The 72,089-nt window shown below is 40.8% G+C and overlaps 1 protein-coding gene across 1 annotated transcript; it reads left to right on the forward strand.

The window, feature by feature from the left end:
- The first annotated feature begins 14,426 nt into the window (after window positions 1–14,426).
- Window positions 14,427–27,911, forward strand: LOC114658020 (solute carrier family 2, facilitated glucose transporter member 3-like). Its single transcript, XM_051931522.1, has 11 exons — window positions 14,427–14,919; window positions 18,315–18,416; window positions 19,092–19,252; window positions 19,445–19,685; window positions 21,475–21,637; window positions 22,523–22,710; window positions 23,347–23,451; window positions 23,643–23,744; window positions 23,907–24,119; window positions 25,193–25,823; window positions 25,859–27,911. Exons 1-10 carry the CDS (start codon window positions 14,905–14,907, stop codon window positions 25,451–25,453), a joined length of 1,551 nt encoding a protein of 516 aa, XP_051787482.1. The 5' UTR covers window positions 14,427–14,904; the 3' UTR covers window positions 25,454–25,823; window positions 25,859–27,911.
- Window positions 27,912–72,089: the final 44,178 nt, after the last annotated feature.

Raw genomic sequence — 72,089 nt, forward strand, 5'->3', positions numbered from 1 at the left:
TCATAATTCATGTTAGTTTGCCATACACAAATCACCTCAGGTTTCCTAAATACTTCAAAACATCAGTCTATCAGATTAATTGGATATTACAGCACTTTTAAAGCCAAATTTACTCCTGCAAATGGAATACACTTGAAACAGAATGAAGGATAAATATAAATAAACTTACACAAAACATAAAATAAAATGCATGCATAATAATGCATAGACATATAATGGCAAAAAGATGAGAAAACATGATAAAGGCTCTCCATATTTGTGTTTATCATCAGTTTATTTATGCATACCAAAGCTCTTTTTCAAAATCCTTACTCTTACCTCTCTTATACATATTACATGCACACAGACTGAAAATTGTACCTTTGTGAATACAATACTGAATTTCATAGGTGTCGTTAACCAAAGGGAATAAACAGAAACAAAAATAAAATAGGTTTTTAAAAGTAATCCAGAAATGTATCAGTCTAGTTTGACTCGTCTCAGCATGATGACTTCAAATATGAAAACCAAAAGGTAAATTCAAGAGAATCCCTCCCTTTACAGAACAGAAGAACTAGTTGCACAACTGCTCTCTGTTGACACATTTTTTTGACATTTTCTGCTGCCAAACACTGAAGTAAGTATGTCATGTAGACATTTCTAAAAGCTGCTTTTCTATAATGGGCAAATTATTTTCATAATATTAAAATGACAAATGAACATGAATAAAAGAAAAAACTTTAAAAAGTTGAAGCAAGGTGTATGTAACAAAGACTTTTTGAAAATGTTCTCTTTTAAACAAGGTTCAAGCAGAGAACAGTAATTGTGAGATTTCTCACCAAAATCATAAGTGTGTCTTCACTACCTTCTGCTATATTTATTGTGGCCTGAGAAGATAATATCCAAGGTGCAATTTTAATGTGTGCCAGTCACTTAACAGCTACTTACAGCAGATCCAGAAGGGGTTATGCCTATATTATCTCATTCATATACTGTATATATACCATTTTGTCTTTTATTTACTTGTCTGTTTCTTATGCTTAGAATAGTGTTATAAAGGGCAACACATTGCTCCAATAAGGAGAAGTGGACAGTGAGCAACAGATCACCCCTTTTGTTTATCATAGGAAAAGACACATATAAATGATATAAAGCCAAATCACATTGAAAGTGGACATGTACATACAAACAGCCTAATGTGTTCTCTAGATTTATATTGCACAAAAATAATTTTATCCTGTCTATGGGAATTGTGTCCTGAACACCTTTATGCGAAAGAGAAGGGCAAAAAGATTGGAACCTAAGCCATTGAGAAAGGAGGGTTTTTGTGTGCCGTTTTTTGATTTGTGATTTCCGTCATTTTAATAAAACATTTTAAGTTATTTGTGAGCTCATGTTGCTATCTTCTACCTTGTCAGAGAGGTGATTACATCAGTCTCATTGTAATTCATACCAATCACTTCCAACTCTTATCATTCCATTGTTAATTGGAAACAAGTCCTAGTGGACTTCCATTCATATAGTGCTGGTGGTTTGTGCTTATTAGTTATTTGCTGTACATTAATTTATTAATTTACATACATGAATTTCCCATTGGGATTAATAAAGTATCTATCTATCTATCTATCTATCTATCTATCTATCTATCTATCTATCTATCTATCTATCTATCTATCTATCTATCTATTAACTTGTAAAATCAATGTATAATTCATAAAAGCATATCTGTAATTTATTCAACACATTTTCCAAAACAATGAAAGAAAGAAAGAAAGAAAGAAAGAAAGAAAGAAAGAAAGAAAGAAAGAAAGAAAGAATCATGAAGCATGCACATTATTCTGATTCACTTTGCATGCACTCCTATTCAGTTTTACTTATTAGCATTATAGTTTATTTTTTTAAGTAGATAGTATAGTATTCTTACCAGTGAAACCTTAACAAAGCAAATCTAATGTTTATATTCTGAGGGAAGAAAAATTAAAAAGACAAAGAAAGAGAACAAGTTCGAACTACTAATAAGTTTCAGATCGATCCCAAAATACTAAGTCTTTGTCAATGCAATTTTTCTCAATCGATCTGACACATTTCTCACACCAAAAATGCCATTCTCACATTTCCCAAAAGATTTAATGCATTTCTCAAAGCAGCACCACAGCTGTGCAAAAGGCTCTTAAACACTCAGAACACTCACTACATGCATCAAAATGCACAACGATGAGCAGTCACTACAATACTGTGACCAAATAGTTACACCAGATTTGATATTTACAAGAGACGTATACTACAATTTTTTTTTCTGTTCATCAACAAAGGTGAAAAATAAAATAAAAAGACATGTAACTGTAGAATATCCATCCATCCATTTTCCAACCCGCTGAATCCGGACACAGGGTCACGGGGGTCTGCTGGAGCCAATCCCAGCCAACACAGGGCACAAGGCAGGAAACAATCCTGGGCAGGGTGCCAACCCACCGCAGGACACACACAAACACACCCACACACCAAGCACACACTAGGGCAAATTTAGAATCGCCAATCCACCTAACCTGCATGTCTTTGGACTGTGGGAGGAAACCGGAGCCCCCGGAGGAAACCCACGCAGACACGGGGAGAACATGCAAACTCCACGCAGGGAGGACCCGGGAATCGAACCCAGGTCCCCAGATCTCCCAACTGCGAGGCAGCAGCGCTACCCACTGCGCCACCGTGCCGCCCACTGTAGAATATGTTTGCTGTATTTACAATACATATATATATATATATATATACATACATTTATTCATCAAGTTAAAATACAGGAAATGGAATCTTTTTATAAAAACAAGTATTTTTGAACTGAGGAATTACTACACACAAACATATCTGCAAATGAAATAATTTTAACAGACCCCCACATGGTTCCATCCATTTCTTTCAGGCCACAGAACTGGATGTGGTGACTCTAAAGCTAGGGATCTGTGCCAGCAATCGGAAGGTTGCCAGTTTAAATCCAGTAAACACCAGAAGTGAGTCTACTTTGTTGTGCCCTTAACCCTAGAATTACCAGAACCTACGAAAAAACCTGTAGATCCGGCCCAACTTAAATCCGTTCGCACCTCTCCCTCAGCGTCTTTTGTCCTGTAAATGTGCTGAGTAAGACAAGCAGCCTGCAATTCCATCCCCCACCACCGCAGAACGTGCACAAACTTCTCCCAGCTCATGTCTTGATTGATTATCTGGGAGTGAAGTGTTGGAGTTTTAGAGTGGAAATAACAGATTGTTATTTGGAACACATGCATTTCATATGTGTTCCATTTGTACAATAATCTGTGTAAACACATTGATAAAACAGAAATGTTTGTCATATTTTAGTAGTAAATGATAAAATGTTGGCATAAACTATATAATGTGTGAAGCCTGAAGTCCAAAGATTGCAACAGGTAAACACGTCATAAATGTAGGAAGGACGGGTCCTTGCGTGTGTTTGAACTGTTAACATTTGAATGTGATGATTGCATATAGCGCTGAACTGACCTCTCTGTACTATTGTTGCCTTTGCATGGCCTGGAGTACAAAAGAAACAGCAACATGTGGGGACTGGCAAGATCGGGGAAAAAAAACATGCGGTGTTATGCGAATGAATATGAATAATATGAATAATGTTGCATCCGTGCCACAATGTTTTCCAAAATGTACTATACAGGTCATAAAATTAATAATTCCAAATATGATATACTGTATACCTACGTCTCTGTTTTTTTTTGTTTTTTTTTTGACATCATAGACCATAAGGTGCATACTAATTCAGCGTGAGCAGGAACACTCAATAACACTGAAAAAAAAAAAAATCAAGTGATGGTGAGATACGAAGAAGGCAGATTCACCAGCATTTGTGTGTCAGCTTTTATCCCTCCAGATCAGAGAATGTCCAGTTCCATTGCCTCAAAACACCACTCACATCTATAGTTACTCCCAGTTTCAAATAAAAACTAACAGCGTCAGATCCCTAGGGTGGTAGTATGTATCGCGATCATGACTGAGAGAATAAAAGTGAAAAAAAAAGGTAACTTTCACAAGTCCTATAAATGTACACCGTCTGTTACAGACGCAAACCAAATGTATGTGTGTACTGTATAATATTAACAATAAGAGCAGCTCACTACTGAAAACGGCAAATACAGCAGGCAGATGGGATCGAACCAGGGACTCTTGATTACAAATCAGCAAATCTTACCGCTACGCCACGGAAACTGCTGTATCACCCTTGAACCTTTTGTGAAAGTGTTTATTTGATCTTTGGACTTCAGGCTTCACACATTATATGGTTTATGCCAACATTTTGTCATTTACTACTAAAATATGACAAATGTTTCTGTTTTAACAATGTGTTTACACAGATTATTATAGAAACGGAACACACATGAAATGCATGTATTCCAAATAGCAATCTATTATTTCCCCTCTAAAACACCTGGAATAACAGGCTACTTGCTGCTTGTCTTAATCTGCACATTTACAGGACAAAAGACGCTGAGGGAGAGGCGCAAACGGATTTAATGTGGGCCAGATCTCCAAGTTTTTTCGTAGGCTCTGGTAATTCTATTGTTAAGCAATGCCCTTAACCTGCAATTGTTTTGTTTTAGGTATGACATTAATCAGCATCCAGCCACTGTAAAAAAACCTCACACTGTTCCAGTGTGGTGCTGAGGTGTAACCTGCAGCACTCAGGTCCCAATCCAGGTGTTTTGTCGTGTACATGCTCTCAACCTCCTCCTCCCTTATAGTTTGTCTTTCAAGGCACAGAGACAAAAATCTTTTAACATGTCGCACCCACCCACAACATGCTTCAGGTGATATGCCTTCACACCTAGCTCTCATTACCTCCAGCAATGACATCTGGTTATGGGGTTGGTATTCGTACACCTTCCACCTCCACACATAAAAAACAACCTCAATTGGGTTAAGGAAGGGAGAATATGGTAGCAGAAACAAGTCGAGCATCCTTGGCTGGGCATCAAACCAAGCTTTTATTTGACTAGAGTGGTGAAATCTTACATTGTCGTTGACCACCACCACTTTTGGCGGGCCTACTGCAACCACTCCTCTCTTAATTTCAGGAATGAGAGCACTGAATAATCCATCCAAAATTAGTAGATACCGATATGTATTGAAGGACCCAAAAGTTCCAACACTGTGGATCACATTGTGTTCAGACATTGTAGCACACTGTGATGTTGTCCAGACACATCTACTGTGGCCCTGTACACAATGAGATTCTGTACACAATGAGATTCTTGCCACATCTTCCGACCACGCTGAGGTTAAAGCCAGCCTCTTCAACATACACAAATGTGTGTTGGGTCTCACTGCTCTCTATATCCAACACTGTAAAGTGCAATATACTCCAAATAAAATATTGTTTACATGCCACAGTGTCAAAATACATGGCAGTGTACAGGTATGTGCCTACACAACAATAGCGTATAGCCTTACCTGTACATATTAGATAGTTTGTTCCTCCACCTTCTCATTATTTCATTCAAATGAAATGTTGCATAGTCACTTAGTTGTCATTGAATGCCTCTTCAATACACAGTCCATAGCTGACAAGCTAACAGACGCTGTATTCCTGAATGTTGTATTGTCCTCCCCAGCAGCATGTTGGATCTCCTGAAGTGTAATAGCATTATTTGCCCTTTTCGTATTCACTAATTCCAGTTCTTGGTCAGCACTAAATATTGGACTTTTCCACCAGCGTTGGGGGCAGTGGTTAAGTTCTGGTAATGAAGAATATAGCTATTCATTTACATCTATAGGCCAGAAGCCATAGATTATTCAGTGTAATAGATCAATAGATCACTATACTCAATATAATGACATACTTTACAGTACTCTATAGCAATTATGTGCAACTGCAGTAGTGTATAGGTACAATATTGGTGTAGTATTGAACATATATGTGCAGTATTTTCAGTACCTGTTCTCATTCTGAAATGTCTGCAGTATGAATGCCACAGTAGACCAGCTCACCTGAGATGGCACTGGTCTTCCTGCTTCAGTCATGCTTAAGCCATTGCTGATTACATGATCAACAATTGTGGCTTTTATTTCTGAAACTACTTTGGGGTTTATTTGACTGCTCCTCTCTGTTCCTCCATGTGTTCTTGGACCCCTTCTACTCAGCATGTCTTGTCAATGTATCACTACACACTGCAAAGGGGAAGTTATATTGTAACACCAGACCTTTGAGGAAACCACACAGATTAGATCAGTGCAGCAGCTGAGGAAGTGAGTGGAGCTGTAACCGATAAGTGACATAAAAAGGGACCAGGACAGCTAACTAGGGACCACCTTGAACTGTGTCTGGAAGGAGAGATTACACTATTGGTACTGCACTGCCTGAAGTCTTTTGATCACTAGCTGTGGCATTTGTTATGGACATACAATGGTAGTTCAGGACACCGATTTAGCATCCAGTAGGGCAAACAATAAAGAAAGTATTTAACAATTGCTGGTGTCTCTTCAGCAGTCTTCCTTGCCTTTGGGTCATTACATTGGTGTCAGGAGTGGGACTGAAGAAGTTTTAAACGACCCAAAAATGGAGGACTGGTTGACTGTGCTGACAAAAATGAACCAAAAGTCCACTCCACTCGAGGTCAGCATTGCACTGAAAGACACAACACCCTGTTCCGAGACTTGGGAGACTCTAGCAATGCATGGCATGCAATTAAACAAGAGCCCCAGGAAGAAAGGTTGACATCAGCAAAGGGAGAGGTGAGTTCCCTTGCCAGGACTGGAACAGCAGCATGTGTTCCAATGAGGCATGGGCTGAAAACCAGCCATTTTAATGGAACAACGTCCTGGGAGGCATTTCCAGGTCATCTTGATCGGTGAAAATCAAAAGAGCAGGCAATACATCTGGTAGTGGCTTTAGACAGGGAGGCTATAAATGTACTGGAAGACCTACTCCCTGGGGATCTCACAGAACTGGACACACTGCTAGCTGCCATTGAACGCCACTATGGTTGTATGGAGGCACCACTGGGGCTATAGTAGCAGCTACACTCCCAGTTATTTCTGCCAGGGGATAAGTGGAGAATGTTTGCAGCTGAGATTAAGACTTTAGTAAGATACACCTATCCCTACTTTTCCAGTATGGCCCAAGTCGAGCTTACACGTGATGCATTCTTAAAGGGACTAGTACAGGAAAGGCGGTGGCAACAAGTGTACCTCACTCAACCCGCCAGCTTGAGTCAAGCATTAAAAGAGGCAGTCAAATGCAAATTTATACTGGTGGATGAAAAACTGACCCAAGGAGGGATAAGCACAATGCCCATACAGGAACACCCTCACCTGCCCCACCAGCCCACCGAGTTTATCCAAGCCATCAGTCTTAACCAGACACTAACTGAGGTGGTAAGAGGCAAATCCATCCGAACTGCCCAGCTAGCAAATAGGAAGCTGAACACCCAAAGATCAGGCAACACATCTGGGACACAGGGCTGGAAAAGCAGCGGAGGCGAAGAGCTTCTTTTCAGTCCCCAGGCAGACAACATAACGTTGACATCCCCCTGCCATCTCCCTCCAAAGAATGGCACTGTTGACATTTTGGTGCTGTGGCAGTGTGGGCCACATACAGAAATGTCAGGCATGAGAAACTGGATCTTTGGATAGTACAGGCAAGTGGGAAATGCAAAGGGGCCCAAGGTGAGGGAGGCAGCATCGGGTCCAATAACAATCCTAGGAGCTGAGAAACCCACTCATGCACAGCCACTGGTAGCTGCAGGGCAATTTGGAACTGATCATTACTGCCACCTGCACACCTGGATTAGTGACCAGGCGGTGAATGCCTTAATTGATGTGGGAGCTACAGCATCAATAATCCGGTCTGACATAGTCCCCGAGGGCACACAATTGTGTGTCACTCAGGCGCACTTTTTAAAAGTTACCAGGGAAGTGTCTGCCATGAAAGGAGAAGTGAAAATTAATCTCCACATTGGGGAACAACGGCGAACTCAGTGGGCCTGGGTGGCAGACATACGAGACCCATGTATATTGGAGCTGGACTTTTTAAAGGACACTGGGGCACAACTGGATTTTAACTGGGGGATTTTGACCTTTCTGAAAGGGGAGACACATTTATTGTGTGTAAGTGTAAGCAAGAACTCAAAAGACAGGTGGCTCGCTGGCTGGATTGGCTACAAGCATTCCAATTTACTATCAAACATGGGGCGGGAGGCCACCATCGCAACATGGATGCACTATCACAAAGTCCGTGTGCAGCACAAGACTGCTAGGAATGCTCTCACATAGAAGAATGGGAACAGGAGCATATCACACAGGATAAACCACGCTGCTGTGCAGTGACTTTACCAGAAGGGGGGATGCAGCAAATGCTGATGAATAGACCCTGATGTATGCTGAGTTAGGGACTGGACAGAGACCAACACCCACCCAACCTAGGAGGAAGTGGCTTCACAGAATAATGCCATCAAGGGTTTTTTATCCCAACGAGACAATTTAGACATTTAGGACCAAATATGTGACAATGGCACAACCCCACTACTGTAGAGTGACGTCGGCAAGTCGTGGTGCTACGAGGAAGGTGGGAAGAAGTGCTGTGGAGTGTACGCGGAGCTCCCAGAGCAGGACATTTTAGCTCAATCAAGATATTGAAGCATCTCCGGCAATTGTTTTACTGGGGCAAGTGTCGGTGCAATGTGGATGACTTCTGCTGCTGCTACAACCTCTGCATAACTAAGAAAGTCCCATCTATTGCACCCCTTCACCAGCATTAGGTTGGAGCACCTATGAAGCAGTTAGGTATAGACATACTGTGACCATTTCCATGATCCACCAGAAGTAATCGCTACATCCTGGTAGTAGTGAACTACTACAGAAAATGGCCTGAAGCTTACCCGCTGCCAGATCAGGAAGTAGAAACGGTGGCAGAGGTTATAATAGCAGGCATAATCAGTAGGTTTGGGATGCTGGCAGAGCTGCACTTTGATCAAGGTCAGAGTTTTGAAAGCCAAGTGTTACAGACAATATGTGAGAAAATTGGAATCAAGAAGAAACGCACTATACCCCTCCACCCCCAGAGCGATAGACTGTGTGGATGATCACTTAGACAAGACAGCAGGTGTGGTCATATAGCAGCTTTATTTTAACATCGTCACAGTGAGCAGGTTTCAGAAAAGCAGGCAATCAATATTACATGACAGCGTCAGGGCTCTCTGAACCTTGTTTATTGGGTGGGGCAGGTTTTTATACCCCTAGAATGCGTGATTTAATATTCATTATGAAAATGCAACAGTCAACACTTTATTATACACAATCCTTGAGCCCCTTCAATGCTCCTTGTGCAACTTGATTCCTTGGCTCCTTGTTATGGCGTTCAGATGTAAACAAAGGGAGAACGTGATAAGGCAGTCTCAGTGTGGAAGCTTAGACCTTGAGTCCTTCTGACAAATATTTTTTCTGTTTGCTCAGCAAAGCATGTTTTTAAAGCTTACTTCTGCTTAACTCCTTAGACAAGGATTAGTACAAGGGAACGAAGAGAACATTCATCTTCCACAACTGGCAGAGCACTTTGTGCGCACCCTCATACATAAATTGCCATTGGTTACAAGGCAGGACCAATGTGACTGGAACCAACATTAACCCTTGATCCTGATGGCATACTGATCCTCAGTACAAGAATCAACAGGCTGCACACCCGTGCTGTTGATGCTCAGGACCCCCTCTTCTTTCACATTTACACTTCCCCCTGATCATCCAAGAGAAACCCCAGGTCCTGAATATGGCCGGACACTGCAGGATAGGATCGAAGTCACTCTTGACATTATCAGGTCGTGGCTAACAGAATCTGGGCCAAAACAGAAGAGACATTATGACTTGCATCTACAAGGACATCTCTTCTCGCTGGAGATTCTGTCTAGGTATATAGCCCCAAGAGAATAAAAGGACGGTCACCTAAACTGGACATCACCTGAACAGGACCCTGTCATCGAGCTGGACAGTGGTGGAGGTTGTTTATTGGATAAAGCTGCTACCTCCACGTTGGAGGGCATTTTACAGCAAGATCAGCTAGCACCATACTGAGGCACTGAGGTGACAGAGTTGGTTTTTGAGTTGTCTGATGAATGTTCTAACCATTATGATGAGTTGAATGAGAAATGCACTACACAATGAAGAATGTGTTTACATGTTGGCCAATAAATGCAGCAGCATTTACAGTCTGTCAAAATAAAAAGAGAAATGTGAGTGTGCTGTAACCAGATGCATTGTTGCTGTGAGAGTTTCCGCACTTTTATATTTTCGTTGGAAACGGTAAAGGTGGGAAGAGTAGTAATTGGGTATTAAATTGTTGGTATGATGCTGGAAAAATTGCATTGCCAATGAAGGTGACTATGAAGAAAAGTGATGTAATTTTTTAAAGATTCCTAATAAACAGAGTTAGAAAAAAGTGTTGAAACTTTGAACTTTTTTACACATCATTTTTGATGATTTTAAATTACTGCACTACTACAGGGTTATAAATTGTATCTATATTGTATTACCAAAATACTTTATTGCACATGCAGGATGTGAATTGTTTTTTAACATTCTGATGCAGTTGCTACATTTTTTTTCTTTTGAGTAAGACAGATTTCCTATTTACTATTCTTTGTCATTAAGTCAGGACACACATTAAGTCATCTGGGGAATTACTGTATTCCCTAAGAATACGTGGACGTTAACAGACTAAAAGGGAAGACAAATATTAAACAATTTAGAAATCTACATACTTCCTAAGCCAAGTTGCTTTCTTTACCTTTTCAATTACTTAACATGCAAAATGTAGTCAACAAATACAGGCTCATACACTCATTAATGAGTTTGTTGCTTTTTTGCCATACAACAACCCATCATTAATTTCGTTTTCCAACATGCTTCATTTTTTCCAGGAAAAAGTACTATTTCAGTTTCTATTCAATGATGAAAATAATGTGTGACTGGAGCCATCCTTCTGTTCAAAATATACTTTGTCTTATTTCTTAACATCTTATCATACTTCCAATAAGCATACATACAGTATACATGAATAAGCACATGTGGAGATTGGCCAAGCCAGTGTGTTCATGAAATATTTGAAGCACGAACAGAATGAGTCTGTGTAGTTTTGTTATACAACTGAGAGACTCGCTTGATCAATCAAAATGTGACACAAAGGCCCAGGTTAGTTCAGGCTGCAAATGGAATGTGGACCAGCTGTTGGCCAAGCCATTAGTAGACTGAGGCTCCAGGAAGTGGTTAGCAGGACAGAGACAGGGAGAAACTGTCTTGGCTGGAAAAAAAATGCTCACGTGTTGTGGTCTGCTACCACAAGAAAGAAGAAGAAAGAGCTGATGATCTTCGAAAAAGACAATATGAAAGAGGAGCTTCATCAAAGTGAAAGTGGAAAGTCAGAGTCAACAAGGGAGCTGGACAACCTGTGAAGGAGCAGTCAACAGGGAACTGAGCTGAGTGATATCTGAAGGATACCATAGGCCACACTTAGTTTTCTTATAAGATCAGCATACAAGACTCTCCTTAGTCCCAGCGACCTATTTCTTTGGTGTAGTTCTTCTGTAGAATGCCCAGAACTTACTCTCCCGCTGTAACAGTGCACTGGCACAAGGTCAATATAGATGGCAGCATGATCAGGTATTGTAGAGATATGCTGCAATCTTGAAGGCATGCAGACAGGAGACAAATTGAGCTCAAACAGCACATAAAAAGCAGTTGATTAAATTGGGAGGTGGAAGACAGAACATCTCTCAGAGAGCACCAATCCTATCAGCTACAGACAACTGAAACAAGAGAGTGGACATTGACATGAAGCACCAGTTTCCCACTGAGATGACCAAAACTTTCCTTCAGCCAGACATTGTGCTGTGGTCCACAGAACCAAAGGCAGCTACTGTATGTTGGGTGAGCTGACTGTGCCATGGAAAACAGGTATGGAAGCAACCAACAAGTCAAAGAAAGAGGAATACACAGATTTGAAGACAGAAAGCACAGAGGCAGAATGGAGGACTGTCATCAACCCTGTTGAGGTAGGGTACAGAGACTACATGAGGTCAGCTACCCAGTATTTCTTGAGGGGCATGGGTCTGCCCGGGACATAGCTAAAAAATGCACTGAAAGAGCTGGCAGAAGAGATGGAGAGAGGGAGATTCTGGCTCTGGCTAAGGAGGAAAGACCATATTTGCAGGAAAGAGTTCTAGGACCAGCTACAGGGGGTAGTAGGGACTGCCCCGCCAATAGGATATAATGGGGCAAAACAGCCACAAAGGGTGGCTTCTGAATGATGACCTTGTCAATGGCATACTTAGAGGTGTGTCAAGCAACAACTACTTTTGAAGGTGCTCAATTTCATGAACTCAGATCATAGTTTAAAAAATTTCAAGGTAAGGTAGTTCATGAAAAACAGAAGTTTAAAGGTAAGTCTGTTATACTCATTAATCCTGTCACCACAGAGTGGCAAAATGTTGCAAATTGTTTGGCACATGGAAGTAAGAATTGCACTGTACTCTGTACATGTTACAATAATGACCACAAAAATATGTAAGTGACTGCATTTTTAAATGCCCCAATGGATGCGAAGAATCTTTATACCAGCATCATAGTGGAAACCTTTTTGAAAATGAGGATCCTCTTTCTGGGCGGCGCGGTGGCGCAGTGGGTAGCGCTGCTGCCTCGCAGTTGGGAGATCTGGGGACCTGGGTTCGATTCCCGGGTCCTCCCTGCATGGAGTTTGCATGTTCTCCCCGTGTCTGCGTGGGTTTCCTCTGGGCGCTCCAGTTTCCTCCCACATTCCAAAGACATGCAGGTTAGGTGGTTTGGCGTTTCTAAATTGGCCTTAGTGTGTGCTGGGTGTGTGTCCTGCGGTGGGTTGGCACCCTGCCCAGGATTGTTTCCTGCCTTGTGCCCTGTGTTGGCTGGGATTGGCTCCAGCAGACCCCCGTGACCCTGTGTTCGGATTCAGCGGGTTGGGAAATGGATGGATGGATGGATCCTCTTTCCTCTAGTAGATGAACACACCCATATTTAAGAAATTGATGTTTACACATCCTTTGGCTTGATGATTGTTTCCCTTGAATTTTAAAAGGCTAATTTTAAATAGAATATGGACATATTTATTTATGTATCTCTTTACAGCATATTCCGATGTACACGTTTTCATGTACTGTGTGTGAACTGCGTATGTGCCTGGCACACTTAAAATGAAGAAAACAATCGTACATAGACATCTCATTTACCTAAAACTTTGGCGATTCTGTACCCCTGTTTCCAGCTGAAGAAGGGAATCCTCAATACACGGAAAGGTTGTGTGGTAAAGTATTGATAGACTTTGAACATAAAACCAGGGCAGTCAATTGAAAATCCAAACTGGGCAAGTGAGTGACCTCATCGAATTGATTTAACCCGCCCATACTCCAAATAAAGTGAAATACAATGCGCTGAAACAGCATCACTGTGTAAAACCACGCCCACTTTGAGTGGAACACCCCGCCCCCCTCCCCCCACTAGCAAAGCTTGACGTGGAAGAGTGCGATAAAGCTGTGGAATGCGCTTAGCTAAAATCACAAACTACGCTATTGGAAGTCTTCACACCCTTAAAACACATTCGACTGCAGTGCCACATTAACATTCTTTATACAATTATGGTTAGGTTTCCTTTGTTGTTGTCCTAAAACTTTAAAAACAGCACAGTGAAGAATCTGGTATCCACAGATGTTAGCAAACATCATCAATGTAAATACAGTATTATGAGTACAATAAACCCGTTTGATTTTTGTTAAGGAATTAATAAAACAGAAAAGTGCATATTTTCATCTGCAACTGTTGAAATGTAAATTCCGTAAATTACTGTTTTTATTGTTTCATAAAATAATACAGTATTGCTTTTTCCAATTGTATGCAATACAGAAAAATAGCATTCTGCTACTTATCATTAGTACTAGGGTGCTGTACCGTGTTAGCCATTATGAATGTAGAGAAAAGCCAAGCAAAATGACACCTTTTATTGGCTAACTAGAAAGATTACAATATGCAAGCTTTCGAGGCAACTCAGGCCCCTTCTTCAGGCAAGATACATCTTGCCTGAAGAAGGGGCCTGAGTTGCCTCGAAAGCTTGCATATTGTAATCTTTCTAGTTAGCCAATAAAAGGTGTCATTTTGCTTGGCTTTTCTGCTACTTATCATCAAATATAAACATTATTTGCGAAATATTTCAAGTATTAAGTTTCCACATTCAGAATGCTGGAAATGAAATTCTTGAGCATACAACACCCTGGAAACTAAGCGTAAATGTTTATTTGGCGAGTGCGTCAGAGGATTGAAAGGAGTGGCGGGGGCTCGTTCTGCAGGGCAGATGCTGTGTGATGCGTCATAACACACGTTCAAGGATCATAAGACTGCAGTTTACGTTGTATCCTGTGGGGGTGGTCATTTCTCGTATGCGACGTGCAGCATGTCTTGTCGTTTCAATAGGCGGAGATTATAAAAACCAAACTAGACTAGGAGTGAGCTAGAACGAGCGGTACTACTGAGGAAGTGTCTACTCTCTGGAAGCGTCGCATCATTGTTGAAGATATTTACGTCTAGACATTAGGAAGCTCAGAGACCGGGAGGGAAGTGGTAAAAGTGGATCGTCTCATTTTCAGAAGACTTGAGCTGTTCTTTGTGCGATTATTTATCAAAGACGTAATAGTGTGCCGAAGAGACTCTTCAAGGAGGCACTTTTTCCTGATTCACTTCGTTTTTACTTATTAGCGTTATTTATTTATTTATTTTTAAGTAGATACAAGACTATTTTTCAATCTGTGATACTTTTAAAAAGCGAATCGAATTTATAGATCGTCCTTGAACCAAAGGATATTTAGAAGATTCTGAGGGAGGAAGAACGATTAAAAGGACATGGAAGGAGAACAGGTAAACATTTGTAAATATACTGTATTTATCTGAAAAGATGTTGTGGTTTACGGATGCTAAACACCAACATACTCACAATTCCTGACAGCTGCCCTTATGTCTTTCTGGCTTGTGAACGCTGGAGTCGTCGTCTGGCTTGCAAGTCTGACTAAAACGTGGGAATCAAGGGGTGTGATCTCATTTTCGGGCATCACGCACGTTTCTGATTGCCTTTGCTATTTTGTCAATGTCGTGCCCTCAATACTCTCTTCTGTATTTGTCTTCCTGCTGAACTTATGGTCAATTGTTTACAAACAGAAAGGAATATAGTACGTTAACTTCGAGACTACTGCAATAAACCCATCATTATCACGTCGATCCATTTTCAACTCGAATTTAATATTGTAACACTTTACATTACCAGGCCAAATTAATCTTATTTTTTTAAGACACTGTACATTTTTCAGTTACATGTAAAACTGCAGACATTAAGTAGATGTATTAGTATGTGGTTAAGAGTAATTTAGTCATTATGTCGTACAATACAATTTGTATGTTTATTTTCAGTTTACATCTGCATTTAGTATTTTTATAATTAAATATCAACAGAACTAGTAAAGTAACATCTTGTTTTATCATTATTAGATTAGTTTTTCATAATATTATGTAAGGTTTATCCTGGAAGAAAAATACACATTGCTTTGAGGTCAAGGTGACTCTGATATGTCTTCCATTTTGTCTGAAACATTCACAGTGTATATAGATGTTAATAAGTAAAGTGTGGCTTGAATTCCAGTTTGTATTCTGATATTTATGAAATTTTATATTTACACTACTACAAACAAAGCTGATGTATTATATATTTTTTCCAATTAACTAGCACTATTGGTGTATTCTAATTCTTGGTTGGTTTAAAAATAAAAGCATTCTTTATCACCATAGGTCTCTAAGAAAAGTAAATTCTAATTTTATGGAAATCAAGTATACTCACAATGCTTTTTAATAAGTAATGTGTGATCAAAGAATGATCATGGATTCCCTGATATTCTGAACTCTAATTGGAAAATAACAGTAAGAGTGCAGACCATCATACAAACTGTAAGGTTTAAGTCAGTAGCTAGGCAGTGTCAGGGTATGTTAGCTAATCTCTCAGTGAAATCAGTGCATCCGACTGAAGTAGGGCCCCAGAAGGTGTGTTCTCGGCTATAGGGGATAACACCATTTTCAACCTCTCTGAGAAAATCTGTGTTAGGTTGGAAGTACTCATCCAGAATGTGCAATGTGGATACCATGTTGGCATTTTTTATTTTTATTATTATGGAATTTTGACATTTTCATTTGCACTGAAGCTGAGAGTGTGAATAAGACTGATAATGGTGTATTCCATATTTGTATGTTGTATTGGTCACTGTTGTTTGCTATTTGCTGCTCCTAGAGACGTATGTCATGTAATGCTGAGTTTAGTTCAAGTGGATGTGTAATTCCCTAATGGATACAATTCATCTCCATTCCTGTTTTTGCCATTTATGAAAATGACGCAAACATTCAAGAGAGGTTTCAAGAATATGGGAGAATTTCAGGGGTACACTTGTCTATAATCTCTGCTGTGTCCTCCCTGGAATGATTCTGTAATCAAAGACACACTGTTGGAATTATTTTCCTCAGCTGACTTGATCAGACTTGTAGCACTAACAAAATAACCAATATTATAAAATGAATGCATGAATGGCTGAAGGAGATAAGGATAGCAAAATCAATATTGCCTTCATTGTTTTCATTGCTTGACAGTTGCCAATTACTGTGGCTCATGTTCTCTTTTTAGAGAGCAGAAACAGTCAACTTAATGTCACCAAAGATTAGCTGGTGCCATGTTTTTTTTTGTTTTTTTTTTCATTTTTGGCAATGGAAAGTAATAAAACAAATGAACTTGTTTGTGAGCTCACATTTCAGGTTTTGACTTACACAGGAAATAAAATGTAATGGACATTCATTTTTCATATCTGAGATACTAATTAACAATTCAAACGACAAACTGGGCAAATAGCCTAAGCAGTATCTTGGCTATCAATTGGGTCTTTGTTTCTACAGTATTATAAAATCTATGAGTGGGTGGATCAGCTAGGCTCTTCAGAGTAGAATTAGAACTCAAAACAATTCTTTGCGTTTTCCTCTAATGTTGTTTTTTTCAATATTCTTTTGGAATCTTTTTTTTAATACAAATGGAAAAATCAAGCCTCAGCTTTTCTAATCACAATCATCTCTGGCCACGACCTTACAGCAAGTGACTCTTTTTTTATATGCCTTTGCCCTGAGTCATTATACCTAAATCATGAGACATATGAAAATTGATCAAGAGAATTGATTGGGCATTGATCATTTGAAAAAATACCTTTAATCTTTAAATTTTCATGCCTCACAAGGTTGTTCTGAGTTTTGCAACATTATATACAGTATTTCTGAGCATTTTAGTAATATCCCTTTAATAACTGCACATGTAGCTTTAACCCTGAATAACTCTTTTTCATCAGCTAATTACTAATCTCTCAAATTTAGAATGGTATTACATGGAATGAAATGTTAACAAAAGTAAAATAATACTAAATGACTGCATAAATCCCTTTATCTTTTAATATTTTTAAATGACGTTTTATACTATTGGGTCATAAGGATGGAGGTATTCATTTTTTATGGTTTCTTAGTCTCCTGAGGCTTTAATTTCAGTCAGAGTATTCCCTGCAGTCTTAGGGTCAGTGTAGAAGCTGAAACAGTGTTGCCATAGCAACAGGTGGGTGCTGTTTTATCAGCAGTGCAATATGGAAAACACAGGCTCCATGACATTTTTTTTTTGAAAAAACATATGTAGACTGAGAAATATTTAAGTATTTAAATTTTTATTATGACTTGCATTTTTTCAAAATTTTGTTTCTTAAAATTCAGTATTTTGCAGATGATTATGTTTTTATTCCTAGCAACTTACTTTCCATTTTTTAACATACTGCCAGATAACTACAGTTTTACAGATTTACAGTTTTTACAGAACCAGAGGCCCCTAGAAAAAAATCAGAGATGTTGGGCCCAGTTTAATAGACCATGACTCAAAAGGACTATGGTCAGTGGAGATCATATATATATACAATCATACTATATAAGAAGAGTAAGGGTTGCCTTTCTTTATTTTCCTGCTGAAAAACCTGTTCTCATTATTGATGATTGTAGTCAGCACCAGGAAAAATGTTTCTCTTTTTCCATCCATAGCTGTGCCTCTGAATATTTTAGAATATACTCTATATGTATACCTTAGTAGGGAAAACATATTTATAGCAAATGTGATGAAAAGTAATAGTAAAAATGGCAATGTCTTAAACTGTATATAAGCTGTACTTAACATATGCAACTTTTTTTTTCTTGTTTTCCAGAAAAGTAAAATAACTTGCCCATTACTGCTGTCATTAATTGCTGCAGTTATAGGATCATTACAGTTTGGATACAACACTGGGGTCATCAATGCTCCAGAACAGGTAAGGAATATGATTATCTAGTATACAATTAAGAATGGTTTTATAGCCATCTAGATCTAAGCTCACCTTTTTCAATTAAATTGACCTAAATAAATACATTTCATAATTTAAAAGAAGTATTGCTATATTTTGCATAATATGCTTAATAAATTATCTGTGTAATTTAACCTTTTAACAAGTTACCAATATGAATGTGTTTTGCTAGAATATGCTACTACTATATAGGGGCTGTGGTGTTGATACACATTTTGTGAAGTGTTATTGCCCTCTTGTGGTTCATTTAGAGAATAGAATAAACGTATATAATGTCATCCTTCATGGTTAAACCACTGGACAACATTTGCTAGAATTGGTTTGGATTAAAGATAGCTTCAAAAATGGATAGGTGGAAACTTTATATGTGTGTGTGTGTTTCCAAAGGTGTTTTTTTTCTTTTTTGCAGTATGGCTATAGGGTCAGACTGTGAAAAAAAAAATGCTTTTACTTCCCAAAATTGGTCTACTTCATTAGGGGCTGTGCTTTAAATAACATGTTATCAGCAAATATTTTGAGATTGATATTCTGTTGGTAGATTGCTTCGCTATTTATGTCTTAAATTATCCTACAATTACAGGAATGTGTTTTATATACTGTTCACTGTACATTTGCTACATAAATTTCCTTTAATTTCTGCAGATCATTAAAAAGTTCTATAATGACACCTGGTTCTCCCGGAGAGTGGAGCCTATAAATGCTGACTACTGTACATTTCTGTGGTCTGTGTCTGTAGCCATTTTCTCTGTGGGAGGCATGGTTGGATCCTTCTCTGTTGGCCTGTTTGTGAATCGTTTTGGCAGGTAGGAATACTTTAAAGCATGAGACATGATTTAATACTTATTGTCTTACAAGACATATTAAATAAATAATGCCGTGAAATGTTTACACATTTATCTCAAGACTAGCATTTTTCTCCAGTAAAAAAGTTTAAATTAACTTCATAGTATGCAGATTTCAGATGTTTAAATGTGTTTTATATTTTATTGTTTAAGGCGGAATTCTATGCTGCTTGTCAACATTTTGGCATTTATTGGTGGAATTTTGATGGCCTTGTCAAAAACTGCCTTGTCCTTTGAAATGTTAATCATGGGACGCCTCGTCATTGGGCTCTTTTGTGGTCTTTGTACTGGATTTGTTCCAATGTATATTGGCGAGATTTCCCCAACATCTCTTCGTGGAGCTTTTGGTACACTGCACCAACTAGGAGTTGTTATTGGCATCCTCATTGCCCAGGTATAGTATGCTATATAACGGCTCCTCAGTATAAAACTCACCCTTTTAACATGATTAGATTCATTTGTTGCATAATTTTTATATGTGCATGCTACAGCACCTTTGCAATGGGAAAATTTAATAAAATATGATTAAAGTCCCATAATCTTCATGTCAGATAGTAATTTAATTTTCAAGAATTAGACAGACAGAAATAAAGCTTATGCTATGAATAGCTGGCATTTTCACCCAGGTCAGGGCTGTGGATCACTTGAGACATTCAGAGTTAAAATAGATAAACAAATGCTCACTTGTTGATTATAGTAATCTGCACAACAAGGCATGCCTTGTTGCAGTGATGTATGAGTTAGTCAGCTTCATAATGTTAAACATAGAAAGAGAGAATTAGAAAGGGAGGATATAATGACATGCCTTCAATTTTTAATCAAATACTATGGCAAATGGAACATTAGAAACAAATTATATTAAAACATCATACACAAATGTAACTGCAAAGGTGAATAAACATTTTCCTGCAGAATAACGATAAGAAAGAGTGTATGAGAGGATATCAGTTGTTATGTTTAAACAGAGTGCACTACTGAGTGAAGTTGACCGTTTTCAAAATAAGAAGCAGAGTTTTAAAGTTAGCTTGATAGTGGACTGGAAAAAAGCGTTGATGAGCTAGCAAAAGGTTAATGTGGTCACATTACTTGGTTAAAGTCAAATGTTTGGCATCAGATGTGTAGTTGCTGTTGATAGATGACCTTTGACTCATTGTTTTCATAGTTTGTTCCATATTGATTATCTGAAATAAGGAAGGCCATTTTTTTAAGTAAAATGTCATCTGCTTTTTCAAATATATTTTGTTTTGTTTCAGTAGCTTATCCAGCTAAGGAATAAATCACTCATGATGTACGGCCATTTATGAAATTAATGTTTCAGGTCTTCATGTCCAAGATTTTGTCAGGCAGACAAAACAAGACAGACATGGGAGCAAATAAATCCCAAAACAAAACATTTGTTTAATAACTGGTCGTCCATTAGTATCTCTTAATTTTTAAAAGAAAATGCATCACTCTGTTTTGTTACATGTATAACCTTATACAAAGATCTCAAGAATTATTAAAATTTAAGAAAAGAATGAACAGCTATTTTGACTCCCTCAAAATATTTGTTGTACATGTCTAATATAGGCATACATAAAGGAAGATACTGTATTTTACCAGACCTTCCTAGTGCTTGCTATGTGGACAGCCTTGCATTTAACTCAGCGTTTCTCAACCTTTAAGTATTTGTGACCCGAGTTTTCATAACAGTTTTAATCGCACCCCCCCCATACGTTTTTTTGAATGGAGCCCACTAATACCAATTTGTTCTTTTTTAATTAATGATATATCATAGATGCATATTTTATTATACCTACTTAACTTTTATTGACATTTATCTAACTCTATGTTTATTTTTCTAGTATCAGAATGTAGTTTAAGTTAATTTGTTTTGGTTTCAATAGATGTATTTTTCATATTTTCGATTCTTGTTTTCTTTTTTTCACATGTTTGCGCCCCCCTTTCTGTTACTTCGCGCCCCCCTAGGGGGGCCACCCCACAAATTGAGAACCACTGATTTAACTAGATGTGGAAAAAAACAACTATTTTATTAAATATACTAAATACTTTATGCAGTTGCCTATATCAGTGCAGGTGCATATAAGATATTTTTGTCTATTACTTATTAAATAAATTTTACAGTTAATATTCAGTTAGTATTTTGCTTAGTTTTTAATTGTCCCCAGTTTTCTTTTCTATAGATATTTGGTCTTGAATCTCTTCTGGGATCAGAAAATCTATGGCCTTTGCTTCTTGGTCTTACAATCCTACCTGCTGTAATTCAGTGTGCATTACTGCCATTTTGCCCCGAGAGCCCTCGATTCCTGCTTATCAACAAAAGTCAAGAAGAAAAGGCTAAAGAAGGTAAATGTTGCTTATAAACTTTCATATATTTTGTCTTTTTTAACATTGAAAAATATACTGTAATAATGAAGTAATACTGCACTCATATAGATTCATAATCTAAATTGCTTAACCTAATGAAGATTGAATAGACTGGAAGTTATTCAAGAAGCACTGGGCAAAAGGCATGAACCAACCATGGATGGGGCACAAACAAGTCTGTTACAAGACACGCCAACATACATACCCACTCCAACTTAATTAGGGTCACATTTAAAGCTGGGAATCAGCCTAGAATTTCTTGGGTGTTAGAAAAAAAAAAGAAATAAAAAAAGAACACTCTGAATAAAATTCATTTGGAGAACCTGCAAACATCATACAGAAAGTTCCCAGGCTAGGGATTGAACCTAGGACACTTTGAGCCCACTGAATAACTAAGACAATGAACCTTAAACATAAAAATGACTTCTAATTTCCCTTTTATTCTTGAATTTAATCTCAGTTTTTGTATTTCTCCTCATTGGCCCAGAATCACTCAGATAATTCCTTACACATTGCTTGAGATTACTAAATCATCGTCTTGTGCATTTGTTGGCTCATTTTTGTAGAGAAAAGCCAAGCAAAATGACACCTTTTATTGGCTAACTAAAAAAATTACAATATGCAAGCTTTCGAGGCAACTCAGGCCCCTTCTTCAGGCAAGATGGCTTTTCTCTACATTCATAATGGCTAACACGGTACAACACCCTAGTACTATTGGCTCATTTTTGTAATTGCAATAGATATTAAACACTTAGTTTTCTGGTTATATCCACCAAAATCAATCCTGAGATTAACTGTCCTTTAAGATATCTTTAGAAAAAGTGAAAATGCAGAAGCACATCTAACTTCCTCTCCTTTTTGTAGTTCTAAAAAAACTGCGTGGCACAGACAATGTGCAAGAAGACCTCCAGGAAATGAAAGATGAGAGCTTGAAAATGCTCCAAGAGAAGAAAGTTACCATCCCTGAGCTGTTTCGCTCTGCTAACTACCGGCAGCCTATCATCATTGCAATCATTTTGCAACTTTCCCAACAGCTCTCTGGAATTAATGCTGTAAGTATTAGACAAAACATTTAAGTATACACAGGTTTTTAAACTGACTGAATGATAATTTTAAAAAGCAAATGTAAGACGTTTCTGTAAGACATACAAAGTGATTTTTCATTGATCTTCATTTACAAAATATTTATGTCTTGTTATCCCAAAGCCATATTTTAAAAAATTGTCACTCCTAAATATGAACTCTAGGCAAGGCCATTTTGTTGATGTAGCTTATAAGGTAAACACTCATGTTTAGGTGTCCATGAACTGTAAAAAATATACAAACAGAAAAGGAATAGAGGTCATGAAGAGCCAGTCCTCATATATTCATCTCACGTTCTACCGTATGTTTCAGCTTGGCTCCTAGAATGTATGATTCTATCAGATACTGTATGTTTGCAGGCGTTCATTTATAATAAGGAAAGGATCTCACTGGCTGTGCAACACATACTGTAGCTGTTAAATAATATACTTATGAGAAAACACATTATGTTTAATGTAGCTATTACAAGTATTTTTTAAAATTACAAGTTAATTTAATTTTCCCAAGCTTTAAGCAATAATGACAACATATAAAACAGTCACTTGTCTAAGTCATTGTCAGATATATGTGAAGCTAACTAAGCTTTTCTTGTTTCATTCAAATAGGTCTTCTATTATTCTACAAGCATTTTCAAAACAGCCAAAGTCTCACAACCAATCTATGCTACAATTGGGGCAGGAGTGGTGAACACGGTCTTCACAGTAGTGTCGGTAAGAGGCTTTGTTGATTGACTGAACAGCCCTTTTCTCACCCCTCCCTTCTCCCCTGTATGAGTAATGGACACTTCACCAGCCTCATTCACAGAGTTAATCTGAAATTCTGTAACAGCAAATTTAATCAAAATTATAAATTGATATTGCTTACATGTTTTTCTGTACTTACAATTTCTGTTTGATTGCAGCTTTTCTTAGTGGAGAGGGCAGGACGGCGAACTTTGCACCTCATTGGGTTAGCTGGAATGGCAGTTTGTGCTCTGCTGATGACAGTTGCTCTTGTAGTATTGGTAAGAGTCCACTTTAGTTCCTCTAAAGGATCAAGAAAAATTGGTTTGGTGTGGAAGTCTGAATGATTACAATAGAGTGAGAAGGTGATGTGAGAATGAAAATAGATGTGTGGTCATTGTGCCTGCTGCAATTTAAGAGAAAACTTTTTTTTTTTCAACCAGAAACACTTTTCTGATATGACTTCATTCAGTTATGTTGCCATTGTGGCCATCTTCGGATTTGTTGCCTTCTTTGAGATTGGTCCTGGCCCCATCCCATGGTTTATCGTGGCTGAGCTCTTTAGTCAGGGTCCCCGGCCAGCTGCCATGGCTGTTGCAGGTTGTTCTAACTGGACTTCAAATTTTATCGTTGGTCTGTGCTTCCAGTATGTGGAGGTGAGTGGTCATAGTTATTTGCTACTTTAAATATACATCAACAAAACCAATGCCAATAATTAAAAAACAATCATTATTATATTTTGTTAACAGTGTTAAAGGTGAGTTATCTTTTAAGATAATATTTCTGAATATTTAACTTCACAACTTGATAAGTGTCACATCTCTGTGAACATTAATTTTAATTCAGTTTCATAACAGTTGGAATGGCACATGTTGTAGAAAAAACTGTTGAGCGTTTGATGGCAAAAGAATGGATACTTCAATAAATGATAATAATTTTGCGATCATTTACAGTGAAACGTCTCTTTATTTCACCTCTGTGTCATGTTTTCCTCTTGTGGAAATATCTCATGCACATGCCTCGTGGTGCAACACTCATTCTTTAGCTTCACTGACTAATTCATTTTGAAACATATCTTTAACAAAGCTTGGCGGCTATTAATATATGATACTAAATATTCAGATTTTGTAAATGTTATTGCATGAAACAAAACTGAGTTACATATTGAAATATGTTCCGTATTTGTCAGTGGAATGGTACAACTCTAAGATTATTGGATGTTTCATGTATAATTTGCCTAGATCATAATTGATTAATGTTTAAGATACTGTAGATTTCATACATATTTACATATTTAATCTGTACATTTACATTTGATAACTTTCCTTTCTTCAGACCATTAAATCAACATGTGGTACATCGTACATTGTCATTGATGTATTATTAAGATTAATAAAATAAAAGGCTTTGAACCAATATAAAATGAAATTAATCAACATACATTGCTTTTAAACAGACTTATGATCTTTAACAGAATTATCAAAAGCCACTGCATGTCATGTTTCTCAGCTTTTCTTGTGCTTTTTATACTGTTTGTAGTCATAATTTCACATTTGAAGACTATTGGGAGACAAACACTATAAAATGCAATGAAAGGTTTTCTAAGCACATCTATACTAAAGGAAATAATCCGATTATCTGTCTTTCCAAAAATGTATTGGCAATAATGCTTTAGCACATAAAGTAACTTTCAATTTACATAGTTTTTTGTTTGTGTTTTTTCTTTCAGAAACTTTGTGGACCATATGTCTTTGTCATCTTTTTGGTTTTCCTTATCTTTTTCTTCGTCTTTACTTACTTCCGTGTGCCTGAGACACGAGGCCGCACCTTTGATGACATTAGCAAAGGTTTCAGCAAAGCAGAAGGTAATGGAGTAGCTGCACCTCAAAAAGACATAACCCTGCCTCCTATATCTCCCACGACAGAAAAGATGCCCATGGTGGATCTTGGAAGTCCTGGTGCTCACACAGACCCTTCAGCAAGTGTATAAAATGAAGGAAAATGCTACTGAAATAATGTTCTGACACTGATCTTGAAAAGTAATTTTAAGTAGCCGATTTATTTACACTGTTTAGGCTACCCAGTTCAGTGTAATTTGTTTAAGTGTTTCAACATTGAACTTGAAAAATTATTAATTTGTTTACACTGTTCAACTGCCAGGTTGGGTGTAATTTGTTACAGTGTGAACACTGAAGCCCACTTTTTTCTGAAATGTTACTTTTTATTGAAAGGTCCCTGTGTTGGGATTAAATCCCTATATTCTTATTAAATCAGTTACTGTTGTATTGCACTGAGTATAAGTATGGCACATGAGTTAAGGAATCTTTTTAGTGCCCACATCATTCTTCTTAGTTGCAGAGGTTTTAACTTCTTCTTCCAGTTCTTAGTTGCAGAGGTTTTAACTGTGTGTGTCTATGTCTCTATTCTCGGGTAACCTTGAACTTCTAGTGCTGCCTCAAATTATCATGCCTATACTAATGCTAAAGCCAGATCTTCAGCACTGTGGTTGGCTTATAGTGAATGTGACCCAATATCCTGTAGACTATGGCTGCAGAAATTAAATTCTGGAACATGCTAATGAGGGATATGCCTGTAATAAAGCAAATGGTAGAGAAAGTAGTTGCAAATATTTGAAAAAGCATTTGCTATCCACCTCATAAACGACCATTATTGGTAACTGCATTTTCAGAAAGTCTTTACATGATTTTCTTTATATTTTTTTAACTTTGATCTATTTTTAAGTAGGAGAGAAAAAAATACTGTGTGATATTATGACCTCTATTTTGGTCACTTGTTGTTTACTGTAGGGGATTGTTAATAAGAGAGAGTAATTTGATGCTGCTTTGTAACCATCTGTATTCTACCAAGTAACACCCTTGTAACATCTGTAAAGTCTTTTATACAAATTTAGTTTAAGGGTAGACAACACTCAACTACCTTTTTGATTTTGTATGTTTTCAGTACCATCAAAACTAATTGTACTGTTTAGCAGCAGATGTAAAGCATCTTGAAGTGAAACTAAACTGTCAGAACACAAAGAGATTAATATGTCAAGGTAGAAAGTCCACTATATGCATGTAAAAGTTGTCCTGTACTTGCTTTGATCCGATATTAACCTTAGTGTTTCACATAATTTGCTTTCTCATTGTTGCTTTAATATATCTAAGTCCTTCAACATTTACAACCTGCATATAGTCTGTTGTTCAATAATTATGCAAAAACATAGGGAACATTGATTTGAACTTACAGTTTAACTTCCATTAATTCCGCAAATTGAAATAGTTTTATGTGCCCTTTGTGGCTGTTTATAAAACTGTGCAATATTTTCAATATTGTGACACTGTTTTACTTAAAAATTAAAATAAAATAACCAGGGTTTGGTGTTATTTTAAATCAAATAGACATGGTAGGTGCCACTTATAGCTGTAAATGATTATTCTCCGGCTTTTATGGTATAAGTTTCCAAAACTTCTATTTATCTTTATTGCAACAATCTAATTGAGAATCCACAATTAATGCATCCACCAAATCTCAGAAGGTTTTTGTAAAATGTTTACAATGAAAGATACCACAGATATTACAAAATAAGATATTCATGTTCCAGTTAACTTGATTTTGCACAAATGCAATGCTGTGTCTTTTTACTTGTTAACAACTTAATATGTGATGCTGCTTCATTTGATAAATGTCAATTATTTGCACACAGATAAAAACAAAATCTAAAATGGAAACAAGGTTAGAGTTCTATATGTAAACACTGAAAATAAGACGAAAAATGGGATCAGTGTAATATTTTTTACTTTGGTGTCTTTATTTACTCAAAAAACAAAGTTTGCATTTTTCTACATCTTTTTTTTTAGTTTTTATTTTGATTTTTCAGTTAAGTCCGTCCCATTTGTTATTAGTAAAAAGAAATTGCTTTTCCAATGAGTCAAGTTATGGAGAAGAGTATAAACCATCTGCACACAAAGCTTGAATATTCAGTTGCCAATGAGTTTACATGATCATAGCATCATATTAGGAGGGGATACATCATTAGGAACTGGTCTTTATTGTTTCTTTAAAGGATAAAAGTACCAAAAATTCACATACACTGTATTTTTTAAGTTATTAAATTGTTTTATATATGTAAATACAGCCTTGTTTTATACATATTTGCTTCTATTTATTTGTGTTTGTTACTTATTTATGTATTTTTCATTATCTGTTTGTGCCATCAGTATTTCATTTTTTATTGTTAGCAGCTCTTTTTTATTTACACTTGTGAAAACTTGAATGAGAATAGTTATACTGTATAACATTGTTGCTTAAATATGATGTGTGATGTCTGTAATTGTTCTTTATTTTTGTAAAAGAGATTTTATCCTAAACTATTATATAATTGTTGTTCCTGGTCAGATGCCTATTAATGTACAGTATATTAATAAAGTAACAATATATTATTTGTTCACAGTGTACAAATTGTATTTATTTATTTTTTTTACAAGAAACCTAAAATTAAATTTCTTGGTTAGCATTAGCATAACTTTAATAACATGGAAATCAGGTTCTTTCTGGTTTTAAAAGTTACCATGTATTTATTTTGATGGTAACATAAAAGTTAAAAGTTTAGATTATTTATTCTGCTACTTTTATCCCGTGACAGATATTTAATACAATCATACAAATTGAAAGCATTTTTTCATTTTAGTATCTATTGGGAAATTACAATATGTACACATTTCATGCAATTTCATAAACCACATTTCACATTCCAACTTCTTTTTCCTCTTAAAATTTTTTGAAAAATACTTGCTTTTCACTTTATTGATAGATACAGATCTAGAAAATACAGATTGAACATTCAGATTTAGTCTTCATTAACTGAAAGTAAATGTAGCTCTATATTTGTACCAGTCAGAATGTCTTTCTGTATTAATTTTTACATGCAAACTTGAAATTTAATGATGTTGTATTTTAACTATTGTTTACCATTTTATGCAAGAGTATGAAATAAGATTTTTTTCTTTCTTATCTTTGGTTTGGTTATTGGTTTGAATGAAAAATATTCAACTACCTCTAGATTTGAGCCAAAAATAATTTTAACCATAATGTACTGTTTTGTTTATTTTTGATAGAATGTTACTTTTTTGTTATATGTGTTTAATGTGTGAATTAAATATGAATAAAATATTATGAATATAAAATACCAAGCTATTTATTTTTTAAATTCAAAGGTAAAGAGTTATGGGTATTTTCCAAAAAACATATGTAATCACTATGCATGCAAACAAAAACATATTTTATACTTATACAATTTCACAACTTTTCTCTTTGGGTAAATACTCATTCATTCAGGTCTAAACATTTCTTAATCACATACCTGGTGAACCAGCACTAGTGAGCAACAAAAGCACATGTTAAAAATACCCATGTAATTACTTGCTTTAACTAAGACATTTAAAAGGAAGCAATAATATGAAAATGAAAGATAGTAAAGCCAATATATGTGGAACTGGAAACATTTGTTTTACAATTTTATATGGACCATTATTCATAGGGGCAGTGTGGTGGTGCAGTAAGAAGACCAGGGTTCTCATCCTGGGTCTTCCCTGTGCCCATGTGCTAGCATAGGGCACAAGGCAAGATCAAACCCTGGAGAGGGCGCCAGTCCATTGCAGGGTGAACGTTCACCCAACACACATAAGGGCCTGTTTAGCCAATTTAGTGTCAATAATATATTAGGTTGTGATATGTTGGTGAACCAAACTTTCTTACACAATGTCAACAGTTTCTTTGATGTTTTGCAATATGCCAATCACTTTCTTGATACTCATTTACTTCAGTGCTCAGACATAACATTCTCAAACCCATTTAATCCAATTAAGAGTTGTGGGAGCCAGGGCCGGAGCCAATCCTGGCACTAATTGATGTAAGGCAGTACACAGATCTGCTAATAGTACCAGCCCATCACAGGTATGCAGTGTCCCATTTAAAATCAACTAACCTACATATCTTGGTAATGTGAGAGGGAAACCAGAGTATCCAGGCAAAAATGGATTTACAGCTAATATATGTGATATCTACTCAAAACAAATGTCAATTGTGTCTAGTAACACTGAGGTATTGCATATATATAAAGTAATTTTGCTGAAATAGGCTATTCCTATACCTGACATTTCAAGTATTTCTCAAAATCTTGGCTGACTGAATCTTGAGTTTTTATTTCTTCTACTTGGTTTCTGATGATATTCTAATCCTAAATGTATTTGAATGCCTATTTTTAGAAATAGTACCATCATTAGATGGCGTAAGAGCAACCACCCCCAATCCTAAAACTGGAGGTAGTGCTAGACAAAAGTTCACACTATCAGTGTTTGAGTCAACATGTTGCTATATTTTGCTGGAGGCTACATTCAGACTGCAATGGCTGATTTTTGGCTCATATCCAGTTGTTTTGCTTGATTGTTGAAATTAATTTTGCAACTGACTCAAATCTAATATAAATGTGTAGTTATATATCATAAGCAGAATTGAAAAATGACTATAGTAAAGTTAAAATACGTGGTATTTTTTCCTGAAAGTTTTTTCATTTATTGTTTTTAAGGCCAAAACTATTGTAAATACATTAATGATCAACAAATACAATAAATAAATTCCTCCTTCCAAAAGCAACTATCTCTTTCACAGCACCTATCCTTGAAACCAGAGCAGACCAATCATTTTAGATGGACCTCAGGGATGCCATGCTTGTCCTATCAGACAGCTAGACCTATCCATTAATGGTTTATTATTAAAAAAGTACTCTTGTATTTCAAAAACAGCATTACAAATATATATACAGTATATATATATAGTAAGAGTCAACCCGGCCACAGACAAACACGATACCACGATGCCCACCACACACACGTTTCTTATACAATTTACAATAATATTTACACACTATTGTAGTCCTTGGTCCTTCGGCCGCCTCCACTCCTCTCTCGCAAGCTCTGTCCACTTCTACCTGACTCCGGCTCCTCGAATGGAGTGAGATGGTCCCTTTTATAATGCCCCGGATGTGCTCCAGGTGCCTGATGACGAACTTCTGGCAGCACTCTCCAGGGTGGCAGAAGTGCTGCCCTTGCACCCGGAAGCACTCCAGGCGTACACCATCCCTGGTCTGTCAGCACTTCCTGGTGTACCAGAAGTGCTGTCCCCCAGGGATCAAAGACCATCCAGGTGCCCAGGGAGGAGAAGTGTCACTCTCCCGGTCCCTCTTTCCTCCAGGCGACCTGACATGGCAGGGTTCCTGGCCATCTATCACAATATATATATATACAGTTAGGTCCATAAATATTTGGACAGAGACAACTTTTTTCTAATTTTGGTTCTGTACATTACCACAATGAATTTTAAATGAAACAAGTCATATGCAGTTGAAGTGCAGACTTTCAGCTTTAATTCAGTGGGGTGAACAAAACGATTACATAAAAATGTGAGGCAACTAAAGCATTTTTTAACACAATCCCTTCATTTCAGGGGCTCAAAAGTAATTGGACAAATTAAATAACTGGAAATAAAATGTTAATTTCTAATACTTGGTTGAAAACCCTTTGCTGGCAATGACAGCCTGAAGTCTAGAACTCATGGACATCACCAGATGCTGGGTTTCCTTCTTTTTTTTAATGCTCTGCCAGGCCTTTACTACAGCGGCTTTCTGTTGCTGTTTGTTTGTGGGCCTTTCTATTCGAAGTTTAGTCTTCAACAAGTGAAATGCATGCTCAATTGGGTTAAGATCAGGTGACTGACTTGGCCATTCAAGAATTTTCCACTTCTTTGCTTTAATAAACTCTTGGGTTGCTTTGGCTGTATGTTTTGGGTCATTGTCCATCTGTATCATGAAACGCCGCCCAATCAATTTGACTGCATTTAGCTGGATTTGAGCAGACAGTATGTCTCTGAACACCTCAGAATTCGTTCAGCTGCTTCTGTCCTGTGTCACATCATCAATAAACACTAGTGTCCCAGTGCCACTGGCAGTCATGCACGCCCAAGCCATCACACTGCCTCCACCGTGTTTTACAGATGATGTGGTATGCTTTGGATAATGAGCCGTTCCACGCCTTCTCCATACTTTTTTCTTGCCATCATTCTGGTAGAGGTTGATCTTAGTTTCATCTGTCCAAAGAATGTTTTTCCAGAACTGTGCTGGCTTTTTTAGATGTTCTTTAGCAAAGTCCAATCTAGCCTTTCTATTCTTGAGGCTTATGAGTGGCTTGCACCTTGCAGTGCACCCTCTGTATTTACTTTCATGCAGTCTTCTCTTTATGGTAGACTTGGATATTGATACGCCTACTCCCTGGAGAGTGTTGTTCACTTGGCTGGGGACCAAGACCAGGGGATGGCAGGGTGCACTGATCCTTCCTCTTTTTCATCGGCTGACCAACAAGGGAAATTTCGCCTGGATCTCATGATGTCACTTTCGGTTCCTGCCCCAATGACATCACTTCCCCTGCCTGACTGTAAAGCCGCCATGTTTGCCTGTCTGTTTGTTCTTGTTTTGGACAGTAAAGTTTGGACAAGTCTGTATAGTATTGAACCACAACCTTCACTTTTCTGGTGTCCTTTTGAGTTCTTTCACAGTGGCGTAGTCGGCAACATGATTGACTTTAGGAAGAATCGGGAGCAGGACCTAACAACTGAACTCCAGCCCTTCAGGGTCCAGGTGGGAGAAGGCCATACCCGAGTGGCTGAGTATGGGGTGGGTGTCACAGATTGGGTGGACCAGGTGCATGCTGCATCCCAGGGGTCAGTATGTAATACAGTCCACAGGGAGCGTGTGAAGGGGCCTAACAGAATAGAGTCATGCTGGATGGGGGAATTACAGGAGGCTTGTTACGGGCTCTCAGAGGAGGAATTTGCCCCTCCAAGCCCCACAAAGGCAAAAACCTTTGGAAAAGGTGGGTGAGCCCCAGGCCAGCAGGTGAGGAAACTATTGCGGTGGAAGTTTGACCCAGAATTACCAACCCACCCTCAGGCATTCAGCCTATGGGGAAAACTCAGGTGCTGGCTAAGGCCAGATAAAAACAACACCCATCAGGTGGTTGATCAACTGGCCTGTGTTTTCTTACTGAACGTAGTACCTGACTATCTCACCCAGCCGGCCTGGAGACAGTCATTGTGAGATAATCAGCCCGGACACAAACAGACGGACATCAGCAGTTCTTAGAACACACACGTTTATTTAAACTCAAGTCCCTCAAGCCACAAGTCCCTCACACACACACTGCTTCCATCACCACAACACCCTTACTCGGGCCTTTCAATGTCTGTGGGCCGCCTTTTCTCTCCTCACTGTAGCTTTGTCCTCCTCCAGCACCCGACTCCAACTCTGACTGTAGGAAGGTGGCCCCTTTTATATTCACCCGGATGTGCTCCATGTGCTTGTTGATGACCTTCCGGTGGCACTTCCTGGTGTGGTGGAAGTGCCGCACGAGCACCCGGAAGCACTCCGGGTGTCCCTGGAAGGTCCTTCCTCCATCTGCCCAGGTGTGGCAGAAGTGCAGATCTCCCAGGCTCCACGATGCTTGGGGCGCCCCCTGGCAGTGGCCATGGGCCCCAATGGGTTTGAGCCTCCTTGCTCCGTCACCATGGTCCCCTCCTTAACCAGGGCGGCTGCCCCCTCGCGGCCCAGGGGATGTACAGACTGCCTCCCGATCCTTCCAGGTCTGGTCTAGCCCCCAGCCTCCTGCCACATCATTTAAAAAAATGGTTGATCTTATAAAGGCCATTGAAAAGAATCGGGCAGCTTCACACTCTGGGAGAACCTGGCAATCTCAGTATGTAACCCAACCAGTTGTTGTCCTTAACCTTAAGCTCGTCATCACCAGCTGGAGAAAATGCCAAAACTACCGATTATACGGCCACATCATTTGCTCGATGACAAAGGGATCGGTGCTGGTGGAGGGTGGTGGGCTGTGGTGTGCTTTGGTTAATCCCTTGTCAAACCAATACACAGGAATGGTAAATAGATATAAGATACCAGCCCTAATGGATACTGGCAGTAACATATCCATTGTTGCTGGCCATTTTGTGTTATTCTGACAGTGGCTCAAAATTAAGACCAATCTGACCTGTATTCACAGGGATACTCACTTGTACACATCTGCCTCCTGCTTTGTTGGGTACGAAGGATCGTTAAAAAAGTTAACTGTGGCGGTCCTTCCAACTCCACCTTTCCCAGTGATACTTGGGAGAGATTGGTTTAATAGTAAATGCGGTTTCACTCAACCCACTCCTAAGCAAAGATTTGGGCCTATTAATGCATAGGGAAAATGCGTCTCATGCTGCCCCCACGCTGTGTATAGAGCAAGCTGGGAGCGGTGATGCAGCTCTTCTGTGTGATATGGCGAATACTGGACCGTCTCACAATAGGACGGCATCACCCAGCGCTGTGACAGAATGGGATGCACTTTCAGTTTAAGCAGACACTGGATTAATTTAAAAGGGAACAATGGATTGACGTTTCCCTATAATTTTCAAAAAATGCAGTGGTTCTGGTAAATGGCCATTGTGCTCAACATCCCATGCCACACTTTGAACTAAATAACGACCTCCTTTATCGGGTAGCCGAACACAAGCAAGAGGTAAGGTCACTGCTGTTAGTCCCATGAATTTACTGATAGCAGGTTTGTGAACTAGCACACACCCACCTCCTAGGTGTCCATCGCCGAAAAAATCCTTGAGCAGATCAAGCTCCAATTCTATTGGCCGGGAATAAATGAGGAGGTTCACTGCTTTTGCACATTCTGCCCAGAGTGTCAACTGCACCAAATTCCCATGAAGGACTGTACTCCTCTAGTTCCCATCCCCCTCATTGACATCCCAATTGAACACCTTGGGGATAACTTAGTGGGACCCTTAGAACCCTAGGCTTGAGGACACAAATACATATCAGTCCTGGCAGATTATGCTACCACTGCACTCAGCTACCTCCAAAGCTATCGCATGGGAATTAGTAGGGGTCTTTGTGCGAGTCGGAATCCCTAAGGAAGTCCTGACAGACTAAGGGATGCCCTTTACCTTGGGGACGTTAAGGAAAGTTGCCAAGTTACTTAAGATAAAGCATTTAAAGACCTTGGTGTATCATCTTCAAACTGATGGTCTAGTAGAGTGGTTCAAACAGACCCTCAAGCAGATGCTCCACAACGAGGACCAACTGGGACCAGATCCTCCCTCTCGTCCTTTTTGCCTATTGGGAAGTCTCACAAGCTTCCACTGGGTTCTCACCTTTTGAATTATTATACGGACGACAACCCCGGGGTATTTTAGATATTGTAAAAGAAGGTTGGGAAGAAGAGACCCTCCCCTCCACAAATATTCTAGAATATATTGTGAAGTTATGCGATAGACTTGGAAAATTAGACCTATCCTAAAAACACACATGGAAAAGGTGCAAGCGGAGCAGGTCCGTCATTATGATCATGGCACACCTCTACAGGAGTTCTGCCATGGAGATCGGGTCATGGTCGTTGTTCACACATCCCACTCTAATGTATTGGCCCCTTGGCAAAGCCCCTACGAAGTTAAGGAGAGCAAGGGACTCGGCAAATATTTGGTGAAGCAACCAAATAGTCGATTGAGTCAACGGGTATATCACATGAACCTCTTTACTCACAAATCAGGTTTCTTTAAAGAACTCCACAAAGGCTAAGACTGAGTTTAGCAACCCTAGCACTCACTGGCAGTATCGTGTCCTTCCATTTAGGGTAGATAAGGCACCTGCGACATTCCAACGTCTGGTGGACAAAGTGCTCCATCCTCATAATTCCTATAGTGCTGCCTACCTGGATGACATAGTCCTCTATTCCAGCACAGGGAAGGAGCATCTACAGCAGGTCAAAGAGGTATTGTGGACACTTCTATTAATCTGAAAAAATATTTCTTTGGGATGAACAAAGCCAAATATTTAGACTACCTGGTGGGCCGTGGTAATGTGAGGCCACAGTGCACCAAAGTAAATACCATTTTGAACTGGCCCCATCCAAACACCAAGAGGCAGGTCCAAGTCTTTCTTGGCGCCTTAGAGGGTTTTTACCCTGGATTTCTGAGAGAGCAGCGCCCTTGACTAATCTCACAAAGAAGAGTGCCCCTAACAGTGTAGTATGGGATGATAACACCGAAGCTGCATTTTGTGACTTAAAACAGGCCCTTACGTCAGCACCTATCTTGAAGGCCTTTTATACTCCAGATGGACACTTTGGACACAGACCTAGAGACTGTGCTGAGCCAGAGCGTCGATGGTGTCGAACACCCCATCATGTTCCTTAGCAGGAAATTGCTGGAACGGGAAACCAAGTATTCAGCAGTGGAGCGGGAGGCCTTGGAGATCAAATGGGCGATTACACAGCTGCAGTATTACTTCCTGGGCCATGAGTTCACCTTGGTTATAGACCATGCACCTTTACAGTGGATGGCCTTGCAGAAGGAGTCGAACCCACGGGTCACAAGGTGGATTTTAGACTTACAGTCTTATAAGTTTTCGCTCGTTCACAGACAAGGCCCTCATCACGCCAACACCAATGCTCTTTCATGGGTTAAAGACCTCTCAGTCAGGAATGCCTGACCCAATGGGTTTGGGTTAAGGGGGTCCCGTGTCACTCACTTGCACATGGGAGACAGCTAAAGGGCTCAACTGAAGGTAATTCCATGCCAGAGTAGGGGATGGCAAGATGCATTAATCCTTCCTCTTTTTCATCGGCAGACCGACCACGGGAAATTTGGATCCGATGAAGTCATTTCTGGTTCCGGACACAATGCTGTCACTTCTAGTTCCTGGCTGATGACTTCACTTCCAGTTCCCACATAAAAGGAGTCAAGCAGGGTCAGACTAAACCACAAGTGTCAAGGTTGTTCACTATGGATGACGTGGAAGTAGAAAAAATCGAAACAATTAATACTGAACATATATCGAGGGAGCTTGATATTTGCTTATACTGTTAAAGTTGTCTGCCTTTGTGATGCTCAGTTCTGGTGTTGAGTGTGTTATTACAGAATTAAGCATTACATTAATAACTTCAAAACAGGTGTAATTCTGGGAAGAGCTGGGCTGGGGCGGCAGGCACGTGCTTTACATTTAATGCTGACCAGTAGCGGAAGAATGTGGAAGTTGGCGTATACACAGATTTATGCATCTGGATTTTTTGTGTGCATGCACATTTCTGTTTTTGTCCATACACCATGTTTGAATGTGAATTCTATGAACGGCATTATACATGAGGCTCCAGGTATTAGTAAAGATTTTGGAGGCATGCAAATAGAAGGCAAATGGAGCTCACCCAGAACATAAAAAAAGAAACAGTTGATTCACTTCATTAGATCAGGAGGTGGATGACAGAACATTCCTTGGAGAGCACCAAGAATATTAGCTAGTGACAACTGGAACATGAGAGTCGACCATGGTATGAAGCTTCAGTTCCCTAATAAGATTACTACAACTTTTCTCTAGACAGACATTATGCTGTGGTCCGAAGACCCCAAAGCTAGTTATATTGGTTGAGGAGACTGTGCAAAGTAAACAGGTATGAATGGATTCCATGAGAGGAAGAGTTAGAAATGTACAGATTTGAAGGCACAATGCAAAAAGGCAGGATGGAGGGCTGCCATCAACTCTGTTAAAGTATGACGCCAAAATTACATGGGGTCAGCTATCTAGCATTTCCTGAGTGGCATGGGTGTGTCTGGGGCCAAGTTAAAGGAGGCAATTAAGGAGCTGACGGAAGAGGTGGGAAAGATAGGACATGGATGAAAGGGTCCTTGGGTCAGCTACAGAGGATAGTAGGGAGACATTCCTGCTACAGCCCCACCACTTGGAAATGTTGCAGGAATAATATGGAAAAACATTTATGAGTAAAGGCTCCCAGCTTATGACCTTGTAGCTGGCCTAAAGGCACTGCCAGAGGTGTGTCAAGCTGTAATGCTTTGCAGGTACTCCATCTACCTGAGTAGCTACTTTGATTTTATTTTCACATCTGGGATATATGAACGTTTTCACTGTTTTATTAGAAAAGCAAATTTGAATTGAACAATTGCAGACAGTTTTTGCATGAAGAGATCCCCCACGATACTCACTTTGAACAAACAATTGAACAAGAAATTATTCTTATCTCTGGAAACATATTGTTGCAGATTTGTTATAGAACTGATTACTTACACAGTTTTCTTGTCATAAAGATGCCTTAGAATCCTGGTACATCAAATATGTAACAGGATACCTTATTTCTGCATCAAAGTGGACATTTTTGGGAAGGTTTGTAAGGCTTTGTTTCCATGTTTAGAGTTGTGCATTACAGATCCTATTTTAAACCTTAGTTTTAAATTTATAAAACAATATTCACATTTTTGAATGCAAATCAATGTATGTGATTATGAAAAAATAATATGTTTATTCTTTAATATCATATGGTGTGACAGATAGGGGGCGCTATCGACCCCTTGAACCCTCAGACAACATGTTCTGACACCAGGTAAAAGTCCACTATACTCAATAATAAATCAATAACAATAATACAATAACAATAAACCAATCCTCCACTCCACCCAGCAGCTCTGTCGCATTCCCTCCCAACTCCGGCTCAGTCTGCTGGGGTTTCCCACAGTCCTTTAATATTCCTTGAACCGGAAGTGCTTCTGTCCCTCAGTCCATGTGATTTCATAGCACTTCCGAGTCAGGTGGAAAACTCTCCTTTTTCTTCAGCCCGGAAGCACTTCCTTTTTTCCGTCTCCGTGACTAGGGAGTACTTTCGGGCTATAATAGAAACCATTATGCCTCCCTGCAGTGTCACCTGGTGGCCCCCATGGTATCCAGCAGGGCTGTGCAGGAAAACTCCATTGTCCATGATGCCCTTCTGGAATTTGGGGCAACTCCATGTTGCAGGGAGGACTCCATCTAGCGGCATGGGGGTATTGACTGGGATAAACTGTAGACCATATACCACAATGGTTATAGTAAAGATGTAACTGTAAACAATTAGAAAGGCAGTTGATTTGACATGATGCAGGATAATACAAAAGTTCTCACCAGTTTAATTCATTAAAGCCACTGCCAAAAATGATGGAAATTATTTATAAAGGCAAATGGGTTCACACTAAGTGTTAGTCTAAGGGCTGCAGTCAAGTAGCGTCAAGTGTAGTTGCTGATTGAGCACATATTGTGCTGTTTTTATGTTTTTGTAATTTATTTTTCATTTATAAATTGTTTAATTAACAAACTTTCACTGCTACAGAGAACTATTATGACGGCAACAGAATACTGTCACATAATCACACATATTCCCATATAGTCACCTCTTTTGTCGATCAGTTCTAGGGCATTAACATTAACCTTCCACACATTACTGAAGATACATGTTACCTAAGACACATTAACAATTTACAGTGCTTTCAGTATTTCCATCCAGATCTTTTCCTACTCTAAATGGTTTACTTTAGACAGTTAATGACCTCTAATTATAGAAATGCAACATAAAAATGCTTCCTGCATTGTTTTTTCTCCCGAGACAAGTGTATACCAGAATTAGTAATTCCTCATTAATTCCTTCCTCTTCTTGATAATTTTGCCAGTTAAGATTAACATTTCTTTACCTCTGCTTAGTTGTCAAGGACTTTCTCCGAATCCTCATAAGGCTACCCAAACATCATTTTCAATGGTCTCACTACCCTAGTCCTCAACTAGTAAACATTAGAACATCAGAACAATCTAGACGAGAACAGGCCTTTCAGCCCAACAAAATTCGCCAGTCCTATCCACTTAAAAAAACATCAAGTCTAGTTTTGAAAGTCTCTAAAGTCTTAATGTCTGCCATGCTACTTTGTAGCTTATTCCAAAAAAAAAATTTATAATGTTTTTGCGAAATGTGAAACTGTGACCCCATGTTCTTGATGAACTCTTTTTAAAATAATACTCTCGTTCCACTGTACTAATTCCCTTCATAATTTTAAACACTTCAATCATGTCACCTCTTAATCTTCTTTTGCTTAAACTGAAAAGGCTCAGCTCTTTAAATCTTTCTTCCTAATTTATTCTCTGTAGCCCTGGAATGAGCCTGGTCACTCTTCACTGGACTTTTTTCTAGCGCTGCTATGTCCTTTTTGTAGCCTGCAGACCAAAAGTGCATACAGTACTCCAGATGAGGCCTTACCAGTGCATTATAACCTCCTTGAATTTGTACTCTACACATTGTGCTATATAACCTAACATTCTGTTAGCCTTCTTAATGGCTTCTGAACACTGTCTGGAAATTTATAGTGTAGAGTCCACTACGACTCCTAAATCCTTCTCATAAGGTGTACTATTGGTTTTTAGACCTCCCATTGTGTATTCAAACCTAACATTTTTACTTCCCATGTGTAATACTTTACATTTACGGACATTAAATTTCATCTTCCGAAAATCTGCCCAAGCATGTATGCTGTCCAAGTCTTTTTGTAATGATTTAACAGATTCCAAATGATCTGCCAGTCCACCTATCGTGGTATATTCTGCAAACTTAACAAGCTTGTTACTTATATTCCTAAATATTTTATACAGATTAAAAATAGCAGTGGCCCTAGCATTGACCCTTGTAGAACACCACATTTAACATCAGCCAATTTTGATAAGGTTCCTCGCACCATAACCCTCTGCTTCCTGTGTCTGAGCCAATTCTGCACTCATCTACAAACATCACCCTGAACTTCCACTTCTTTAAGTCTGATGTGTCACCTTATCAAGTGCTTTCTGAAAGTCAAGATAAATAATATCATATGCTCCACTTTGATCATATCCTTTTGTTGCTTCCTTATAGAATTCCAGCATGTTGGTAAAACACAACATTCCTCTTCTTGATCCATGCTGACTGTTCAGAAAAACTCCTGTACTTGCCATGCTTTGGTCAATCTTATCCTTAATAATAATCTTCCATTAATTTTCATGTGATGCATGTTAAGTTTACTGGTCTGTAGTTGCTTGGATCTGCCCGGTCACCCTTTTTATATAATGGGATAGTATTTGCAATTTTCCAGTCCTTTGGATTCACCCCAGTGCGCAGTGACTTCCTAAGAATATGTGTCAAGGGTTAATATATGTACTTGCTGGCCTCGTTAAGAACTTGAGGGTAAATATTATCTGGTCCTGGTGATTTGTTTGATTTCAGCCTATTTAATCTGAGAAGTACTTCTACCTCTACAATTTCTAAATCACACAGAACATCCTTAGTAGTCCTATTTAATACTGGAAGGTTATCAACTTCCTCACTTGTGAAGACCTCAGAAAAATGCAAGTTTAGAGCTTCCACTATTTTAATTTCTCTTGTGACAATAATACAACATAGAAAAAATTTGGGGCAGCCACCTGTATATTGTTTTCCCAGCTGCAAAAGTTAAATTTTTTTAAGCACGATGTGCATAGAACAGAGTCCTCGAACTGAATTGAATACAATAGACAAAAATGGAGGCTTTAAAGGCCCATAGAGGAAATGATGTCATCAAAAGGGTCGGAAGCAAAAGTGACGACAGTAAAGGGGCCGGCTTCAGAAGTGGTGTCAGCAAAGGGGCCGGCTTCGGAAGTGACGTCAGCAAAGGGGCCGGCTTTGAAAGTGACATCAGCAAAGGGGCCGGCTTCAAAAGTGACATCAGCAAAAGGGCAGCCTTCGGAAGTGACGTCAGCAAACGGGCTGGCTCTGGAAGTGATGTCTTCTGAGGCGCCGGAACCTTGCAGGATTTCCTGGGAAAGGTCTGTAGAGAACTGAGAAAGACAGTCAGCACATTCCACTGCTCCCTGGTCGGATGTTTTATTACCATTACTCAGACCCTTTAGCTGCCTCCTACTCGCACGTGTGTGACACTCTTTACTATTCCTGAAGCACTTCACCTCATCCTTGACTGTTCTTTTACTACTAAAATACAGCAATAATCTCTTCAAGTCATCTTTTGTCTTATCTGCTATATTCCTCTCCAACTGTCTTTTAGCCTTCCTAATATCCTTCTCAATGTTTGCCCTCATGTTCTCATATGCCCTACGATTCACTTTGGAGTTATTAGTCATATACGTTTTATACAGCTGTTTTTTCTTTTGCAGCTTGTTTTTAACTCTTTATTAACCCACTGTGTTTTTTTTTAAATTTCCTATTCATTCCAAATTTAGGTATGTAGCTGTCCTGCATTACATGCAAAACATTTTTAAACCTGTTCCACTGCTCCTTAACTGTCTCCACACTTAAAAGCTTATCCCAGTCTATCCTCTTTAGACTTTGCCAGATCCGCTCTCCTCTACACCATTAATTCTCTCCTGATTATTACAAAATACTAAATCCAGAGAGACTTCACCCTGCATTGGTTCTTTAACATACCGAGTTAAAAAAACAATCATTGATTACTTCGAAAAACTCTTGCTCTTGTGCTCCGCCATTTGCAAGGTTATCCCAGTTAATATTCAGATAGTTAAAGTCCCCCATGACAATAATACGCTCCTGTAAACTTGTCTTTTTAATATTACTAAAATTATGTGTGTTAAAATTACTGTCTGATATGGGTGGTCTACAGCACACTCCTAAAATAAGGCCTCTTTTCCTAATGTTTTCCAGGCAAAGCGATATGTCCTCACTGAGATGGGGCTCATCATCCAGCTAAATTATGGCATTTAAATTCTGTTTGACAGCAACCCCACCTCCTTTTGGTTCTGTCTGTCCTTCCTAAAAAATGTGTATCCTTCTATGTTATACTCATCTCCGTCCTTGTTATTCAGCCAGGTTTGCATTATTGTTATAATGTCATAATTATGCTCTGTTGCATACAACTCTAACTCAACTGCCTTATGTTTTGATACTTCTAGCATTAAGGTAAGCTATTTTTAATGTGTTACTCCTTCTATATATACATGTTGGGTTAAAATTTACATTACTAAGCATTTTTATTTCTACACTGTTGTATATTTCTCCATGTATAGTTCTAAACCTGGCCTGGCCCATCACCCCCCCCCCCCCCCATTCCCCCCCCCCACCCCTAATTCCCTATCTTAAACAATCCTGGATTAACCTACGTATTAGCCTCCTCAATAAATTTGTGCCCCTCTGGTTCAGATGTAACCCATTGCGGCGGAACAGGTCCATCTGCTCCAAAAGCAGTCCCAGTGCCACACAAACCTATATCCTTCTACCCTGCTCCAAAATATGAGCCACATGTTAAGCCTTCTGATCTACTCAATCATACCTGGACTAGTGCATAGAGAAGACAACTTTGTCAGTTCTGCTCCTTAGCCTGGCACCTAACTCTTTGAATTTGGATCACAGAACTGACAGACTGCCCTTATGTATGTCATTTGCTGCAGCATGGACAAAGACAACTGGATCCACCACCTACCTGGCCAAGAGCCTATCCACCTGGAAGGCAACACAACATGAGAGGCTCTCTGCCTCTGGAGCAAACCTGTGCTTTAATCCCCCTAATAACTGAGTCCCCAACTATCACTACCTCTCTCTTTCTGGGAACTTGTTTTGAGGTGGCCTGTTGGGGCTCCTCATCCCTGCCTAATACCTCAGAATCATCAGAGACACCATCCAGATCTGCAAGGACCTGAAAACGGTTTGACACTTCTAATTCTGGGGTTGGTTGATACCCCCGGACATTGTGCACCGTTTAAATTATGCCATGTGACCGTGACCCACCTATCTCTACCTGTCTGGGCTGGAATCTCCTCCCTCACTGCCTTAGGGATGTACATTATCTCTCTAAAGGACACCTGGGCCAAATCTGCAAATTCTCTACTACAGTGCAGGCCAGCCAGCTCTTCCTTTTCAGCGATGCTGAGCTTGAGGTGCTGGATCAGCAGGCATTTCTTGTAGAAATTTAGTCCACATAGACGACTAGCTCCTCCAAGCCATCATCTAAAAAATCCAACATCCAATAGGACTTGCATTGCACTGGCAACATTATTAAAATTTGATTAAGGATTACTAAAACTGCCTTAAGTTTTTCTTTTTTTTAATTGAAATGAAAATATCTAACTTAAATGGTAAAACTAAAAAAATTGAAGACAAAGAAATTAGGATATAGAACCTGTGAAAACCGGCCTCGACCACGAACAGACACCAAGACAGCTATGTCCAAAACACACTCTTTTATTGGGTTTTTCTCATTCCAGTACAGCACAAATCACTCACAGTCCTTATTATTTCTTCTCCTGCCATCTCCATTCCTCTTTTGTCAAGCTTTGTCACGCTACCTCCCAACTCCGGATCTCGGAATGGAGTAAGGTGGCCCCTTTTATCCAGTACCCGGATGTGCTCCAGGTGCTTCCTGACGAGCTTCCTGCAGCACTTCTGGGTGTAGCAGAAGTGCTGCACGAGCACCCAGAAGCACACCGGGTGTACTTGTCTTCAGGCTTAGCAGCACTTCCTGTTGTGGTGGAAGTGCTGCAGTCCATGTTGCCTGGAATGTTTGGGCGTCCCCTGGCAGTTGCCACGTGCCCCAATAGGGTGGAGCCTCCCAGCTCCAATCTTGTGGCTCCCCTGCAACCCAGGGCGGTAGCCCTCTTGTGTCCCAGGGGAGGTATTGGAGCTCTCCCGGTCCTTCCACATCCCAGGCATCCCGACTGTTCAGCCGTCTATCAGAAACCGTTACAGCAATTTTACACCTTCTGACCCCTTAAGCTCTTGTAAAATTCTCCCTCTCAACTGCCTAATGTTTGTCCTTCTATGAATTTAACTTTACTTTTTTCTGTTTGTTCCTCTAACTTAGCACTCCTCTTATTCCTTACTTAAAAGCTCTTTACTGTTTCTATTCCCATGTATTAATGAACCCTTATGCTGTCGCCCACCTCCGCACTGCTAAGAACTGTTCAATCTAAAATAAATAAATTTAAAAAACCTTGCTTAGTGAATATCTGCTGATAGTTATTTTCTTACTGTCTTTTTTAAATTAAGGAATTGCTGTTTCTGTTTCTTATTAGCTATTTATTGCTACGACCTTACAGATGCCGAAATCAGTTACTGCTGCTTTTTGCCGTTCCTCTTCGACTTTAGTTCAAATATAGATAAGAAGAACAAGTAAGCATAACAAGTAACAACACCCCAAAAAAAAAAATTTTCAGGGAAAAAAAGCTTCTCACATGGTGCCTTAGAGGCACCCAAAACCCATGTTTACAAGAGCAAAAGTATTTTTTTATTAATTCTCAAACCAAAAGAAAACACAAAAACTCTCAGCAACTCTTAGCTGCTTCTCTTGTTTATTGTTGCAGGTACTGTATTTGGCCTGCTAGTACCTCTCTTTTCTTTCATGAGACATTCTTGCTACCCTTTCAAAGATCAACTCATCCTGAATAGATGTATGATATGTTTGTTTTGATCTGATTCATAGTTGTGGCTCTAACCTTCAGTTTCTAAAGCTGTTCAATTTCTATAATATAATTGTAAATATAATCCCTTCAGATTAGCAAATATGGATGACAGTGTGATGTCTGTGCAGAAGCGGATGTGGGGGGTTGTAGAGGAAAACGGAAGTATTGGTTGTTTGTGTGGATGTTAAATAAAGAAAAGATAGTTACGCATTACACGTGTGTGAACTGCTTTTTCTGATACAACAGTTTGGCGACGAGGAAGGCAGAGTTTGGTTTACCTCCTCCAGCTTCTTTCTTGCCAGTACCTTGTGAACCGCTGGTTCCCTGGAGACGCTGGTATTGTTTGTTCGAGACGTACTTGTTGGCTGCCGGGTTGGGTAACGTTGAGACAGCAAGGAAAAGAGTGCTTCTATTACACTGTTTGGGAGCAGATGGACAGCACATTTTTTCTACCTTGCAACCGACTGACGAGTCTTTTGCAGCTGTGGTGGCAGCACTGGATGGTCATTTTCGGTCCAAGCCAAAGCGTCCTCCTGAGCCGTTTTCAGTTTCGTCAGCGTGCTCAGCAGCCGGGTGAGTCAATCACACATGTTGCATGTGGATGCCATCCACTCTCTTCCTGAACCTCAAACATCCTCACAACTGGCATCCTTTTTGAGAATGGCTACATATTATCTTCGTTTCCTCCCACAGTTTGCCTCAACAACAGCACCTCTGCGCCATCTCCTTAAGAAGGATGTTCCCTGGCATTGGACAGCATGTAGCAGTGCTACTTAAGAACTGCATCTCCCAGCAGTCCCTGCTGGGGCTGCTGGGGTCAAAGGTAGCCACAGGCAGATAAAAGGAGGGCAGAGGGCAAAGAGGAAAGAAGTTTGGTTTGTATTGTTTGTTGCGGTTATTTGTCGTCTCACCTGCTGTTATTTGAACTCTGATCATTTTGTCTTGGACTGTATTCGTTTGTTGGGGTCTGGATCGTCTGTCTACCTGTGCACTGAGAGCTGTATTGGATTATTGGGTTTTCCGGAAGAGTGGAGCGCTCCCGAATCAACCATCAACCATCAACCTCATCAGTAACTACCGGTAGGACTGTATTTTCCCTTCACCATTTCAACATACAGATCGCTGGACTTAACTTGGTCACTATTCGTCTTTCAACCTGTTTCGTATATATGGACTTTGCTGTGTGGTGTTTGTGTTTGTTTTGTTTATGTGTAATATCGCCGAAGGGGTCAGGGGTGGTATTACTGTTTTCATTACTCATTTTGTGTCATTATATTTATAATTATTTGCCATTCCCAGTGTGCTTTATTGTCTCTGTGGTGAGTGTGTGTGGGTCGATCCAAGGCTGGGGACGTTCCTGGGATCTCTGCTATTAAAATAAATAAATCACCGTCATCTTTGGCGGTGTGAATCTTAGCGGCTCCTGACCGCTACAGATTTTGCCACTGCTTAGGAGGTGGCACTCGGTGTGGACGGACAAATTGGGTCGGACTGAGGTGGTGTGTCATCACATTCACACAGTCGACCCTGTCCCTGTTCGGCACAGAGCCTACAGAGTGTCGCCTCTGAAAAGAGGAATAATCAAGGAGTGGGTTGACCAGATGTTGGCAGAGGGGGTCATCGAGCCTTCCACCTCGCCATGGGCTAGCCCCACGGTGCTCGTTCAGAAGGCCGACGGGACCTACCGATTCTGTGTGGATTATCGGGAGCTGAACAAGAAGACCTTGGATGACGCTTACCCCATGCCACTCATTCATGACATCTTGGAGTCTTTGCATGGGGCAGCAGTGTTCAGCTCCCTTGATTTGAAGTCAGGGTATTGGCAGGTAAGGATGGGGAAGAGTAGCATGGAAAAGACGGCCGTCATCACCTCGGAGGGGTTGTTCCAGTTTCGGGTGATGCCCTTTGGACTGAAAAACGCTGGGGCGTCATTCCAACGGCTAATGGAGCAGGTTCTCCGGGGACTCATTGGGAAGACCTGTTTTGTTTATATCGATGACATCATTGTATTCTCCCCATCTGTCCAACAACATCTAAAGGACCTCGACCATATCTTCCAGAAACAGCATAAAGCTCATCTCACCCTCAACATCAAGAAGTGTAGATTTCAGCAAGACCATCTGAACTTCCTCGGCCATGTGGTGTCAGCAGACGGGGTCCGAGTGGACCCAAAGAAAATTAAGTCCATCTTGGACTACCCAGCGCCCCAGGAGGTAAAAAGTCTCCATCGCTTCCTGGGGATGGCTGGGTGGTTCCACAAATTCGTGCATGGGTTTGCTGACATCGCTGCCCCTTTGTTCCAGCTGCTGAGGAAGGGATCCCCCTGGGAGTGGTCACCAACGTGCCAGGACTCTTTTGAAAGACTCAAACAGGCCATGATATCGCCACCAGTCCTGGCACAGCCTGATCCTTCATTAACCTTTCAGGTCCATACTGACGTAAGTGACCTCGGGCTCGGCGCCGTTCTATGCCAAACTAGCCAAGGAGAGGAAAGAGTGGTGGCCTAATCTTCTCGGTCACTAAAGGGCGCCGAGTATAATTATTCCACCACCGAGAAGGAATGCCTCGCTGTCGTGTGGGCCGTGGAAAAGTGGCGACACTTCCTGGAGGGAACATCGTTTGAAGTCTACACTGACCATAGGGCTCTGACCTGGGCATTCAATTGCCCGAAGACCACGTCTAAGCTAACAAGGTGGGTATTGCGCCTCCAACAGTTCACGTTCAGGGTGTGCTATCGGAAGGGTTGTGCTAACGTTGTGCCCGATGCCTTATCACGGGTTCACGAGCCCGCGCCAGTGGTATGTGCGGCATCGGTCTCTAACCCTTGGCCTGATCTTCCCCTGAACATGCAGGAAATCGTTCAATCTCAAGCAGCCAGTCCTGTATGTCAGGGGTTGAGAGAGGGCTCGGGGGGGAGGCCTGACCGCATACATTATAGGGAACTTCAAGGGGCACTCTATCGCTGCGTTCCAACAAAAGATCGGGGTTACCATTATCAGTTGGTAGTGCCCAAGACATATGTGCCCAAGTTCCTACAGTATTATCATGATAGCCCGATCGGTGGTCACCTTGGACGTACTAAGACACTGTTTAAGATCTTGGAGGTGGCATGGTGGCCGACTGTACGCAAAGACGTCTGGTCCCATGTCCAGACTTGTATCACCTGTCAGCAATACAAAACCCCACCTGGTCTCCCCTCGGGACAGCTTCAGCCAGTAACCGTCACTACCCCGGGGGAAAGCCTAGGCGTGGACCTAATGGGACCATTTCCTACTAGCAAGGACCGGAAGACCTACCTGATGGTGGTTGTGGACTATTTTACTCGCTGGGTGGAGCTATTCTCTTTGGCTAATGCCACCGCCAAGAAGATATGTTCCACCCTGAAGGATGAGATATTTACCCGATGGGGGGTGCCGAAGAACATCATCACAGATCGGGGCTCGCAGTTTACCGGCTCAGAGGCCGAAGAGTTGTGGAAACAATGGGGGGTGGTTCACCTGAAAACGACAGCCTACCATCCCCAATCAAATCGCACTGAGCGGGTGAATCAGACCCTGAAGACCATGATAGCATCCTTCGTCGGAGACCACCATCAGGATTGGACAAAGTGGCTGCCTGGGCTGCGGTTCGCATTGAACACGGCGGTGCACGAGGTTACAGGTGAAACCCCTGCATTGTTAGCTTTAGGCAGACAGATAAACGGTCCTCTGGAAAGGATTATTGAACTCAACCCACCTAAACCAGACACATCACTACACAATCACTTGCAAAGTATCCAACACATCACACAACAGGTAAAAGAGAGGATGGTGAGGTCCCAGTCCAGACAATCTCAATCGTACAACCAGAGACATAAGCTTGTGCAATTCTCGGTTGGGGAGAAAGTCTGGATCAGGACTCATCCCCTCTCCAAAGCCTCTGAGAAATTTACTGCTAAACTGGCTCCTAAGTGGTTCGGCCCGGCTACGGTTGTCCAAAAGAAGGGACCAGTGACCTACGCAATAGAGTGGGGATTGCCAGGGACTAAAAAAATAGACACTGTAAACATCTCCAATCTCAAGCCTTGGTTCGGCCGTACACCACGGCCTGGGGGTGGGGATTGTAGCAGTGCTACTTAAAAACTGCATCTCCCAGCAGTCCCTTCTGGGGCTGCTGGGGTCAAAGGTAGCCACAGGCAGATAAAAGGAGGGCAGAGGGCAAAGAGGAAAGAAGTTTGGTTTGTATTGTTTGTTGCGGTTATTTGTCGTCTCACCTGCTGTTATTTGAACTCTGATCATTTTGTCTTGGACTGTATTCGTTTGTTGGGGTCTGGATCGTCTGTCTACCTGTGCACTGAGAGCTGTATTGGATTATTGGGTTTTCCGGAAGAGTGGAGCGCTCCCAAATCAACCATCAACCATCAACCTCATCAGTAACTACCGGTAGGACTGTATTTTCCCTTCACCATTTCAACATACAGATCGCTGGACTTAACTTGGTCACTATTCGTCTTTCAACCTGTTTCGTATATATGGACTTTGCTGTGTGGTGTTTGTGTTTGTTTTGTTTATGTGTAATATCGCCGAAGGGGTCAGGGGTGGTATTACTGTTTTCATTACTCATTTCGTGTCATTATATTTATAATTATTTGCCATTCCCAGTGTGCTTTATTGTCTCTGTGGTGAGTGTGTGTGGGTCGATCCAAGGCTGGGGACGTTCCTGGGATCTCTGCTATTAAAATAAATAAATCACCGTCATCTTTGGCGGTGTGAATCTTAGCGGCTCCTGACCGCTACAAGCAGACTGTCAGAAGGCAATGGAGACACTTAAGCAGCAGCTCACCAGTTCTCCTACTTTAGCTCACTTTAGTCTTACAGTTCCCACTATTGTGACATGTGATGCTTCTGTTGCGGCTTTGGGAGCAGTCCTTTCCCAAATACACAATGGTGTAGAAAGGCCTGTCGCTTATGCTTCACGGGCACTGTCTCCCGCTGAACATTCTGTTGGAGAAACAGAAGCTTTGGCCTGCATATGGGCTTGTGAACACTGCCACCTTTACTTGTATGGCAGGTCTTTTACTCTCCATACTGACCCCCAGGCCCTTACAACACTGTTACACACAAATGGATCTGGTCATAAGCCCCTCAGGTTGCTGCATTGGGCAGACCGTTTGCACCAGTACAATTTTAAGCTTGAATTCACACCAGGTAGGCACAATGCAGTAGCAAACCTCTTATCCCGAGCAGTTGTGCCAACTGCAGTACAGCAGATTTGTGACCTAGAGCCAGATCTGGTGTTTATGTTGCATGCTCCCCTCTCTTCTGTTATCTCTTTGGACCAGCTGCGCCAAGCATCTAGGGATGACCCTATTTTTTCCAGACTTCGCTGTTTTATTAGGGATGGATGGCCCACCACAATAAAACAGGAACTGATTCCATACTATAGGGTTAAGGACGATTTATTCTGTTGGGAAGATGTCTGTATTGCTCGAGGCCATCGTACTCTCATACCAGCAGTGCTATGAGCACAAGTTTTGCGAATGGCACATGAGGGCCATTTGGGCATTGTTAAGCTGAAGCAGCGTTGTAGGGATATAGTGTGGTGGCCTAATATAGACCGTGATGTTGAGATACTGGTAAAGGACTGCACTGCCTCTCTCCTCAGTGGTAAATCCCCACCTAGTCCACCAGCTCCTCTTACTCCTGTACAATGACCACTTGCTTCTGGGAAGCACATTCAAGTCGACATTTGTGGTGAATTGCTTGGTGCTCCACACCATGCTCGCTGTTTCTTGATGGTGTATGATCTCCATTCCAAATGGCCAGAAGCCCTGCCTCTTGCAACTGTGACTACCCAATTCATTATTAGGAGCCTGGATTACCTTCTGACCTTCTGGTCAATCTCATAACTATTTGGAAGAGAAGGCCATTAAACACATTAGAACCGCTGTGTATCACCCAGAATTGAATGGTGGGGTCGAACGCCTCAACCGCACGATAAAAAATGGAATCCGGGCATACCTGACAGAAGGTTGGCAGTTTGAGGCAGCAAAACATACCACAACAGGGGTATCATCTGCTTCCTTAATGTTAGGTAGAGAACTGACTCTTCCTTTGGACCATCTTTCTTTGGGTAAATCGTTACCTATACCAACACTCTCACAGATACAGGCCCATGTTACCTCTCAACAGCAGCGTATGCAGCAGCATTTCAGTCAAGCCAGAAAATCAAAACTGCCATTACTAAAGGAACAAGACTCGGTGCGTGTGTGGCTTCCTCGCCGTATCAACAAGATGAGACCCCGTTGGTCAGATCCATTGAAAATTACTTGGCAGCTTGGACCAGTTACTTTTCTTCTGCAAGATGGTTCTAGGCATCACGCAAATAGCCTGAAAAAAGTCACATCACCAAGTCAGCTTCATCATGGCCCAAAGATGCTTAGCCTGATGGCATGGGAGCCCCAAACAGTGGCTGGAAATGAACTGGCTGTTCCTCAAACACTCCCACGGGTTTCCAATGAGATTTCACATTCTTTCAGGCACAGAAGATCTCCTTCCTGGCTTAAGGACTATGTTACCAAGTAGGCCTTCATTTTAAAAAGCAGGTGGGAAATGTGATGTCTGTGCAGAAGCGGATGTGGGGGGTTGTAGGAGGAAAATGGAAGTATTGGTTGTTGGTGTGGATGTTAAATAAAGAAAAGATAGTTACACATTACACGTGTGTGAACTGCTATTTCTGGTACAACAGACAGTGGTGATTAAATTGAATGAGACAAATTAGAAGAAATAAAATACATGACATAAACATTTTTGGGATGCTGTGGGAAACTGGTGTTTCTGGTGAAAAAACATGTTGACAAATGGCAAATGCAGACAAAGATTCATACCCTGTCTTCTGCTTCCCTAACCACTTCATAGCTTTACGTGGAATATTATTGAGAAAACTGAATAATAATTTCAAATAACTGGGAAATTATTGGAATTACATTTATAATGCAACAATCTCATACATGCATAATCCATTTATGGATGTGGTGCCAGTCCATCACAGGGCCATCTAGTGGACACTGATACACAGGGTCGATTTAAAGTTGCCATATAATCTAATATACATGGTTTTGAGGAGAAACACATAGAAAAATCCACAGGGAGAAGATGCAAACCCCAAATGAACAACAACAGGATGCTGGATTTGAACTAAGGATGCTGGATCCACTATAGAACCATGCTAGCCACTGCTTTGTGCACCACCATTTATAATTTGCATTTAAATTTTAAACATATGATTTAATAACTTACCTAAATGTATAGATTTTTCATATAACATTTTTACATCTGTCATTTATGTATATTTAGTGTTATGTTCAAACTCAAACTTCTACATGAACTACTAGTGTTTATAGTCAGGTTACGTAAGACTATAAGATGTTAATAAATAATTAAAAGATATATAATATTATTTACTGTTGTACTATTATTTTGTATTCAGGCTACTTTTACATGAGAACATAGCTAATATTTTCTGCCATCTAGTGGACTTTCCCATAATTACAGCAAATCAAAGAAAAAAAAAAAAAAAAAAAAAGGAGACACCAAACAAATGAGTATGGATTCAAATAGGTGAAAAGTGAAAGAACTGGATCCAATTTCTTGAACACCTTTTACCAGTAAGAAGGAAGTTAACACTGGTGAGAACAGTTTGCAACTCTCTCCTTGGTTTCTCAAAAAGAGTCATGTAAAAGGTTGTGCATGAGAATCAATGTATCGTCTATATGGAAAGGTTGAATTGATACAGTGCTTATTGTGTCAGTCAACAGAAAATTAATGTCTTACTACTTGCTGTGTTCTAAAAAACCCAACATTATTCTCAACAGAATCAAAGATACAACACAGAAACTCATAAAAGATGAAAACCTATTGAAATTATCTAGAGCAGAGCATATGTGAAAAAAATAGTAAGAGCTATTGTTAAAAAATAACATTCCAACCTTCTGTTAAAAGGCAAACAAGATCCCCTGACCAAAAAACTGCAAGTTCTGATTACTCATAAAGATGCCTTGCTAGAGGATTTTTTTTCTGAATGTTCTGGGAGATGGCACCTTCTTAGTATGCTGATCAGTTACCCAGACAGTCATTTCACTGCATTATACTGCATGTATATGGCCAGCAGGTAGTCAATTAAAAGCTTTCCTGCAATCTGCTTTTGATGGCAGCTGTACAGGATTTAAAGCCCACATCGACGACCCTTAAAATTGTTTACAGAGAATAATATCCTTCTGTAAACATGCATATCATCAGAGAGACTAAGTATGTCAAAAAAACATTGTGGCCAATTTATCAGGACCTATATAAGATGTAACAATGAAGGTGAAGTGCAATCATAGGTGTACCTTTGGGTGTGAGTTTCAGGTTTGACACTCACCCCTTGAAATATATTGCAACGGCACTGAACAAGTTAAATCAGCCATTGAATGAGTCACCAAAAGTATGAGCAGGCATTACATCATAAATGGCAGGGGCAATTTTAAAAATAGCAACTCTGCAAAGTTGCACGCTTTTTCTGTCTTTGTATGGTTTAATGCTAGCAGTCCTTTTAAGGATAGCAAACTACTAAAAAAGCATAAAATGAGTATAAATTCATTAGGTCAGCACTGGCAAGCACTGTGCAGCATTACACTGGTGTCAGAAGCAGGACATGAAAAGGACCTACATTCTGAGTCAACGAATAGCCGAGTGCCTCACCGACTCAAAATGGACTTGGTGGGTTCTTCTGAGTTGTTAATTGAGAGTCTTGACGCTAACATCCGGGATATGGAATGCCAGCTGTGTCGTCAGTCTAAAAAGAAAGACAACTAAAAGACCATTACTACTGCAACTACACACAAATAGAGACTCATCTTCCCAGGTACAATAAGGTTTAAGGTTTCTTTATTTAGTCATGTTTACACAAGAAAACATGAAATTTGCCTTCTCAGTTGCATCTAATAACAGACAGAATGAAATAAAACAGACAAATAGAAACAAGAAAGGTTAAGGTAAGGCAGTTAGATAATACATATTTACACCAAAAAAAAAAAAGGTTACAGGATATATATCAACAACCTTAATCATTATCTCCGATATTTCTTACTGAAAAGTCGTATGGCACTAGGAAGAAAGGAGTTTCTGGAGCGATTTGTGTGGGTTTTCAAAGCGACTATCCTTCCTGATTTACTGAACTTTAGTTCTACATGTAATGGATGACTGTCATCAGCTGAGATGATTTCCAGTTTCTTTAACATTGCCCCCTGACACACACTAGTCAAATCATCTACATCAGCCCCAATAACTTTAGCTGCATACTTTGTAATCTGCTGGAGCTTTTTTGAGTTTTGGTTTGTCAGACTATTAAACCAGGCAATGAAACTGAAAGTGATCACAGACTGGATCATACAGCGATAGAAGGACAACATGAGGTCCTTGTCTACTTTAAATAGTTTGAGTTTATGGAGGAGAAATAAGCGCTGGTTGCATTTAGAAAATTATTTTTTTATATTTGTATTCCAGTTAAGATTGTTATCTAGGTAAGTTCCTAAGTATTTATATTCAGTCACTATTTCTACCTCCTCTCCCAGAACTACAATAGGTGAACATACAGATTTCTGTCTCTTAAAATCAAATATAATTTCTTTGGTCTTTTTTACATTCAGAGTGAGAGAGTTTTTATTGCACCAGTTTACCATACAGTCCACTTGAATCCATAGTGTAATAAATGGGTTTACATTCATACTGTTCAATTTCCTAATCAGTATATGAGGCTGTATAGTATTGAACGCTAAAGAAACATCCAAAAATAGTGCTCTGACATATGAACCAGGCTGATCAAGAAAGGTATAGATTTGATGTAAGATAACAAGCAGAGCATCTTCCACACTTCAGTTTGCACAATAAGCAAATTGATTGTTGTCTTGAAAACACTTTGTCTCTTTCATTAAAATGTTTTTCACCGAATGTTCAAAGCATTTCATTGGAATAGATGTAAGTGCCACTGGTCTGTAGTCATTTAAACAGCTTGGCCTAGAAACCTTAGATACAGGGATAATGATTGATTGTTTCTACATATTAGGTACAATACCACAGGTCAGAGACCAGTTAAAAAGCAAATGAAAAACTGGAGAGAGCTGCTTAGAGCAAGACTTTAAGAGCCGACCTGGTATGCCGTCTGGTCCCACTGCACTGTTTGTTTTGGCCTGCTGCAAGCTTTTCTCCACTTCAGTTAAACTGAACAAAGCGTACCACTCACATCTATGCCTGGCTGCTCACTACAATAAATGGGACTAGGAACCAACTAGGAACCTCGGCATGTCATTGGAGAGAGAAGCAGACTTGACTATTGGTCACAATACTTGAGAGGAGTTTCCTCAAGATGTGCAGGCAAAGTTTGCCCTTCAAAATTTCCTTAGGGCACCGGCTCCCCTGAAGCTCCAGAAGCACATCTATCTGCCAATGCCCAGGAGCTTCAGCAAGGTACTAGCAGAAGCCAAAAGTTTTGAGGCCATCTTGTGTCCTCAACATCCCTTCCAGGGAAGTGTGAGAGAGAAACAACACACGGGGAGGACCTGGCAGAAACTGGGTGTTGGCAATGCTTCACGAAGCTCCCTGTACATTTAAGCGATGTACTTCCAGGCAGTGTAAAACAGTATTCTCTTGAAAACTGCTTGATGGCACTGTAATGGTCTGTCCATTCAAATTTTTAACATGATGCCAACTAATTGGACTGCCAGGGTTAGCTACAGGCATTTTCTGGTGTATTTCTACCCACTGCTCTTGCCACTTTCTTATCACTTTAATACCGTCTCTACTGAGGTATCCCAAGATTTCCACATTTGTTACTAGTGTAGGAATTTCATGTTCACTGAAAAGTTGCCTTTGCTGAATCTACCCACTTGTGTACTGAAGTTTTTTTTATGTACTTTTATCAGTGTATTACAAATGTAAACAATTTCATCAGGGCAGTGTTTTATTTTATTTTTTGATACCTTCACTTAGTTTTCTCATATATTTTGTGCATGATTTATTTGTTACAGTATTACCTACACTGATATTTCAAATGTCCTCATTATTTCATTATTTTATTTGCATTGCTTCATATCTGACTCCTATTTTAATCTGCTACTTTCATTAAACTTTTAGGTTGACCATGCCTTCTAAAAAGTAGGCTTTGTGTCATAGGTCTGAGGTTCTTCCTTCTGACCAATCATCTTCCATGCCTTTGAGAAACAAATGAAAAGAGCTGGTTGAGAAACTAGTGAAAAGAGCATGAGTAAAACTCTCAACCTTTATTTTTTGAGAAACTGGACTTTGGTTTCCTTGTGCCAAGTCTTTCCAGCTCTAGTGACCCTAAACTGGAAAGACAGGTTAAAAAATGGATAGATGGTCTATGATTTGAAATGTAGGACTAACTGTTAAATGTAAGACTTGAAAATTGAATGAACACATAGAATAATTTTTAAAATGGTTGCATTAGTTTAGGTTTTACTATCAGGTGTGAAGTGTTCTGTTTCATCAGACTAAAATAGCAAATCAAACAAACTAAAATTATTAAAAATATATGGCATATAAAAATGGTGCAGTGCTTCCCAATAAACCATGTTATAGAATAGAATAGAATAGAATGCCTTTTACTGTCACTATACACATGTACAATGAGATTAAAAGCAGCTCCTTCAGTGCAGACATATATGTAGAACACAACAAGTAAATAAACAAATAAACAAATGGTGCAAAAAGTTGCGAAAAGTTGCAAAGAAGTTGCAAAAAAAGTTCTGCGATGCTATATACATATGGAAAGAATAATAACTATTGCACTACTGTATTGCATTATTGCACATTATTTAAATACTGTAAAGAATAAATAACTATTGCCCCATTGGGTTATTGCACATGAATTTTAATATTGCATAATAATGATGATCATGTGCAGTAAGTAGTGGATGTTGGACCCTGAGAGTAATGATATTATACATATACAGATATTAGACAGTTATTATCAGTACCATTTAGATATTGGATATTACACAGTTGATGGATAGAAGGAAGTCCAGGGGTTGGGGGGTTAGACTGTGTAGTCAGTGCATGTGTGAGTATAGAATGGTTATGACTTTTGGGAAAAAACTGTTCTTGAGTCTGTTTGTCCTTGTTGTGCTGCACCTGTAGCGCCTCCCTGAGTGCAACAGGTCAAACAGATCAGAGCCAGGGTGGGATCTGTCCTTGATGATGTTTTTTGCTCTGCTGAGGCACCGGGAGGTGTAAATGTCCATCAGGAAGGGGAGAGGGCAGCCGATGATTTTCTGTGCTGCCTTTACTACTCGCTGAAGCCTCTCCCTGTCTTCCATGGTGCAGCTGCCGTACCATACTGTGATACAGTACGTCAGCAGGCTCTTGATGGATGAGTGGTAGAAGGTCAGTAGCAGGTTGGAGTCCAGGTTATGCTTTCTGAGGACCCTCAGGAAGTGTAACTGCTGCTGAGCCTTCTTGATGACTGCTGTGATGTTGTCTGTCCAGGAGATGTCAGCGGAGATATGGATGCCAAGAAACTGGAAGGTATGGACCCTCTCCACACACTCGCCATTGATGTAAAGGGGGGCTAAGTCGGTGCTGTGCCTCCTGAAGTCGACAATGATCTCCTTGGTTTTCCTAGTGTTCAGAGCCAGATTGTTCTTTGAACACCAGGCTGCAAACTTCAGGACCTCCTCTCTGTAAGCTGCCTCATCTCCCTTTGAGATGAGTCCGACCACTGTGGTGTCATCAGCAAACTTGACAATGAGGTTGTTGTTGTGGGCCGGACTGCAGTTGTGGGTGTAGAGACAGTACAGTAGGGGGCTCAGCACACAGTCTTGTGGGGTACTGGTGTTCAGTGTGCGAATGAAGGAGAGGTGGGGGCCGAGTCTCACAGTCTGAAGCCGGTTGGTAAGAAAGTCTTTTATCCAGACACATGTGAGGGGGGGGGGGGCCAAGAGTGACCAGTTTGGTGATAAGAATGTCAGGAATGATTGTTATAAAAGCTGAGCTGTAATCCACAAAGAGCATCTGGACGTAGCTCTGCTGCTGCTCCAGATGGCTCAGCACAGAGTGGAGAGCTACGGCAATGGCGTCTTCTGTGGATCTGTTCGTGCGATATGCGAACTGGTAGGGATCGAAGTCTTGGGGGAGAGAGTCCTTGATGTGCTGGAGAACCAGTCTCTCGAAGCACCTCATGATTACTGAAGTGAGGGCCACAGGGTGATAATCATTTAGGCTGGTGATGGGAGACTTCTTCGGCACTGGAATGATTGTGGCTGATTTTAGGCAGGACAGAATGACTGCCTGAGATAGGGAGAGGTTAAAGATTTTGGTGAAGATAAAGGTGAGCTGGTGGGCACACGCTCTTAGCACCCTGCCAGGCACTCCATCTGGGCCGGCAGCCTTCTTGGGGTTCACTGCCAGGAGCTCCCATCTGACATTGTGCTCCTTTAAAGTGAGTGGAGTAGTGCAAGAACCCAGTGAGGGTGGGAGCAGGGCTGGAGCAGGTGAGTGCTGCTGTTGTGATGATTCAAAGTGAGCAAAGAAGCAGTTCAGCTCCTCTGCTAGCTGCGCACTCAGATCTCCTGTTATTGCATCACAGCCTCTGTAGTTTGTGATGTTTTGTATTCCCTGACACACCTCCCGTGTATTGTGGCTGGACAGGTGGGACTCTATGCTTCTTTTATGGTCTGTCTTGGCTTTTTTTATTCCACTTTTCAGAGCGGCTCGGGCAGCCCTGTACAGAGCTCTGTCACCTGACTTGAAGGCAGCGTCCCAGGCTCTGAGGAGTGTACGGACCTGGCTGGTCATCCAGGGTTTCTGGTTTGGGAAAACCCAAATGTTTTTGTCCACAGTCACATTTCCAATGCAGAACCTGATATAGTCCAGTACTGTCCCTGTGAATGTTTCCAGCTCTTGGTGTTCAAATATGTCCCAGTCCATCTGTTCGAAGCAGTCCTGTAGTTTGGAGAGTGCATTTTCAGGCCAGGTTGTAACAGTCTTTATGGTGGGCCTGGCACTGCGTCTGAGGGGGGTGTAGGCTGGGGAGAGGAAGAGAGAAAGGGGTATAGCTCTGTATGCGTGCTTGATGTTGGAGTAAGCATGGTCCAGAGTGTTCTTCCCTCTAGTAGAACACTTAACATGTTGATAAAATTTCGGGAGTACAGTCTTCAAGTTGGCCTTGTTAAAGTCTCCTGCAATTATATGAGCACCGTCAGGGTGGGCTCACTGCTGTTCATTAATGGTATTCAGCAGGAGAGAGAGCGCCATGTTTACATTGGCATCGGGTGGAATGTACACAGCTATGACAATCACTACTGTTAGCTCTCTCGGTAGAAAAAATGGCCGGCATCTTACAGACATGTACTCGAGGTCAGGGGAACAGTGTTTATCTATAATTGTCCCCTTGTTGCACCAGTTCTCATGCACATAAATACAGAGTCCCCCTCCCCTGCTCTTACCGGATGCCTTTGTCCAGTCCCAGCGGAGCAGAGTGCGACCTGCTATTTGCATGCTAGCATCGGGTATCCCCGGGTGAAGCCAGGTTTCAGTGATAATCAAAACACAGTGTAGCGGCTTTAGAATGGCTGCTGGTGATTTGGAAGAAGACAGACACAGCAATACCCAAATTCTGCCGTTTATTCTACAAAAGCGTCATCCACTTTTTTCTGCAAAAGCGTCCTCCAGCTTTTTTTTAATTTTTTTTTTAATTAACCATATATACACAAATACGATAAATACAAATTTAACAATTGAATATAAACAGCAACAATGAAGGACAATAATTAACGTTGCAACATACCTACAAGACAAGCAGTAAAGGGCACAGTCAGCACATGTAACGTCAGGCGCTCTCTGTCTCCTGTAGCAAGCCAAACAAAATACCAATGAGGTTGGATCTCCGCTAAACCAAACACTTTTAAAATCCACTTCTGCCGACCAAAAGTGACAACAGACCCTCAAAACACATCACCAACCACGTGGTGTGATGTTTCCACTCAGTTTCAGACAGAAAAACACTCATTTAAAACTTGTCAGCTTATACAAGAGACGGAGAGCATTGAGAAGCACCTTACCTGCAAAAGCGTCCTCCAGCTTTTGCCAGGAGCCTGCTGTACGTCACATGTGCGTCCTATGGGTGTTACATTAATTAAAGCCCCCCCCTGCTACAACAGACAAATAAGAACTATATACAACAGATACAATGATTACATTCACATTAAACAAAATTCACAATATATAAAACAGAAGAATTTCAGTATAAAAAAATATAGTTTTGAGAATGTTCACAATAAAACAAACTAACTCAGCCACATACTCCCCTCTGAACTTCTCAAAACACTGAGGGTCAGGTAATGGCAGAGTTCTGAATAACAGTAACATAACATAACATGTCATTATTTTCTCACAGTACATCACAGTACTCTTATGTGCGACAAAACCGTCTCCCAACCAAAAGGGAAAGTGTCAAAAGGAAGCTGGCCAGACTTCCAATGTTCACTTGCGTAAGAAGGTGCCTTATACACAATCTCATCCTAATGAATAAATGACTGTTACTCCAACATTGAACTTAATTAACAGAATTATACATATTATACACATTGCTAATTAACTTTGAACTATTCCAATAGGATAACTGACGGTTGTTCACAAAAATAAAGTTTTGGCTAACCCACTAACACCACCACTAGCTTGTTTGTTTCTCTGCGTCATGTTCTGAATCAATCTGTTAACTGGTTTTACTATCCTTCCTACTCTTGTTCTGATGTGCCCTACTGTGTTACTTGGTGCTCTATTGTGTATCAAAGTGATCTCAGACATTGATCCTCTGGCTACTTGGTCCTCAGGATGACTGTGGTTCAGTTCTGGCACTTCTGCACCATGCATACTATCCGTTTCACTGTTGTTGGCCCTATTTGTCTCAACCCCAACACTGTGACTCACAGCACATGGTCCAGCATGACTACTTACATCATTACTGTCTGCTTGGGAGTTGTCAGCCTCTGGCACAGCATTGTCAGGGGATACTTCAGGAGGTTCAGATGATGCACATTCTCTTTCTGGAGGAACCCCTGAAGGGGTTGTCTCTGCTACCCAACTGGCAGTACGCTCTATAGGGTCAACTTCTGATCCAGTCACAGAGGCAGTTCTATCCACATCACACTGGTCCCAAGTTGGTTCAGAGCCACTATCAAAGGAAGGCTCCACTTCCTTTTTTGATTACCTCTGGCAAGAAGCTAGCTTGCAAGATCAAGTTCCTATGAACAATCTTCTCCTGTCCATTAATGATGTTTTTGATGTGGTATGTATGGCACTTTGAATCTTTAGAGACCACAGTGTACAGTGTAGAGTCCCATCTGTCAGCCAACTTCCTGCGACCACGTTCACCTCTGTTTGCCAAGAGAACTCGATCTCCTTCCTCAATGTCTGCACCTTTTGTCTTCATGTTGTACAAGTCTGCCTGGCGCCGCTGGCTGGAATCAGTGTTGACTTGGGCCAAGATGAGAGCTTCCTTGAGGTCATCCCTCATTCTCCTGACATAGCTATCATAGTCAATGATATCACTGTTCCTCTCCACATTGTGGAACATAACATCCACCGGCAGTCTAGGGACCCGCCCATACATCAGGTAGAAGGGAGCATACCCAGTTGACTCATGAGCTGTAGAGTTATATGCGAAAGTCAATGTCTGCAGCATTTGCGGCCATTTAATCTTATCCCTGGGCGGTAAGGCTCTGATCATGTTCCCTAAGGTTCTGTTGAACCTCTCAGTGTGGCCATTCCCCATTGGGTGATAAGGTGTTGTTCTGAACTTTTTCACACCTGCAATCTGTAACAGCTCCTGGATCAGTTGGCTCTCGAAACTCGCCCCTTGGTCTGAATGGATCCTCTGGGGGAATCCATAGACACAAAAATATCTATCCCAGAGCTGGCGCGCAACTTGTTTTGCTGACTGGTCTGAGCAGCAGAAAGCATGGGCCATCTTGGTGAAGTGGTCTGTCACCACCAATACATTCACACTCCTTCCTCTGGAGTCCTCTGCAGACCAAAAGTCCAGACAAACCAGCTCAAGGGGGTATGTAGTCTTGATACTTTCGAGTGGGGCTCTCCCCTCTGGCTCCAGTGTCTTGCTGACTACGCAGCGTTTGCAGCATTTGACATAGTCTCGGACGTCGTGCTCCATGGTACTCCAGAAAAATCTCTGCCTTGCCAGGTACAGTGTCCTACTCTGACCCTGATGACCGGCATCATCGTGGACACCACGAAGAACATGTGTGACTAGGGAGGAAGGTGTCATATACTGGTGGCGCTTCTTCCCAGTCACTGAGTCTTTACATACCCTGTACAGGATATCATCAAGCATTTTCAGTTTCTCCCATTGTTTCAGAGTCTTAAGAACCTTCAGCGATAGTACAGCCCTTTCTCTCCTTGATGGCCGCCTCCCTCGGGTGACAAATGGGATGACCTGGGACAATATAGCATCTCTCCTTTGCTCATCCTGGAGCTCTTGGAGTGAGAAGACAGGCAAGGCATCTTGGCCAGGTGGGATTAGCTGTTCCAGGTCTTGAGCCAACCAAGTGACCACCCTCTGGTTGGCTCCTTGGTCCCATTCCATATGACCTGAAAGGACCGCAGACACTTCACCGCTTGTCATAGAGCAGTGTCTAAGGCTCTCAGGTGGGAATGAGCACTTGATACTCTGGTTGTTAGCACTGACTCTAAATGCCTCCTGGACCATGCCCTCTCTAACCTGCTCCGACTCCTCTAACAGTGCTTTGTACGGCTCTTTAATGAGCCTCTGGCAAACACGATTTTGGACAAAGGGCTGCCTGCTTAGGGCGTCTGCAACAATGTTCTTACTACCAGAGATGTACTTGATGCTGAAGTTGTATGGGGACAGTTTTGCTACCCATCTCTGCTCGCACGCGTCGAGTTTGGGCTTTGTGAGGATGTAGGTTAGCGGATTGTTGTCGGTCCAGACGGTGAAGTTGTGTCCCTTTAGCCAATGGCTAAATTTATCACAAACAGACCATTTCAGTGCCAGAAACTCTAGACGGTACGCTGGATAGTTGCTCTGAGCACGGGTGAGAGCCTTGCTGGCAAAGGCAATGGGGCGTGCCTTACTCTCACCCTCTTGGACCTGAGATAGCACAGCACCTAATCCATCCTGCGAGGCATCTGTGGACAAGATGAATGGTCGACTGAAATCAGGGTGTGCAAGGACAACAGAGTCTAAGAGAGTAGATTTTAACTGTTCAAATGAGTCACGCTGCTCTTGCCTCCAGTCACTTGGATGTAATTTCCTGAACGAAGCAGCACCTCGTGCATTCCCTTTCCTCCCCTTAGGTGCAGCAGTCAGGGCGAACAAGGGTTTAGCTATACTGGAACAATCTTGGATGAACTGCTGATAGTACATGACCATGCCCAAGAATGACCTGATCTTCTTCTGTGATGGCGTTAAGCCATCCTCCATCATAAGGTCAGCCTCTGTCATAGCAGCGATAGCTTTGACCTTGTCAGGGTCAGTTGAGACACCACTTTCATCCACAACATGCCCCAAGAACCTCACAGTTCTTCTGAGTAGCTGGCATTTTTTGGGGGCCAGTTTCAGTCCATGAGCATGGAGCCTGCTGAAGACCATCTCCAGCCTCTTGAGGGCTTCAGCCTCATTGGGTGCATACACTAGCACATCATCCAAGTAACAGAGCATCGTCAGGAAGTTCTGGTCACCAAAAATACCCATCATGAGGCGCATGAAGCTTGCAGGGCTATTACAGAGGCCCTGCGGGAGCCTGTTAAACTCATACAGCCCCATGGGTGTGGTGAAAGCTGTAAGTTTTTTGTGTTCCTCTGCCATTGCGATGTTATAAAAGCCAGAGGTAAGGTCCATGGCACTAAAGATGGCACTCCCTCCCAGAGCTGCGAGACAGTCAGACTGGTGTGGCAAGGGATATGCGTCCTTGACTGTGTGCGTGTTCAGCCAGCGATAATCCACACATCTCCTGAGATCACCATTCTTCTTCCAAACAAGCACTAGTGGGGAGGCCCACTCACTGTTAGACTTGCGGATGATCTCAAGCTCTTCCATCTCTGTGAGCGCTTGACGGAGCTTATGATATTGCCCTGGTGGGACACGTCGATATGGAAGTCTGAAGGGTCGATCATCAGACAGATGGATGTGGTGAACAAAGTCTTTAGCCATCCCACAGTCAAGCTTACTCTTTGAGAACACATCCTCATACTTTTGCACCAGCTGCAGCAACTGAGATTTCCAGTGGTGGGACACCTCACAGGAGTCAATATCCAGATCTTCCAACCCCAGCTTATGTAGGCTATCATGAAAACTGGGACAAGGAGGGCAGCCTGGCTTGCTGACCACTTCATCACACAGCGTCTGACTCTGCAGCTCAAGCTCCTCAGCTGGTGTCTGTCCAATGGTCACATCCAAATCTTCAACAGCAATGCAGGGTGACACATTTGCAACCTTGGTGTTGCGCTTTAAGATGATAGGTTTGTCAGAGGTATTCAAAATCCTTATTGGGACCCACTTATCACCACTCATGGAGCACACCGACCTGCAGACAATGATGATTTTCTTGTGAGTTTGTGCCTTAGATGGTTCGATCAAAATGGCACTGCCCTCAGAAAGAGGTGAGGCTGCAGGTAATTTGGCCCAAACCAGGTGTTCTTGTTTAGGGAGAAGAGTCACTGCCTGTGCCAACCTGGCGGTTCCAATAGCATCTGGGATTGTTTCACCTCTCCACCTGTTAATGCCAGACAGCATATTAAGAAACTGCATTATTTCAGGTGCTTTAGTGGACTCAGGTTTGCTTACAACTTGCCAGAACTGGGGAGACTGCTTGAACCACTTTAGAAGGTGCTTTATAACATTTGTGCCCAGGATAAGCTGGTCTTTTTGCCCAGGGTCCACCAAGGCAGGCACACTGAATGCACATCCATACACCTCCATCCTTAAATTGTAAATGCACTTGGGCCTAACCTGAACTCCACCACAGCCAATGAGCACAACATCAGTCTGGATATTGTCAGTCTCCAGTGCCAATCCAGCATTCTTTAGCACCTGCTCAGCCTCTGCATTAATGGTGCAAGCCATAGAGCCGGTGTCGAGCAACGCTTGTAGTGAGACTTTATCACCCACCTGTGCACTGGTATAAAACAGACTGTCAGCTTTATCAAGTCTAATCATGTTCTGAAACAGTACAGTACTTCCAGGTGGGGCAGATTTCAGGCACTTTGTATACACAAACTGCACATCTTCATCAAGGTTGAGGGCTTCAACATTTTTACTCACACTGTCCCCTCCTGAGTGTGAGCAACTTAGTTTCCCTGATCAGATGAGCTAACATTCTGTGCAATAACGGCTTTGGGGCAGTCTCTCCGCTGATGCCCTATTTCTAGACAGGTTAGACATCTCCTCTCTCGCATACAATGTGTTCGTGTTGAGTGAGAGGCGTCCCCGCAGACTTGGCATGGAGGGAAACGTGCTGGGGTTGAAGCCTGTGGTCTAGCTGTAGCGTGAACAGGCTGGCTGGTGCGCTCTAACACTCTCTCCAGCATACTTAGCACACGTTCCAGAGCACTTGGCTCTGAAATGACTGCCTCACTTGACTTGGTTGGATTAGGCGGGATGCACCTGGCTGTGTTCACATGAGCACATACAACTTCAGGTTCTGGCACACTGCTACTTGTTACGGCAGTGGCCACTTGTATAGCATGTGACTTCATCATGTCTGCACCTGATCTTTTAGCTCGGCATTCTCGCTGATGCTCATCTATAGCCTCTTGCACCTCTGTAATTGACCACTTGCTTGTAGGCTTACACTTGAAAACACATGCGAGACTACGGTCAGGACAGTTTCGGATGAACATCATGGCTATTTCTGCATCCATATTCTCTAATTTACTACCCTGACGTCCCAAGTGCCTATTGGCCACTTCAGCAGCTGTGTTCAACCTGACCCAGTAATCTATTGGCGTTTCTGTTGCTATTGGTTGGGTGGCATAGAAATCGGCCAGTGGTAGACATGAAGCAGGGCTCTCACTAAAGTAGCGTCTCAATATAACATAGATTGTCTCAGGGTTAACAGTAGCACCAGGTGAGGGGTTGCTTTTCAGTCCCACTTTGACTATACTTTTTGCCTTACCAAGGAGGTGGTTCAGGACCTCATCTCCCTGCTCATAACTTGGAAGGCCTTTTTTATGCAGGTACACCGCCATCAGCTCAATCCACTCCTGAATGGAGTATCTGTCTGCACCATCGCCACGATACATCGGGGGCTCTTTGATATCCGGCCTCACTACTAAGTTCACTTTGGACAAGTTTAGAGTTGTGTCAGGTGGTTCAACCCTAGCTGACTCAGCTGGTGGAGGCTGGCTTGGAGTGAATGGGTGCTGACTAGCCAGCAAACAGCTGGCTATGGATTCACCTATCTGGCTCCCCAACTCACCAATTAACACACGTAACTGTTGTACAGTGTTGTCATTTGTAACAGGAGTCGAGAATTGAGGTTCAAGGACAGGTATGTCATTTACGCTTTCTGATTCAAATGGTTCATTTAAATCATAGGTTAGCACTGGGGTCCTACCAACTTCTCCATCTATATTAAACAAACCCCTCCCCCTGCCTGAAAGTTGTGTAGAAATATTAAAGGTATGTTGACCTCTGCCTGCCATATCTCACACAGGAACAAAACAGTTACAATAACAGTAAGCAAGAACTATTAAGCAGTTTACATTAAATATTTCAACTTATGTCACTAACTCTTAACATGAACTTATATTAACCACAGTTGCGCTTATGCAAAACACCAAAAACCATCTCAGCAGCTACAAAAAGATCCACACTTCCACCAACTTGATATCCCACGATGTCACGAGCACACAGCTTGACCTCGGCGATCGGCGGTAGCTGATCAGTGGATCCGGGTCACGGCACCAGTTTTATGTAGCGGCTTTAGAATGGCTGCTGGTGATTTGGAAGAAGACAGACACAGCAATACCCAAATTCTGCCGTTTATTCTACAAAAGCGTCATCCACTTTTTTCTGCAAAAGCGTCCTCCAGCTTTTTTTTAATTTTTTTTTTAATTAACCATATATACACAAATACGATAAATACAAATTTAACAATTGAATATAAACAGCAACAATGAAGGACAATAATTAACGTTGCAACATACCTACAAGACAAGCAGTAAAGGGCACAGTCAGCACATGTAACGTCAGGCGCTCTCTGTCTCCTGTAGCAAGCCAAACAAAATACCAATGAGGTTGGATCTCCGCTAAACCAAACACTTTTAAAATCCACTTCTGCCGACCAAAAGTGACAACAGACCCTCAAAACACATCAACAACCACGTGGTGTGATGTTTCCATTCAGTTTCAGACAGAAAAACACTCATTTAAAACTTGTCAGCTTATACAAGAGACGGAGAGCATTGAGAAGCACCTTACCTGCAAAAGCGTCCTCCAGCTTTTGCCAGGAGCCTGCTGTACGTCACATGTGCGTCCTATGGGTGTTACATTAATTAAAGCCCCCCCCGCTACAACAGACAAATAAGAACTATATACAACAGATACAATGATTACATTCACATTAAACAAAATTCACAATATATAAAACAGAAGAATTTCAGTATAAAAAAATATAGTTTTGAGAATGTTCACAATAAAACAAACTAACTCAGCCACAACAGCAGTCACGAACATAGCAATTTCCAGCGAGTTGTAATTCCAAGTCATCCGTTTTATGCACCAGGGATCTGGCATTGGTGAGATACAGGCTCGGTAGAGGTGCCTTGTGTGGTTGTTTCTTTAGCCTTAGCATAACGCCGGATCTGCGACCCCGCTTCTGCTTCCTTTCCCTCCTCCATCTGCGGTGTCTCCTAGACCCGACAACAATACACGGAGAGCCCGCTGGTCTCGCTATGTTGTCTGGGATGTTGTGTGTGTGATGAAAAACACTCAAAACAGATGTCTGGCACTGGACACCGATGTCTATAAGGTTCTGACGGGTGTAGCGGATGTTCACCGAACCGATTGTGCACAAACAAACAAGAAAAAAGTACAAAAATAACAAAAAAGAGCACTGAAAAGGACAGCCGTGAGCTGTTGTCATCATCCTTTTGCTTAGGTTTATTTTAGTTCATTCTGGAAATTTTCTTTATAAAAATAAAGTTTATTTATTGTTTTTTTGTTTTTTGTTTTATTGTTGTCCACCATCCTAAGTGTTTACAATAGCAGGTGAAGCTCAAATAATGTCGACAGTTGTTGAAATCTGGTCCTGTGGTTAACAGCCTTGGTGAAGCTGATACTGACAATAAACTTGTATTTGAACTGCAATGTTAATTTAGATGTTATTAAGAGTCATTGGTTAATGAATACTGATTTCCATTTGCCACAGTTTTTCAAAACTGAACCTCAATCACATTTTAATTAGGGTATTTAAAAAATTAATCATTTACTGTTAATACTTTCCAATTGTCTATATTGCTCAGTATGATTACAACCACTCCAGTTTTCAGTAAAATGCAGTTACCCCTTCCTACAACCTTTATTTCCCACTTCTGTTAAATGGTTTCAATTTGAATGTACTCAATAGTGTCTGGAGTTGATGGATGATTTCAATGTAGTAGTAAAAAAGAAACCTATTAAGAATGTGACTACCATTATGTATTTATTTATGTATTTATTTGCATTGCAAAATGTTGTGAATTGACATCTGCCATTTTGTTTTCAGATAACAGGCAAAATAGTTTTGTGTGAATTTAAAAAGCACATGTCATGTAATCTTTAAACATGGAAGACAATTTTGTCAGATGCTCATTCTAGGTTTCTTATTGCCTGAAAAAGCGGTGACCCTTGCCAGTTTATGTGGAGTACCAATACAAGTTTGAGTGCTGCGGATCATGTAGCTGTGATTCGTGCATAGAACACTTTCCAAGCAAAAATAATGTCGTTGCATAATTCTTATTTATAAGTTAACAAACATTTTGGAGAGGCAGCATGAAAGTTTCACACAAGACACACTGGTTTTTGAAGTAGACATATGTCCACTAGTGATGTGTCGTTCGCGAACGAGCCGGCTCTAAGAGCCGATGCTTTGAAGCGAACGAGAGGAGCCGATGCCCGTCGAGCAGAGCCGAAGCTTCAGCGGCTCCTGCTCAGCTCTGCTGAAAATCCATTCGGCAGGGGCGGGACTTTACTTATATGTGCACACAGAACATTGGCTCATAATGCCGGCTCGTTCACGAACAACACATAGGACTAGGATCGTACCATTATGTGAAAGAAGGAAGGGGGGCAGACGCTCCGAAGACAGCGAGTGTTGGTACAGGCCAGGTACACCGAGCAGTGTCGCTCGGTGTACCTGTCGCTGCGACAGACGAGGAGCCAGATTTAAATGCAAGCGCATCGTGAAGAAAAAAAGAAGAGTGAAGAAATGAGTGAAAGCCGAAAAAGAAGCAGCATCTGCCTGCATTTCAGTGATATTGGAGACTGCAAAGCCAAGTGCAGAATTTGTAATATGAAAATATCCGTTAGGGCAGGGTCAACAACAAACCTGCACAGACATATAAGAACCACCCACCCATTCGTGCAACTGGAGGAGAGCGTGCCCTCTCTCCTGCCATCCACTGACCCTGGAAAAGAGCCAAGTACTTCTGCTGCAGCATCCACTGTCTTACCGAAAACTGCAGGTATAACACGGTCATCAGTTCAAACCAAAATAAGCACATTTATTCCAAAACAAATGACGCCAAACAAACAAATAAGTGTCGATGAGGAGCTGGCTAAAATGATAGCTAGCGACTTTCAACCATTTTCCATTGTGGAGGACAGAAGATTTACAACTTTTGTACAGGCCTTAAACCCCATGTATGTTCTCCCTAGCAGAAAAATTACGTCCCAAACAATTATTCCATAACTATATATCTGAGGATGGAGTACAACACTGTGCTTTCAGAAACCACTGCTCTGGAAAAAAAGGTAGCATTTAATGACAACAGAGCTGTGGATGAGGCATTTCAAAGAACAAGTGCAGCAGCAGCAAGATGAAACCCCAGCAGCCTGTCTGCTCCTCCATCAGAGGCCCAAGAGGAAGAAATTGGAGCAGAGGCGTGTTCACAGGAACCACAAGCTTCTGCTGTGTGGAGGCTCTTTGACGAAAGAGCAACAGGAGACACTGCAAGGAGAAATCCCACAGCTGATGCTATGCTGGAGTTGAGGTCCTATCTTGAGGAGCCCCTCATCCAAAGAGCTGAAGACCCACTGAGCTGGTGGGAGGCCAAGGCTGCAGTCTACCCACGCCTGGTTAAGGTAATGGTAGGAAGACTTTGCATTGTTGCTACATCTGTCCCCTCAGAAAGAGTCTTCTCAAAAACAGGACAAATAATCACGGAGAGGAGAAATCGCATAAGCCCATCTAAGCTGAGGCATCTGGCATTTCTGAATGCCAACCTGACCTAAAAACGTTTATTCAAAGAGTCATAGTGTTGTGTTATTGTTGTTGAGTTTGGCCTTTATTTAATTTGTTTGCTGTGGAAAAAATGCATAAAAATATGTAATGTCTGAAAACAATGAATAAGAAATTGCTTATACACAAACCATTCATAATTGCTTAATTAGGCTAAAATACTGTATAAGCATCCAAGTGATACTAAACGAAGAGCCATTCGGGAGCCGTAAGAGCCGGCTCTTTAAAGGGAGCCGATCCAAAAGAGCCGAAGCTTTGAAAAGAGCCGGAGTTCCCATCACTAATGTCCACATAGAATCCCCATCAAATTGATGAGCATATTATGCTTTAGGCAGCTTACATTCTTAAATAATCCATAGTAAACAGTCAAAAAAATCAATACAAATAAATTAAGTACTCGTCTAACAACTCTAACTATGAAGAATCACTCTTTCCTGCTGGATGTTTGGCCGATTGGCTCCGACTGGTTAAGACTATTTTTAGCAATTTGTCCTAAAAGGTCATGGTGTTTATGACACTCAAAAACAAAAACGCACATATACATAATATACATTCAGTACAACATCAGATGTTGAATCAGTGATCTTTCTACACCAGTGCCTCCAAAAACTCAAAAATAAAGTTTAATATGTTTAGCAGTGAAACTCTCAATTTTTTTTTTATAACTTTTATATTAATGATTACAAACTGACAGCGATTATCTAAATTTCTATTTCAGTCTGCCACTGTCTTATATTGTCCAAGCGTGTTTTAGTACAAATTACAATAGGGATACGGGTGTCAAATGTTTGATAATCTCACAACAATTTACTGCACAATGGCTTTGAATTTTTCAATGGTTTACAAAGGCTTCTTTTGTCTATCAATACTCAGTCAATGCTTCAAAGAACAGAACATATGAAACCCTATCTCTCGTTTCATCCTAACTGCATGTGCCATGTATTGAAATTGAGATTACACGCATATTGCAAACCAACCTATGCTGTTTTTAACAAAGGGGAAAAAAACAAAAGCAAAATATTAATGTGAGATTCAGCCATTTTAAAAGGAGGCCAGCTGTGTGCTTTGCTTCACTGCTTGTCTTTGTTCGCAGCAACCTTTCAGGGCCAGGGGCATGGATTCAGCTCAGAAAGTTATGACATTGAATCTTGAATACTGATGTTCATGTTTTTCAATTTCACTTAAGTTCACCAATTAAGATTGTCTCTTGTTCATAAATCTAAAGTAAGAATTTACCAAGCCTGAAACTTTTCACAAAAAATGTCAAGAGCAATGCCATTCATTCATATACATTAACATTGGAAAATGCATTGTATCTATAAATAAATGTACTTATTGTTTTAATTGCTTAAAACCTGGCTTCTGAAGTGTCAATTTTTGTTTGCCAGCTACTTGGACTATAAAACAAATTTTAAATACAGTCTTTACCAGTGTCAATGCAAGGAAGTAACTATAACTTCCTGTTCATCAAATACAGATGATGAAAGTTTGAGAATGTTATGTTTTTGATGTGCTGCTTGATTACAAATCATATTTGCAAATTTATATGATTAAAATGTCAGTAAAAATTTTTGAAGTAAAAAGTTGTGCTGCTTGCATTAAAACATTCTGAGTTATAAATTAAAGGATAAGTTCAGTATTTTTCAAATCAAAGTTATTTCTTCACGATTGTTCTGAAGTGCAAACTCTGCAGTTTTGTATCTATATTTCCATTGTATTTTGCTCAAGCCAAACAAGTTGAATTTAAATACAGTTCATTTGCATGGGCAGTTTTAACATCAA

This window comes from Erpetoichthys calabaricus, chromosome 9 (assembly GCF_900747795.2).
Source record: "Erpetoichthys calabaricus chromosome 9, fErpCal1.3, whole genome shotgun sequence".
Classification (NCBI taxonomy): domain Eukaryota; kingdom Metazoa; phylum Chordata; class Cladistia; order Polypteriformes; family Polypteridae; genus Erpetoichthys; species Erpetoichthys calabaricus.

Coding starts and splice junctions, on each gene's coding strand:
- LOC114658020 (XM_051931522.1), top strand. Junction 18,417..19,091: donor TCATCAATGCTCCAGAACAG/GTAAGGAATATG, acceptor TAATTTCTGCAG/ATCATTAAAAAGTTCTATAA. Junction 21,638..22,522: donor AGAAGAAAAGGCTAAAGAAG/GTAAATGTTGCT, acceptor TCCTTTTTGTAG/TTCTAAAAAAACTGCGTGGC.